This window comes from Tasmannia lanceolata, unplaced genomic scaffold (genome assembly GCF_043159265.1).
Source record: "Tasmannia lanceolata isolate RefF3 unplaced genomic scaffold, GAP_Taslan_0.1 ptg000008l, whole genome shotgun sequence".
NCBI classification, from domain to species: domain Eukaryota; kingdom Viridiplantae; phylum Streptophyta; class Magnoliopsida; order Canellales; family Winteraceae; genus Tasmannia; species Tasmannia lanceolata.
This window is the reverse complement of record NW_027518685.1, coordinates 18,841,128-18,913,216: the sequence shown is the minus strand read 5'-3', so window position 1 is coordinate 18,913,216 and position 72,089 is coordinate 18,841,128. Positions and strand designations below refer to the sequence as shown.

At 39.6% G+C, this 72,089-nt stretch overlaps 2 protein-coding genes and 1 long non-coding RNA gene across 5 annotated transcripts; 2 read left to right on the top strand and 1 right to left on the bottom strand.

Moving 5' to 3' along the window:
• Positions 1 to 13,050: 13,050 nt before the first annotated feature.
• LOC143882791 (uncharacterized) lies at positions 13,051 to 16,549 on the bottom strand. The gene is made up of 2 exons (XM_077386207.1): positions 13,427 to 16,549; positions 13,051 to 13,302 (listed from the first exon to the last, which is right to left on the bottom strand). Exons 1-2 carry the CDS (start codon positions 16,547 to 16,549, stop codon positions 13,294 to 13,296), a joined length of 3,132 nt encoding a protein of 1,043 aa, XP_077242322.1. The 3' UTR covers positions 13,051 to 13,293.
• Positions 16,550 to 42,580: 26,031 nt separating this feature from the next.
• LOC143883375 (uncharacterized) lies at positions 42,581 to 47,041 on the top strand. Of its 2 annotated transcripts, none has more exons than XR_013252367.1 (4): positions 42,581 to 42,910; positions 44,329 to 45,853; positions 45,970 to 46,119; positions 46,503 to 47,041. It is a non-coding gene; the product is annotated as an uncharacterized LOC143883375 (long non-coding RNA). The 2 variants fall into 2 exon arrangements; XR_013252368.1 differs by having other exon boundaries at positions 45,956 to 46,119.
• Positions 47,042 to 47,714: 673 nt separating this feature from the next.
• Positions 47,715 to 52,617, top strand: ARPC3 (actin-related protein C3). 2 transcript variants are annotated; one of them, XM_077388351.1, is made up of 5 exons: positions 47,715 to 47,875; positions 48,137 to 48,264; positions 51,365 to 51,473; positions 51,576 to 51,845; positions 52,137 to 52,617. In XM_077388351.1, exons 2-5 carry the CDS (start codon positions 48,262 to 48,264, stop codon positions 52,277 to 52,279), a joined length of 525 nt encoding a protein of 174 aa, XP_077244466.1. In that variant the 5' UTR covers positions 47,715 to 47,875; positions 48,137 to 48,261; the 3' UTR covers positions 52,280 to 52,617. The 2 variants fall into 2 exon arrangements, with proteins under 2 accessions (XP_077244466.1, XP_077244465.1); XM_077388350.1 differs by lacking the exon at positions 47,715 to 47,875 and having other exon boundaries at positions 47,979 to 48,264.
• Positions 52,618 to 72,089: the final 19,472 nt, after the last annotated feature.

Genomic DNA, 72,089 nt, shown 5'->3' with positions numbered 1-72,089 from the left:
GTCAAAGACTCTACTAACACCAACTAAAGGATAAATGAGTCAAAGACTCTCTAAAAGAGATGAAAACACGAGTCAAAGACTCCACTAACACCAACTAAAGGATAAATGAGTCAAAGACTCTCTAAAGGAAATGAAAACACGAGTCAAATCAGATAATATAAGATTGAAAATCTGTGATCAAGATGAAATGAGATAGCATAAGATTGCTTTCAACGGATGGATCATGAATGACTAATCCTATGAGATCTTTGGAAATGAATGGGATTTACATCCTAACCCCAAAGGAAAAGTTTTTTAATCTTCGCACATTTTATCAGTGTTACCTGAAGGCATCAACCCTAACCCTAATCTAGCGGAGTGGAGAAAGGATCTCGACTCATGACTTTGTTTGTGTACCTAGGACCGATCGTAGCCATTGGAAGATGGACTACGGCCTAATCTAGACACAAATGGGTAGGATATCCTAAACTAGGCTCACACACGTGATGCACATGTGTTCGTATACTACATGCATGTGTGGGTTAATCTAGGGGTAAGGCCAAGAGTTCCCTTAGCGCGAATCCATGTTCGATATACTGTACCAGTGTCCGGCGTATCAGTACGTGAACAAGAGATCCGTTTACGTACCATAAAGGTACTAGGCTAAGGGTGGAATGCTTCTCTAGCACAGAGGCACCAGGTGATGAAATCCCAGTCAACCATGCTAGATAACACTCCGGGTTCCTAAAATAGGACGTGTGTGCATGTGAGATGCAGGGGTTTAGATGCAAGTGATGTAAGTGTGTGCAATAAGTTCGCGCAATCTATGATGCCTTCAGGTTTTGTTAGATTAAGTTTGAGTAAATGTGATTTTATCAATGGATTTTATCAATTTTAATTTCGAATTTCGAATGTTGAAAATCACTTGGTAGTAATTAATTTCGAATTTTCAATGGATTGTATCAATTTTAAGCATATGAATGATTTTACAAGTGAAATTATTGCAAACGAATTCGAAATGAGTTGAAATTTCTACAGCAGAAAGATGGGAATGTATGTAGCTTAATAGATGAGTTTTGCAGATTTTTACATTAAATTCATATTTAATCTTGATTTAACAATTAAATGACCAGATTGCCAAATTAACACAGAAACTACAAGAAATAGACATATAAATTCTATGAAATTTCTACAGAAATAAGATATCAATAAAATGAGCATGCGGTGAGAATTTCATAAATTATAAAGACTATTTACTACCGATTTCGGATTTTACAATTTTCAGACCAGATTAAGAATTAACACTACATCCCATATGAAAACAGATCCAAATCACTCGAAAATTTTACAGTAACAAGAAATATGGAAGATAAGACTACTGTAAAAATTTTAAGAATTTTAAGGGTGATTTGATGTCAGTAACAAGTCTCACAAAATCTGATAATTTTCAAAGAAAGCATTAAATAATATACCAAATAAACTCCAAAAATCCTTAAAAATTCATGGTAAAATGAATCAGTACCATATTAATTTCCCACGAAATTGCATTAAATTTGGAATCTGTTTGGTATATAATTTAATTTTTCTTCGTCAAAAGATGTTTTTTTGAAGAGTTTTCTATTTTTAAAACACAATTTGCGGAAAAAATCAGAAAAATTCGGAAAAATACAGAAATATTTTGAGAAAAATGCACCTACCTGTGGTGAAGATCTTGCCGCCGCCGATCCGATCCGCCGTCTTTCGCTTTCTCTTAGAGGGAAGGATTGGGAGGTGATTGGGAGAGATAATGGAAGAAGAATATAGGGAAAGGGATTTGAGGGAGTGATTGGAAGAGATAATGGAAGAGAAAGAGATAATGGAAGGTAAATCTCCTTTTTTTCTCCTTTTTTTTATGGATGGGAAGGAAGATATATATAGGGAGAGAAAGAGAGAGAGAGATGTGTTGGTGGAGAGCTCATCATGTTGTCCCTCTTAGTGGAGAATCCATCATCATTCTTCTTAGTGGAGGGCCCATCATGTTTCTTAGTGGAGAATCCATCATCATTCTTCTTAGTGGAGGGCCCATCATGTTTCTTAGTGGAGAATCCATCATCATTCTTCTTAGTGGAGGGCCCATCATGTTTCTTAGTGGAGAATCCATCATCATTCTTCTTAGTGGAGGGCCCATCATGTTTCTTAGTGGAGAATCCATCATTATTGTTCTTATTGGAGGGCCCATCATGTTTCTTTAGTGGAGAATCCATCATTATTATTCTTCATAAGAGGCCTCACAAGAGGCCCTACTGAGGCCCCACAATGTGGGCCCCACAACGCGGGCCCCACAACGTGGGCCCCACAACGTGGTCCCACAATGTGGGCCCTCGGTTGATTCGAATTTTAAACAAATGTTCAATGCGGGCCCACCAAACGGGTCCAAATTCTCCCTCGCTTGGATTCTTATGAATAATCTCTCTCAACCTCTCACGGAAAAATGCGAAACATGGCGGAAATGATCGGATGGGGTTTCTCCCAAGCATAGCGAACTTGGGTCCGGTCAAAATGGGGTGTCTACACAATTTAATACTTAGGTTACAGCGCCTTATTGCCTGGCATATCTCAGGATTTCCGCGGACAGTGAACCTCGGAGCCAACAACATGCTATAGCTTAGGTATTGAAATTGTCAAAGATCGGTTGCAATTGGGATACGATTATGGATGTACTGGCCATTTTTCCAGGAAAATCTAAAGATCCTAAAAATTTCTGTTTCGATGGATTAAGGAATTAATATGAGACAGAATTTTAAGGTTCCTTAGGAGCTTTGTGAAGATTTTTAATTAATTTCGAATTTTCAATGAATTTTATCAATTTTAAGCATACGAGTGATTTTACAAGTGAAATTGTTGCAAACGAATTCGAAATGAGTTGAAACTTTTACAGCAGCAAGATATGATGAAATGTAGCTTACTGAAAGACTTTTACATATTTTTACATTAAGCTCATTTTTAATTTTGATTTAACAATTAATTGATCAGATTGCAAAAATAACACAGAAACTAGTAGAGATAGAAATCTAAATTCTATGAAATTTCTACAGTAGTAAGATATACGTAAATGTAGCATGCTGTGAGATTTTCATGAATTTAGAAAACTATTTACTATCAGTTTCGGATTTTTCAATTTTCAGACCCGATTATGAATTAACACTACATCCCATATGAAAAAAGATCCAAATCACTTGAAAGTTTTACAGAAGCAAGAAGTATGGAATGTAAGACTACTGTAAAAAATTTGAGAATTTTATCTGTGATTTGATTTCAGTAACAATTCTCCCAAAATTTGATAATTTTCAAAGAAAGCATAAAATAATATACCAAACAGAATCCAAAAATTCTCAAAAATTCATGATAGAACGTATCAGTATCATATTATTTTCCAACAAAAATTCATTATTTTTGGAATCTGTTTAATATATATTTTAGTTTTCTTCATCATAAAGATATTTTTGAAGAGTTTTCTATTTTTTAAAACACGATTTTCGAGAAAATTACGACTCGGGAAAACATCCCCCAACCTTGTTCTGATATGATAAACACAAGAAAATTTTCAAATTCCAAAAAATAGATCATCCTGAGATGGCTATTTTTTTGAATTTCGTAATTACTCGACCCACATTTTAAATAAAATTCTACTCTTCACTCAAATTCTAAAAAACCTTTGATCTACTGTCCGATCCGATCCGATAGTCATTTTACTCTATTCAAGTAGAACATCGTATTAAATTTTGGGACGAAACGGAATTGAAACACTCATGCAGATCATGATTTTAAGCACACACATTTAATATTCAATTAAATTCAATTAATTGCTAAAAAACCATGCAAAATTCATAAAAAATACCGAATGATCTTGGAAAAATCAGAGAACAGTATACCAATCAGTGGTGGAATTCCTCACCGCATCCAAATGCCGAAAATTCTGAAAATCGCGCCGCCGCCCGATCCGCTCCGTTTCCTTCTTCTCTTTTTCTTTGTTTTTTTTATTTTTATTTTTCTCTCTCTTTTTTTTCTTCACAGCAGAGATAGAGAGTGTGTGAGAGATGGGGAATGAGAGTGGGAGAGTGAAAGTGATTGAGAGAGAAATAGAGAGAGTGTGAGAGTAGCAGAGAGTGTGAGATAGAACTTGAGAAATGAGAGAGATAGAGTGATGAGGAGCTGCTGTTTTTTAGGAGGGACCTTCGCTGCTGTTTCGAGGAGAGGAGAGGGGGTGAGCGGTTGAGCGATGGAGAGATAGAGGATGTTGAAAGGGTGGGAAGAGAAAGCTTTGAGAGATGAGAGGGGCTGCTGTTGAGGATGAGATGGGAGATGTTGAGAAGGTGGAAATAAATAAATAAAAAAGAAAAAGAAAGAGGGTGAGTGTGAGAGAGAGAGAGAAGGTTAGATGGAGCTGCTGTTGTGGAAAAGATCTAGGGGAGAAGGATATGGGAGATAAGGTAGGCTGCTGTCGTTCTCTCCTCCCAAAAACATAGCATGATGAGGGTGACGGAAAGAGTGAAAGAGAGGGAACAATAACTCTGTTTTTTCGGTTTTTATCTTTACTGCACAGAGAGGGAGTATGTGAGATACAGAGGGAAAGAAGAGAAGAGGGAAACAGAGTGAGGGAGAGAGAGAGAGAGAGAAAGAAAGAACGAGTAAAACAACAGAGATAGAGCCGTTGAGGCTCTGTTTTCTGTCGTTTTATTTTTCTTTCCTTTTGTGTTTTTCTTCTCTTAGTGGGCTGTAGATGGTTGGGTATAGACGAAGGATCGAGATGGGCTATGGAAGAGGGGTTAACGGAGAGAATAGAGATCGTGGAGAGTGCAAGGGACTAAGAGAGAGCTGTTGTTCTCTCCTCCCACGAAAAACAGAGCCTCTGTCCTTTTTTTTTTTGTTTCCCTTTTTTTTTTTTTTTTCTTCCTGGTTCTTTTTCTTAGCAGAGAGACCCCTGGAAAAGGTAGGGGAGAGGAGGTTGAGAAGAAGTTGAGATTCCCCTGTGAGAGCCCGTCCCCTCGAAGGAGAAGACTGCTGTTTTTATCCCCTCCGAGAAAATTGCCATGGGGAGCAAACGAAAAAATTTTCCTTTTTTTTTTTCAAACACTCCCCCACTTTTTATTCTCTATTCTTTTCTCTTTCATCATGCCAATCAAATTCTCCAAAAATGACATCTGCCCATGCCCATCTGTCAGTTCCCATTGTCAGCTTCTTTATATAAAGATCACCCATCAACTGCCATGCCCATCCGTCAATTCCCATTATCAGCTTCTTTATATAAAGACCCCCCAATCAACTGCCGGTTCTGTTCTTCCCTCCATGCTTTTCACAAGAAAAAATAGCCAGTGGCTATTTAAATATTAGGGACATAAAGGAACTGCCGTTTTGATTTTTCTTTCTCCCATGCTTTCATATGAAAAATGGCAAGTGGCTATTTAAATATTATGGACAAGCATTGTTGCTATGCATGTTCTCCATCCGATGCAAGACAATGTACATGGACATTGGATTTTGTTACTAATCAATAAGAATGCCCATAATGATTGGATGATAATTCATTTCTAACATAGAGGGCTGACACCTTGGCGTAATCCACAACATCCATTCAATTAAGTCACTATATTGATTAACTTGTACCCCTAATAAGTCCCTTTAGGTGGTCCAAACCACTCAACTAACATGCCTCAATATAAATAGATCACCCTCTTATCCCCTTCTATAGGATGATCTTAGCTATTTAATTGATGGGCCGCGACGCAAATTGGCTGCCAAGATCATTTCCATTGAGTGATCCGAACTGTCTAAATGACGGGCAACAATGCGAATTGGTTGCATCCCGCAATTCATTCCTTGGGCTGATCCATACCATCCAATTTATATGGGCTGCAATCAAAACGATTCGCTCTCCTCAAATCCTCCTCGTAGGATGATCTTAACCGTACAAGTGACAACCCTTAATGTAAATATGCTGCAGCTCTAGAAATCAGCCCCTTAGGACGATCCAAACCGTCCGAATGATGGGCCACAATTGATGATCTTGACCGTTCAAATAGTGGGCTGTGATGTGATTAGTTGTACCCTTGAAATTATCTCCGTAGAATGATCCACCTTGTCCAATTGATGGGCTGTCATCTTAAGATTTTTTTATTTTTCATAATATAGAGCCCATGCCAGACGAAATACGCTATGCCCTCCATGGATATTGGTTTCGTTTATGCCTTTCATCAAAACAAAATGCGGACCCCCCTGTTTGATCCAAATCTAAACAAATGCTCAAGGCGGGCCCACCAAACGGATCCAAATTCTCTTTTGCTCGGATTCTTATGAATAATCTCTCTCAACACTTAACGGAAAAATGCGAAACATGGCGGAAATGATTGGATGGGGTTTTGCCCAAGCATAGCGAACTTGGGTCCGATCAAAATAGGGTGTCTACAGATGCCCCTCTTTGGCAGAGCGTGTGTAACACGCGAATGGCAAAGCTGAACAGACAACGCATTTTGATCGACCCGATAACAAAGCAAAGCAATTTTTTGTTTTTTTTTTTTTCGGTTCTAAGAACGATATTTGCAAAAGCAAAACAGTAAAATACATGACAACAAAAATCAAAATTTAGAAGCAAATAAGGAGATGGCCTCTCATTGACTCTTAACTCGGCAAACATGACATCTCAATGAGATAGTCTCTCTCTAATACTCATGACTCAACTATCTAAACTATTTAACAAAGATGAAGGAATGATTATAAAAACACAAACACACACACTATTTCTTTTTTATCAGGCTAAGCCAAAGTAAACATAACAATTGCTCAAAGAGCACCCGCCAAACAAACAAACAAATCATTCCAATCACTCAAAGAGTTTTCATTTTACCACCGAGTTTTTATCCTGGAATCGACAGCCAGAAAACACCTGACATAACAAATTTAGAGGTCGAAGGAAGAAACAAAGTCTATAACATAGCAAAGCTAGGAGCAGAGAGATACATCGAGTTTTTATCCTGGAGTCGATAGCCAGAAAACACCTGACATAACAAAGTTAGAGGTCGAAGGAAGAAACAATGGCTATAACTTAGCAAAGCTAGGAGCCAAGGAGATATATCGAGTTTTTATCCTGGAATCGAGAGCCAGATCATTCAAAACGGGTAAAGAATTGTTTGAGAAGACTCAAAGTTTCAATACCGGATTTCAAAACGGGTAAAGAGTGTTTGAGAAGACTCAAACTTTCAATACCGGATTACAAGACAGGTAGAGAATATTTGAGAAGACTCAAATTTTCAATACCGGATTTCAAAACGGGTAAAGAATGTTTGAGAAGACTCAAACTTTCAATACCGGATTACAAGACGGATAGAGAATATTTGAGAAGACTCAAATTTTCAATACCGGATTTCAAAAAGGGTAAAGAATGTTTGAGAAGACTCAAACTTTCAATACCGGATTACAAGACGGGTAGAGAATATTTGAGAAGACTCAAATTTTCAATACCGGATTTCAAAACGGGTAAAGAATGTTTGAGAAGACTCAAACTTTCAATACCGGATTACAAGACGGGTAGAGAATATTTGAGAAGACTCAAATTTTCAATACCGGATTTCAAAACGGGTAAAGAATGTTTGAGAAGACTCAAACTTTCAATACCGGATTACAAGACGGGTAGAGAATATTTGAGAAGACTCAAATTTTCAATACCGGATTTCAAAACGGGTAAAGAATGTTTGAGAAGACTCAAACTTTCAATACCGGATTACAAGACGGGTAGAGAATATTTGAGAAGACTCAAATTTTCAATACCGGATTTCAAAATGGGTAAAGAATGTTTGAGAAGACTCAAACTTTCAATACCGGATTACAAGACGGGTAGAGAATATTTGAGAAGACTCAAATTTTCAATACCGGATTTCAAAACGAGTAAAGAATGTTTGAGAAGACTCAAACTTTCAATACCGGATAGGAGGGATGATATCTCAAGCTTTTTATTCTGAGAATGACGGTCATGTCGCTCCTAACATGACCTCCTAGAGGTCAGAGAGGAGGAAAGATAGTTAAAACATAGCACAGCTGGAATAGATCTGGAAATCATAACCTTTACCACAGGATATAACCCAAAGGCACTTGATAAAATCTCGCGGGCATTGGCCCTTTTACACAAATAAACCAAAATTCTGCCTATATTTTGAAAAATGCAAAACTCAATGGATTGGATTTTTTCTAAAAAAAAAACTGATCAAGGAGCCCAGCTCGAAAGGGGATGTTCGAGCTTCTCTTATCTTTATTTGACAAGAATAGCCATCTCAACCCTAAAGTTTTGTTCGACGTCTTTTATGACTTGGGAAACCAAGTCATAAAAGATGCCCCTAGTATGATTTTATTTCCATTACAAGATTCGAAAGAGAGCCAAACGCAAGGGTTCAACTAAAGGCTTTCATTTCAAAGAAATGCTTGAGGTTACAAAGCTTTTGCAAATACAAGAAAACGGGTTCTGCTCAAAGCATTCTTCCTTCTGCACTTTCGCGATAACACTCCAAATAAACTTGAAAAGTTGTCCCTTCTGAACTCTGTTCTGTTCGGCTCTGTCCGCAGGAGATGCAACTTCTTGCTTCTAAAGTTTATCACCCCAGCCTCAAGAGAAGTAAAGGCTAAACTTGACCTTAAAGACCTGGCTTTGACCTGACAATGAAAGATTTTTGACATACGATAAACGAGACTTTGACAAATGACAGACGAAAGCTTTGACAAATGCACAACATAGACTCTAAAAGAGACTGAATCTGCTTCTTAATTTGATAAATGTTTAAGGTGGTAACAGTCTACCGCTCTGAGGATCTTTTGAATACCGCATCTAAAAGTGTTTCATTCATCTTTTCGGTATTTCAGTCATGGTTATTACCTCCTTTGGATTACTTAGTTTTAACCATTTTAACTTGAAGAAGTATCGAAAGAGATTATGCTGGCGCTTATTCAGACTATGAAGTAATGCCAAAAACAGAAGCACAATCGGCTTTCAAAAGCTTGGTCCTTTGCGAAATCACTGCCATACTGAATTGCCCTTTTTAGGGTTTCGATTCAGTGGACCGCACGCCTTAATTTTTGCCTGGACTGTCTGCCCTTGCAGCTTTTCCATCCAGCAGGCTCAGCACCCTGATTTTTGCCTAAGCCGCCCTTTCGGGTTTTCAACTTAGCGGGTGAATGGCCCTAACTTTTGCCTAGACCGCCCTTGCGGGTTTTCAGTCTAGCGGGTCCAAGACTTCATCATTTTTCTTTTCTCTTTTTTTTTTTATTTCTCTACAAACCTGGACCAATAACACCAGAAGGACTTTTAGGTAGGCTTGGGTTCAAACAAGTTAACATTTGGTAAGTCTTGAGCAATTAGACCGAATCTGGACCATCCAGACTGCCTACGTATCCCCAAAGAAATTGAGAATCAGGTCCCGCGTAGTTCGAGGTTAATATCTTTTATGACGAAAGACATAAAAGATGCCCCTGGTTTAAGTTTGACAAAGAGGTTTTGTTTTTGCTCAAAGGAGTTTAGCAAAAAGGGTTTTCATTTTTGAAATCTGGGCTATTGGCTTAAAAAGCTCAAGTCGTCCAAAGATGGCCTTCCAGTGTTTTAGGCGTAATATTTCTTTAACTGATCCAGGTTTGTAGGTTCTGTTAATTTTTCTCCATTTTCATCGAGGAGTCTTACGGCTTTTCCCTGCAGGACTTCATCGACAATATAAGGACCAGACCAATTTGGACGAAACTTCCCTCTCGGATCAAATACTGGTGCCCTATAGGACTTCAAGACAAGATCCCCTGGCTTCAAATCTCGGACACGAACCTTCTTATTGAACGCCCTTTCAATCCGCCTTTGATACCCCTGGATATGGTACAGAGCTCGTAACCTCTTCTCATCTATCATCTGCAGTTCTTGATGTCTGGCCTTCGCCCATTCAGATTCTGGCAAGCTTGCCTCTATCATCACTCTTAGAGATGAGATTCTGAGTTCAACAGGCAAAACTGCTTCCATTCCATACACTAAAGAATACGGAGTGACACCTGTAGAAGATCTTATCGACGTCCTGTAAGCCCACAAAGCATAAGGAAGCTTGTTTGACCAGTCTTTATAAGTTTCTGTCATCTTGCTGATGATTACCTTGATGTTCTTATTTGCTGCTTCAACGGCTCCATTCGTCTGCGGCCTATAAGGAGACGACTTGTGATGCTTTATTTTAAACTCTTCACACAAGTGCGCTACTTCCTTCTTGAAGTGAGAACCATTATCTGAGATTAACTCATGAGGTACTCCATATCTGCAAATAATGTTGGCACGGATGAACTTTGCAACTGTATTCGAAGTAATGGAAGCATACGAAGCGGCTTCAATCCATTTCGTAAAGTAATCAATTGCGACCAGAATGTATTCATGCCCGCTTGAAGACTTCGGATGAACCTTCCCAATTATGTCAATTCCCCATACTGAAAACGGCCATGGAGAAGTCATAGAGTGCAACTCCGAAGGAGGTACATGAATAAGATTTGCATAGACTTGACACTTATGGCATTTCTTCACAAATGCGAAGCAGTCTGCTTCCATTGTGGGCCAATAGAATCCAAGTCTCAAAATCTTTCTTGACAACATTTTCCCATTCATATGAGGTCCACAAACTCCCTCATGGGTCTGCTCGATAAGCTCAACTGCTTTGTCTTCATCAACACACAAAAGCTGGATTCCGTCAAAGGATCTGCGATATAACTGATCACCACAAATAACAAAATTGGCAGCTAATTTCTGAAGGGTTCTTCGCTCTTTTCCAGAAGCCTCAGGTGGATGCCCTTCACCAGATATGAGATTCCCGATGTCTGTATACCAGGGCTTTCCATCTGGGCACCTGGCCGCTATTTCGATAACGTTCACATGCGCTGGCTCCCATTGCAATCGCACTGTAAGCGGTTGGACCTCCATTGTTGCTGAAATGTCTAACATAGAAGCCAGTGTAGCCAAAGCATCAGCAAAATGATTCTTTGTTCTGTACAAGTGAGTGAACGTAATGCTCCTGAACTTCTGGACCAAAGATTCGAGATATGCATTATACGGGATCAATTTATCTTCCCGAGTCTTCCATTTTCCATTAGTCTGGCAAATGATCAAAATGGAATCTCCAAACACATCAATGTCTTGAATCTGCAAAGCTAAGGCTGCCTCCAGTCCGGCAATACAAGCTTCATACTCGGCCATGTTGTTGGTGCACTCAAACTGCAACTTGATAGATATAGGAATATACTCCTTCTGAGGGGATACGAGTACTGCTCCTATTCCCTGACCCTGGTTATTGACTGCACCATCAAAATACATTGTCCATCTGGTATTTGGAGTATCTTCTTCAACATCCATAATCTCTTCATCGGGAAATTCAACCTTTAGGAATGCATTCTCTTCCACAGGGGAATCAGCTAACTGTTCTGCAATGACCCGCCCTTTAACAGACTTCTGAGTGACATAAGTAATGTCGAACTCAGATAACAATAACAGCCACCTTGCGGTTCTTCCAGTAAGAGCAGGCTTCTCAAACAGATACTTCAACGGATCCATTCGTGAAAGCAGAAGTACTTTACTTGATAACAAGTAATGCCGGAGCCTCTGAGTTGCCCAAACTAATGCTAGACAGGTCTTCTCCAAGATTGTATATTTCACTTCGTATTCTAGCATCTTCTTGCTGATGTAGTATACTGGCCTTTCCTTCTTTGACCCTGAATCTTGCTGAGCAAGCATACAACCCATCGCCGTATCTGTGATGGACAAATACAACAATAATGGCTGACCCATGATGACTGGGGATAAAACAGGAGGTAAGGATAAACACTGCTTAATCTTTTCAAAAGCCACCTGGCACTCTTCGGTCCATTTCTTCGATGAATTCTTCTTCAGAAGCTTGAAAATAGGCTCACAGGTCATGGTCAGGTGAGCTATAAACCGTCTCAGATACTGAACTTTCCCGAGAAAACCTCGGATCTGCTTTTCGGTCTTCGGCGGTTCCATCTCCTGAATCGCTTTGATTTTCTGAGGATCTACTTCGATTCCCCTTTCACTCACCATGAATCCAAGTAGCTTTCCTGAAGTAACCCCGAATACACACTTGCTGAGGTTTAGACGAAGCTGATACTTTCTGATTCTTTCAAAGAATTTTCTTAAAGCGACAGTATGCTCTGGTCGAGTCTTTCCCTTGACGATCATATCATCTACATAGACCTCGACTTCTTTGTGGATCATATCATGAAGAAGAGTAGTTGCAGCTCTCTGATAAGTAGCACCTGCATTCTTCAACCCAAAAGGCATTACTCTGTAACAGTAAGTTCCCCACTGAGTAGTAAACGCTGTCTTGATCATATCTTCTGGCGCCATCTTAATCTGATTATATCCTGAAAACCCATCCATAAAAGATAACAGAGCATGACCAGCTGTATTGTCCACCAGAAGATCAATGTTCGGAAGCGGAAAATCGTCCTTCGGGCTTGCTTTGTTGAGGTCCCTGAAGTCCACACACATCCTGACCTTTCCGTCCTTTTTGGGCACCGGTACTATATTCGCTAGCCATTCTGGATATTCAACAACTTGAATGAATTTTACTTCCAATAGCTTTTTAACTTCATCATGAACTTTTAACTCCCATTCTGTTTTAAGTTTTCGAAGTTTTTGCTTCTTTGGCTTTGCGCCAGGGATTAGAGGCAATCGATGCTGGACAATGTCTTCGCTCAATCCCGGCATGTCATCATAAGACCAAGCAAAAACCTCCTTGAACTGCTTAAGTAAAGTGATTAATTCCTCACGCTCTTCGGGAGATAAAGTTTTGCCAATTCGTATTTCCCGAATTAAGGTTTCGTCACCAATATTTACAGTTTCAATTTCCTCTTCGAGCGGTCTTGCTCGGCGACTCTCCTCTTGTTGAATCATATGTTTGATTTCAAGGGGAGTTTCGTCGGCATCCTCATCAGAGAAGGAATCTTGATTATCATTATTAATATTATCAGTTTTAAGAGCAGATTCAGTACTTGAAATGGAAACAGGAGAAACAGAAACAGGAATGTATGTAAAAGAGTCTTTCATTTCATTCATAGAATTGGTTACATCAAGAATGGAATAGCCCACAGCAGGCATTGCATTGGACTTTAACGATGTATTCAAAGACTCAACAGACAACTCAACATTGAACTCAACCAACGCTGGCATATGTGCAGTTGAAGAAATAAACTCATCATCTAAAGTACTCTTGGACTCGACCTTATTAGAAAGAGACTTGTCACCGACTCCGGAACCAGATCCAACTTCTACGGTACCTGCATCAAAAGAATCGTTAGAATAAACAAACTCAATATCAGACTGGGAAGTAGACGTATACTTAGAGACTACTGACTCTTTTGAGGAAACGGGACTATACTGAAAGACTACTCGAGGTAAAACCTGGGAGGTCCAGTTGGTCAAGGGTCCCTCGGCTGGGGTGATTAACTCTGCGGGGTTCAGAATGAATGCATCTCTGCCTACAACTGCCACCTCTGACGCTTCGGTCTCACCGCCAACCACTGGATATTCAATCTGAAACATGACATTCAGACAGCTCGGCTCTAAAACATCGGCCCAATCAGTTTCCGATGCTTCCTCAGTAATCCGAACACTCATTGGCGCTTCTGATAACTCCAGGTTAAAGAATATTTCGAAACCCGGAAACCTCTGCCCTGTCACATCATCGGTCCATGGCTCAGCAAACCCGCAAAATGGAAAATCTGCCCCCTCTTTTCTGAAAATGCCGTTTCTGACCAGACTGATTGATCCCATAGGCAATTCTAGTCCCCGGCGGCGGCACTCGGCCCATTTCAGCATGTATCTTTTCATTTCCTTGACCTCCTGCTCGGTCGGCTCATATCCCAGGCCAAAGAGACCATTGAAAGTTCTGATCACAGGCCACTCAGTAGGGCCTTGATGATATTTGCCCAGCCCTGCGCCCGGAATATAACCTTGTTTACGGATCATCCTGACTACATTCGAGTTGGTGCTAGTCAAGAAGAAAACTTCCTCGCCCATGGCTTCTTTCATGGATATGACCGACACCTCCAGTGAAAAACCTGTCAAGCTGACATCGGCTTCCTTCCCAACTACTAGCTCTTGTGAAATCTGCCCAATCTCTAAGTCCGGGTCACCCTTTACAGTCACTACCCTGCCGTTATGAACAAACTTCAACTTTTGATGAAGGGTAGAAGGGATAACTCCGACCTTATGCAGCCAAGGTCGACCCAATAACAGCAAGAAAGAAGCCTTAATGTCCAATACTTGAAATTCGATGTCGAAGTCTTCTCCTCCAATCTGGATTTCAGTGGCCAGGGTTCCGATAACATCTCGCCGGGTGCCATCATACGCTAATATACCCTGCTCAGAAGGAATGAAATCCCCGGGCCCGAAGCCCAAAGTTGCTGCAGTACTTAGAGGACAAATATTCAGAGCGGACCCATTGTCGACTAGCACTTCGGGTACCCTTTTCTTGTTGCAGATCACAGTAATTTTGAGTGAACGGGCATGGTCACTCCCTTCAGGAGGTAAATCATCGTCCGTGAAAGATATTACCTTGGAAGTCCTAGTTACCGCGACTAGGCTTACTAACTCATCGGGAGTGATCTTAGTTGACACCTGAGCAGCATTCAACTCCTTGAGTACAACCTTCCTGTGCTTAGACGAAGACATAAGTAGGCCCCAAATGGAAACGTTTGCTTGGGTCTTCTTCAGCTGCTTCAACAGATTATCTTCTTCCTCATCTGCACTCGGCCTACTCTGCCCCTGATTCTCAGCTGCTCTTACTGCTTCTACAGGGTTTTCTGCTCTCAATTCCGCGGGCTTGAACACACGGCCACCCCTGGTAACATGACGAAGCTCGTCACACTGATCTTCTAACAGAAGCAAATCATCTGCATCCATTCTCAGAACATACGGAGTTTCAATTACCTCCTCTTCTTCAAAATCACCCATCCTTAGAACATAAGGCGTTTCCTTTTCTGCCTCGACATCTTCACATCGAAGGACATATGGAGAGGACGCCTCTGCCAAGCTGGTGCTCCCCCTCCAGAGGGCATAAGACCTTTCTCTTTCCATCTCCTCGATCTCTTCAGGATCAAATCTTAGAATATAAGGTTCATCAGGAGTGATTGCACAAATGAGAATGGATGGATCAAGAACTGGCTCCTCGACAAAAATGGCATTCGTCGCAGGAGGAGGAATTGCACGATGATTGGGAAGGGGATTCCGAGTTACATTGGGCCTTTCCACCTCAAGCTTTCCGTTCTCTAACATAGTCTGGAGCGCATGCTTTAAGGCCAGACATCTTTCAGTGAGGTGACCCGAATTTCTGTGGTATTCACAATACTGGTCTGCTCTCCAATATGGGGGTAACGGGTTAGGTACTGGCCTAATTTCAGGTAGCCTGATTTTCTTATCCCTTATCAACTTTTTCAGAATCAGAGGTAAAGGGTATGGGAGCGGATCAAAGTGCCTCAGAGGTTTTTGTTCTACTGGGGCTGGGGCTGGTCTCGCCAGCTCTGTTACAGTCCTGGCCTCCGGGCGAACATAGTTTACGTGGTCAACTTCTTTCTGTGCGACCACGGGTCTCTTTCCTTCCCTGATCTCTGATGGGAGCCTGGCCCTCAGACCCTTAGCTATTGCATCCTCAGTCCTCGTCCCAGTCTTAATTAGATGGTCAAAATCGGTGTAATGCTGAGGGGACAAAAAATGGAAATACTGCGGCGACAAACCCTTGATCACCAGCTTGATCTGATCTTCTTCTGATAGCCTCTCGCTTAGCTGGGCAGACTTTCGACGCCAACGACGGATGAAAAAAGTAAAGGTCTCCAGAGGACCTTGCTTTAACTGCTTGAGATCCCTTTTGGTAACCTCTATCCCCTCTTCCATAGAAAACTGCTCTACAAATTTGTTGGAGATGCTTTGTAAGGTCTTCACCTCTTCGGGCTTTCGACGTAGAAACCACTTCTTCGCCACCCCAGTAAGAGACATTGGAAAGACCCTGGCCATTTGCTCAGGAGATAGCCCACACTGCTGCGACATCTCAATAAACCACCTCATATGATTCCGGGGACATCCAGTCCCATCATATTTGTCGTAATCGGGGGTTTTGAATTTAGGGGGCAAGGTGACTCCCGGAGACATTATCAGCTCAGATATATCGAACTGCTTTGGGCCTTGATGCTTCAAGCTTTCCATTTCTTTTGTCAGCTTCTCCAATTGATCAGCTACCTGTTTTTCTTTATTATATCGGGCCACATCTGGAATGCAATATTCTTCAGCATACTGCCCTTCCTCTAGGTCGACGTCTACTGGTGAAATGAAAGGGTGGTTCAAATTTGCAGGGCTCGGATTTGCCGGTATAGCGGGAGGGGGTTGAACCGTAGGTGCTCTAGAAGTAGAGACCTTTTCATTAGACTGGGCTTTCATTTGGGCCATCTCCTCTTTCATAAAGGCCATATCCCGGGTAAGATTCACCATCATCTCTTGAATTTTAGTTAGCGCATCATTGGGTTCAGCCATTTGGACAGACTCTAGGGATTCAGATGATTCAGATAAAGAGGATGCAGATTGTTCAGGTAAGGTTAACGGTTCAAATTGACGAATGAGTCTAGACGTGGTTGACTGTCTAGACCATGCAGGTTGACTGACACCTGAGGGAGCGATGTTTGCTCGATTTTAGAATCCTGTATTGGAAATTAACATACTAAATTAAAACGATAAGCATTGAGATAAAGTATTCTGTACCAAATAAGATAAGAGAAAGACATAAATGCTATTCCATTGATCAATAGTCAAAATGTAGTTACAATCAAAACATTAGTCTTTGTTAACAATTGGATGAAAGTAACCATTTACAATGAAATTTGAAGAAATTAAAATGACAATTTCATGAAAAGGAATCTTCAAAGCTCTTCGATCCGAGCTCTCTTGTTTGCAGGCTTCTCCAGTATTTCTCCCTTCCGAAGTTTAGATGCGAAAGCAGATCTCCTCTCCGCGATTTTGTCTCTCCAAGCAGCTACTATGGATGCAATGAGATCAGGAGTAAGGTTTTCACAGCTAGGTGGTGTGATAACCTTAGGAGTACAAGAGTGTGCGGTAATCTGACAAGGGAAGCACAAAGGTGCATAGAAAGATGATTTCTCTAAACCCATAAGATAAACAAATGAGTATGGGTAGGTGCTGGTGATAATTTGTGGACATGATTGACTCACCCAATGAAATTGGTTTTCCCTTACATTCTGCAGCCAATGGCGCCATTCATTAAGCTGAGATTGCTTAACCTTTGTCTTCCAAGAATGAAAACTCTTAAGAGTGTACTCAATGCTGTTTTGTGGCTGAAGGATAGTGAGTTTCTCACATAGCCACACATATAACAGCTTAGCACATCCGAAAAAATTATCCTGCACCTTTTTACTAGCAATGAGGTCTAAGCCATAAAAGGTTTCGGCTAGCATTGTAGGGACAGGATTTCTCCCCTCATTTATCTGATCTACTATCGCCAACAAAGTGAAAGGGGCGGCACTAGAGTCTCTGCGAAGGACATGGCGTGCAAAGACAACAAAGACTAACGCATTACGTCGACACTCCTGAAAACGGGAGTCAGTAGGATCGACGTTTTTGGAAAACAACTCAATGAGGGTCTGAAATTGCACATTTCTCTCTGTTAAGCAATGCAGAGTTTTCACAACCTTATTTTCGAATAATCTGCGAAAGAGATCATGAGGAGAGTCTATGCTCGAAGGTCGGATCCAAAGTCCCTCAGGAGGAAGCTCTAGCAAGGCACACCAATCTTCAAATACAGGACAAAGTTCAAAAGATCCAAATCGAAAGACATGGAAGACAGGGTCCCAAAATCCAGCAGCTGCTTGAAGAAACTTCCAATTTATACCACGACTATTCAGATGGGTAAAAGAACTGATGAAACGCTCGGCCACACTCCTTTCTTCACATCTCAACGGAAAAGATTTAACAGTCTCAGCTATCCACTTGTCTAACAAATTATTCGCCATGATCCGACCTAAAATTCAGATAGGACAAAGATCAGGAGAGAATGGGGATAACTTTGCATAGACAAATGACCAGGGTAATCTGAAAATCAATTTCATTAAAAAGATGAACTCTGTGAAAATGAATTTTTCATCAAAGATGAGAGGTAGCCAATAGATCAGAAAAATAAACCACGGCCATAAGATGACAGAAGTAGGTCATAAACCGGATCTAAATCTGGTGATGAATACCATTAACTGTACGATCAAGAGGATCAATCATGCTAGACCATGGTCATAAGGACAGCGAACGAGCTATCGGCCAGATCTCAAGACAAAACAGGTAAGGATCTAATCCTACTGAGCAATGTATATATGGGAATCAAGACAAAGTAGACTGACTCCAAAGGATAGCAATCATGCTCAACATGTGTTGCGAAAAATTCGGCAGCACAACGGCTATACAAGGAAGTCAAGGTAAGGCAAACTCATGGTTTTCCTAATTCTAAGAAATAGGGGTTATGCTCAAAATGTTCTGGACCAAATCCGGCAGCATAACGACGCTAAACAAGGAAGTAAGGTAGGGTAAACTCATGGATTTCCTAACTCAAAGAGATAGCGATCATGCTCAAAATATTCTGGATAAAATCCGGCAGCATAACGGCTAGACAAAGGATTCCCACAACTCAACTAAAGGTATATGAACAACGGTGGTAGGATAAATTCGGAATATGGTTACCAGAGAAAGGTGACCAAATGAAGGACCGACCAAAGGTGAGAGCATATATGACAACGGGTCAAATCCTATAATCAACAGATCAAAGGACAAAACCAGGTCAAGGATATGGCAAGCAAAAGCCATTGACTAGATCTAAATCCGAATAACGAATGGATATAACCAATTGAAATGAATAAGGAACTCTAACTTAAGAGGAGAACCCTAATATACATAATCAGTATATATAGGCATATATACATACACACAAATCCTAACCAGGGGCACCAGCCCTAATTCTAATCTAGCGGAGTCAAGGAAGTCTCGACTCAAGACAGACTGATGAGTGAACTAGGACCGTGTTGTAGCCATGTAAAATGAGCTACCCTAGTCTACAAATGGGACAAAGCTCCTAACTCTAGGCTCCACATGTGTGAGCAACACATGTTCGACCTTATATGAATGTAATATACTTATATAAACCCGGGTACTTCCTAGTTAGGTTTCACTAAGTCAGTAAGTATATACATAATATATCAAACAAAATAGGGTTCCGGACTCAATCTAATGGGTACTATGCGTATGAAACATACTTAATATGTATAACAAAAGTACGCCCAATGTTATACATAGTATGCTTCATTGCTCATCGGCTGCTGTAAACACAAGTACGCCCAGTGTTTACGGCTGCAGCACCGGCGCATAGCTTGGAAATAGATTCAACAGTACCATCAGGGTGTAATGACATCCCAGTCGGGCACGCATTCAATCTATCCCGTGGAGCCAATAATAATGAAAAACAATGAAATAAGTAAAGAATAAACAATATGATAACATATGATGTGCAGTGTGTGAATCCCTTGTTTTAATTACGCACCTATCTGGTGCCCCTGGATTCTAACGATAGAATTCCCATTTAAAATGATTTTAGCTCAAATTTCTCCGAAGTTTGTAAAAATGGCATTTTTATAGAGTTAGGCAATGTTTCAAGAACTCCCCAGCAGAGTCGCCAATCTGTGGACCCCGATCCTGAGGACGGTGCCGAGGGACGTGAGATCCCTCCTGCAATCCTCTAAGATCTCCACAACGTGAAGGAGAGCTCTGCCAAGGAACTCTCGAAACGGATGCCACCCTCACAGCATAGCATGAGTGGCGATATAAAAAGAAAGAGATACATCCTGATCCGGAGCCAGGGCTCGAAACCAAGATATATCCGAAAATAACTCAGAGTCGCCATCCATGGACAAGCCATGGAACCAAAACAAATGCTCTGTTTGCAATGGATAACCAGAGATACAAAAGGTCCGTGCCTGATGACGAATGGAGAAGGTCCGAAGAGCGCCCCCAATTCGCCCGAGTGCGAACACTTGGTCTCTTATGCCATTTATTATTAACCTCGAAGAGTTTTGGGCAAAAATCATGTGAAATGGGAACGATCCTCAGGAATCGTCTATCTAAGCATGCATTTCCTGAGAATAGAAATAATAAGCACACAAAAAATAAATGAAAGAGGTGTCACCTAAGCATAGCTAGGTTATGAGTGACATACCTAATGGGTGTCTAAATTCTGATGTGCAAACACATGCAAGCTATAGCTAAATGTATAAGATCAGTACAAGAAAGTAAGAAAACACATCAAAAGAAATACAATAACTACCCAACAAATCCTAAGACTCTAAATTATTAGCCCGAGTCCTCGGATGGTCTGGTATTCATCCAAAGAAGCCTACGTATCCCCGCCTCCACGAGAATCAAGGCAACGTAGTTCTTCGCACCTATTCTAAGCTAGGATGCCTAAGACACCTAGACCTCTATCCTAGACTCGATCTAAAAGACCGGACTAGTTATTAAAGTTTATTGTACGATTATTTAAATTCCAGTGAATTGTGAATTTTAGGACACCCTATATGTCCTAGCTAAATGCAGACTAGCCCTAGGCTAATGCAGGTGGTTCCTATAACCTATGTGTAACTAGGCTGTGTGCCCTAAGGAAAACAATAGGATTGCTAACGTATCCAAGACCTAGTCATCAGTCGGCGATGTGAATCGCCAACTAACCGGACGGAGGCACTCCTAGCTAGGACAAACCCCTAACTCTAAAACACAAACAAGCACACAACAGATCAAAGACGAAATCCTAACTCTAAAACTCTTTATCTAGGACAAACTCCTAACTCTAGAGGAAGATTTTTGTTAAAACAAGGTTTTAAAGTTGAAGGGTTAAAGCATTTTTTATTTACAAAGTTTGGCTGGACTTGGGATATAAATCCCAAGCTGCACTACGTACCTCGTGAAAGAGGATCAAGCCAACGTAGTTCGAAACGAACTCTCAAACTACGCTTCTAAAAGAAACACTCAACACTTTATCTATTTTTTTTAAGGTTTTTTATATTTTTAAATGTTTTTGATATTTTTAAAGTTTTCAAATGTTTTTGAGTTTTAAATTTCTAATGTTTTTGGATTTTAAAGCTTTTCCAATGCTCAGGACCTTTAAATGTTTTCAATCTTAAAGGGAACACGCAAGTAATACCACAAACTAGGGCAAAGCCCTAAAGCAAAAGGGGAAACCCCGGATAAGCAACTAGCGTCTCAAAGAGACAAACCACAACACGTAAAGAAGTGACCCAAGAAGAGAGAAAACGATCCAAGATCCCAAGCAAGCAAAGCTCTAATAAGACCGAGTTAGCCTCTAATCAAAGCGAAGTAATCAACAACTCTAAAGGAGAAACTCCGAACTAACAACACTAAAGAGGGGAACAAATGAGTCAGAGACTCTCTAATAACACTACCGAGTCAAAGACTCACTCTAAAAGAGGAGGCCACTCTAACATGAGGCTAGGTAAGCCTCCTAAAGGGGAAACTCTCTACACGAGACAAGGCTTGTCTCCGAGACACAAATGACGTAAAAAAGGAATAAGAGACCCTGTGCATATTTGGCAAAGGTAAAACACCCAACCGGGCCGGACAGCTACCTAGCCCTAGGGTGCAACAAATGTGCGACCCAATACCCATAAGGGTAGGGGTATGAAGCCAAGCCGAGTAGGATGTTCTCCCAAAACCAAACGGCGCACAAAGAGGAGGTTTAGCAAGAGAATGAGACTGGGCGGGTCTAAAAGGAATAAGAGACCTTGTGCATATTTGGCAAAGGTGAAACACCCAGCCGGGCCGGACAGCTACCTAGCCGAAGGGTGCAACAAATGTGCAACCCAATACCCATAAGGGTAGGGGTATGCTGCCAAGCCGAGTAGGGTGTTCTCCCCAAAACCAAACGACACACAAAGAGGAGGTTTAGTAAGAGAATGAGATTGGGCAAGTCTTCTATATACAAAGGAGGGCTCAAAGTATCCATATCATTGCCCTTGCAAGAGGTAAGCAAGGCTAAGACAACTAAACTGACCAAATTGGTCTCAAATGGTTCTTACGACGGAAACCATAATCCAATGGTTCCAAGAGACACAAGATGAATCGATTTCAGTTCTTGAAGTTAGCAAATTTAAGATTTCAGGGTTTTTCAGTTTTTGGACATTTAAGGATTACCAATGGTTCTAGGGTTCACCAATTTCGGCCCAGGATAGCATCCAAGGAAGGGAATCGTGCACTCTTTCCTTGCGCAATTTAATACTTAGGTTACAGCGCCTTATTGCCTGGCATATCTCAGGATTTCCGCGGACAGTGAACCTCGGAGCCAACAACATGCTATAGCTTAGGTATTGAAATTGTCAAAGATCGGTTGCAATTGGGATACGATTATGGATGTACTGGCCATTTTTCCAGGAAAATCTAAAGATCCTAAAAATTTCTGTTTCGATGGATTAAGGAATTAATATGAGACAGAATTTTAAGGTTCCTTAGGAGCTTTGTGAAGATTTTTAATTAATTTCGAATTTTCAATGAATTTTATCAATTTTAAGCATACGAGTGATTTTACAAGTGAAATTGTTGCAAACGAATTCGAAATGAGTTGAAACTTTTACAGCAGCAAGATATGATGAAATGTAGCTTACTGAAAGACTTTTACATATTTTTACATTAAGCTCATTTTTAATTTTGATTTAACAATTAATTGATCAGATTGCAAAAATAACACAGAAACTAGTAGAGATAGAAATCTAAATTCTATGAAATTTCTACAGTAGTAAGATATACGTAAATGTAGCATGCTGTGAGATTTTCATGAATTTAGAAAACTATTTACTATCAGTTTCGGATTTTTCAATTTTCAGACCCGATTATGAATTAACACTACATCCCATATGAAAAAAGATCCAAATCACTTGAAAGTTTTACAGAAGCAAGAAGTATGGAATGTAAGACTACTGTAAAAAATTTGAGAATTTTATCTGTGATTTGATTTCAGTAACAATTCTCCCAAAATTTGATAATTTTCAAAGAAAGCATAAAATAATATACCAAACAGAATCCAAAAATTCTCAAAAATTCATGATAGAACGTATCAGTATCATATTATTTTCCAACAAAAATTCATTATTTTTGGAATCTGTTTAATATATATTTTAGTTTTCTTCATCATAAAGATATTTTTGAAGAGTTTTCTATTTTTTAAAACACGATTTTCGAGAAAATTACGACTCGGGAAAACATCCCCCAACCTTGTTCTGATATGATAAACACAAGAAAATTTTCAAATTCCAAAAAATAGATCATCCTGAGATGGCTATTTTTTTGAATTTCGTAATTACTCGACCCACATTTTAAATAAAATTCTACTCTTCACTCAAATTCTAAAAAACCTTTGATCTACTGTCCGATCCGATCCGATAGTCATTTTACTCTATTCAAGTAGAACATCGTATTAAATTTTGGGACGAAACGGAATTGAAACACTCATGCAGATCATGATTTTAAGCACACACATTTAATATTCAATTAAATTCAATTAATTGCTAAAAAACCATGCAAAATTCATAAAAAATACCGAATGATCTTGGAAAAATCAGAGAACAGTATACCAATCAGTGGTGGAATTCCTCACCGCATCCAAATGCCGAAAATTCTGAAAATCGCGCCGCCGCCCGATCCGCTCCGTTTCCTTCTTCTCTTTTTCTTTGTTTTTTTTATTTTTATTTTTCTCTCTCTTTTTTTTCTTCACAGCAGAGATAGAGAGTGTGTGAGAGATGGGGAATGAGAGTGGGAGAGTGAAAGTGATTGAGAGAGAAATAGAGAGAGTGTGAGAGTAGCAGAGAGTGTGAGATAGAACTTGAGAAATGAGAGAGATAGAGTGATGAGGAGCTGCTGTTTTTTAGGAGGGACCTTCGCTGCTGTTTCGAGGAGAGGAGAGGGGGTGAGCGGTTGAGCGATGGAGAGATAGAGGATGTTGAAAGGGTGGGAAGAGAAAGCTTTGAGAGATGAGAGGGGCTGCTGTTGAGGATGAGATGGGAGATGTTGAGAAGGTGGAAATAAATAAATAAAAAAGAAAAAGAAAGAGGGTGAGTGTGAGAGAGAGAGAGAAGGTTAGATGGAGCTGCTGTTGTGGAAAAGATCTAGGGGAGAAGGATATGGGAGATAAGGTAGGCTGCTGTCGTTCTCTCCTCCCAAAAACATAGCATGATGAGGGTGACGGAAAGAGTGAAAGAGAGGGAACAATAACTCTGTTTTTTCGGTTTTTATCTTTACTGCACAGAGAGGGAGTATGTGAGATACAGAGGGAAAGAAGAGAAGAGGGAAACAGAGTGAGGGAGAGAGAGAGAGAGAGAAAGAAAGAACGAGTAAAACAACAGAGATAGAGCCGTTGAGGCTCTGTTTTCTGTCGTTTTATTTTTCTTTCCTTTTGTGTTTTTCTTCTCTTAGTGGGCTGTAGATGGTTGGGTATAGACGAAGGATCGAGATGGGCTATGGAAGAGGGGTTAACGGAGAGAATAGAGATCGTGGAGAGTGCAAGGGACTAAGAGAGAGCTGTTGTTCTCTCCTCCCACGAAAAACAGAGCCTCTGTCCTTTTTTTTTTTGTTTCCCTTTTTTTTTTTTTTTTTCTTCCTGGTTCTTTTTCTTAGCAGAGAGACCCCTGGAAAAGGTAGGGGAGAGGAGGTTGAGAAGAAGTTGAGATTCCCCTGTGAGAGCCCGTCCCCTCGAAGGAGAAGACTGCTGTTTTTATCCCCTCCGAGAAAATTGCCATGGGGAGCAAACGAAAAAATTTTCCTTTTTTTTTTTCAAACACTCCCCCACTTTTTATTCTCTATTCTTTTCTCTTTCATCATGCCAATCAAATTCTCCAAAAATGACATCTGCCCATGCCCATCTGTCAGTTCCCATTGTCAGCTTCTTTATATAAAGATCACCCATCAACTGCCATGCCCATCCGTCAATTCCCATTATCAGCTTCTTTATATAAAGACCCCCCAATCAACTGCCGGTTCTGTTCTTCCCTCCATGCTTTTCACAAGAAAAAATAGCCAGTGGCTATTTAAATATTAGGGACATAAAGGAACTGCCGTTTTGATTTTTCTTTCTCCCATGCTTTCATATGAAAAATGGCAAGTGGCTATTTAAATATTATGGACAAGCATTGTTGCTATGCATGTTCTCCATCCGATGCAAGACAATGTACATGGACATTGGATTTTGTTACTAATCAATAAGAATGCCCATAATGATTGGATGATAATTCATTTCTAACATAGAGGGCTGACACCTTGGCGTAATCCACAACATCCATTCAATTAAGTCACTATATTGATTAACTTGTACCCCTAATAAGTCCCTTTAGGTGGTCCAAACCACTCAACTAACATGCCTCAATATAAATAGATCACCCTCTTATCCCCTTCTATAGGATGATCTTAGCTATTTAATTGATGGGCCGCGACGCAAATTGGCTGCCAAGATCATTTCCATTGAGTGATCCGAACTGTCTAAATGACGGGCAACAATGCGAATTGGTTGCATCCCGCAATTCATTCCTTGGGCTGATCCATACCATCCAATTTATATGGGCTGCAATCAAAACGATTCGCTCTCCTCAAATCCTCCTCGTAGGATGATCTTAACCGTACAAGTGACAACCCTTAATGTAAATATGCTGCAGCTCTAGAAATCAGCCCCTTAGGACGATCCAAACCGTCCGAATGATGGGCCACAATTGATGATCTTGACCGTTCAAATAGTGGGCTGTGATGTGATTAGTTGTACCCTTGAAATTATCTCCGTAGAATGATCCACCTTGTCCAATTGATGGGCTGTCATCTTAAGATTTTTTTATTTTTCATAATATAGAGCCCATGCCAGACGAAATACGCTATGCCCTCCATGGATATTGGTTTCGTTTATGCCTTTCATCAAAACAAAATGCGGACCCCCCTGTTTGATCCAAATCTAAACAAATGCTCAAGGCGGGCCCACCAAACGGATCCAAATTCTCTTTTGCTCGGATTCTTATGAATAATCTCTCTCAACACTTAACGGAAAAATGCGAAACATGGCGGAAATGATTGGATGGGGTTTTGCCCAAGCATAGCGAACTTGGGTCCGATCAAAATAGGGTGTCTACAGGTATACTCGCATAATGGTGCTGGGATTACATCTCTCCATCTCCTGAGCATATGCAGGAAGGATGCGGTAAGAAGCCTCCGCATTTCCACACATAATTTCGTGTATAATGACCTTCGCATTGAAAGCCTTCGTATAGCTTAAGGTTATACTCCACTTATCCTTGACGTATGCTCTTATCAAACTAGGTGTCACGTCTCCTGGACGGGGAAATAATCCTAGGCAGGTTTCAGCTGCCCAAGATGCTGTGGCAAGGGGATGATCATTACCACTCATCGTACTTGAGCATATATGCTCTGGCACAAACCTGTTCACCCTGACAGAATCCAGGTAATTTGTCCCAGTAATTCAACCAGGTGTTCCGGGCAACTAGTAGATACAACAACGTATAAATTGAACAATTTTCGTGTGAGTAAGTATCATGTGTAGTAACAAGGTTCCCAAAATCATTGCCACTTTGTACAGAAAAACGAACAACTCCATCCCTAAGTAAAGAAAGGAGGTGCGAAGGACACTCCGGACCTACAAGAGAAAGTTGGTACAATCAATAACAATTATCGGTTTAATATGAAAATCATATCGAGTGCGTAATAATGAAACATACCTGTTCTGTGTAGGTGCGGATGGACCGATGGGAGTCATATTTAACTGACGATTTACGATGGGAGGATTTTTACACGTTCTTTTGTTATGTCCAGGCTTCTCACATGATTTGCAGTTGTGATGTTTTCCAAATTGCAGCCCTCTCTCTATTCGTACTTTTTTGGGTCGTCCTGGCTGTCGTCTTACTCGCGGTGGCAATAGTACTACTAAATCATTGGATGGCTCGAGCCATTGTGTTCGATCTAAAGTTGGATGAATCACCTCCTCATACGTACTCCGATATGTTGAAGCCAAAAACCAATCCTGGCAGTATTTATATCGGTCAAGCTTATTTAATCCCATAGCTGCTATGGCATGCCCACACGGCAATCCCATCGTTTGGAAAAGACCACACGTACATGTTTTCTTCTCTAAATCCACACTATCCGTATGAATGGATGAGAGCACTTCATATTCATTCCAACTACACGTGCGGGGTAGAAACTTACTGCCAAACGAACATGATATGTCCAACCACTTTTCTGCTCTATGAGTTAAATGCGTTTTCCATGTAGCCGCAGCTTTCCGGCGAAACTGGAAGAAGTCTTGTACTTTCCATCTAGTGTGATCGACTAGAGCAGCAATCGGCAACTCCCTTGCGCCCTTCAATACGTTGTTGAAGCACTCTGCTGCATTAGTGGTGAGCACATTCCACCTGGCCCCTTTAAAATGTACATTAGCCCAATTTTCTTTAGGAATCTCAGATATCCATTTCTCTGCTTTTTCATTCTTTGCTTTTATGAGTTCCATCGCCTCCTTATGGTCACTCTCCCTTAAGGCATATGCCGCTCTCGAAAATAGTTTACAAAGTTTTTGACTCTTAAAGGTCTTCAACAGATTGGCATTGAGGTGACGAATACAGTAGCTATGGTATGATCCCGGTAATGCTTCAGCAACAGCTCTAACCAGACCCTTCATCCGATCGGAGGAAATCGTAAATTCATTGTTGTTTTTTTCTACTGGCATCACTCTCTGGCGGAGTAAAAGAAGAAACCATAGCCAACTGTCAAAGTTCTCGTTCTCAACCACAGCAAAAGCTAACGGAAATAATCCACCATCACCATCTAGAGTTGTCGCAGCTAATAAGATTCCTTTATATTACATGGAAGTGCTCTTATGTTCAGTTGTATCTTCCTCTGTCTCATTAAAAATTGGATCCTCATAATCTTCATCCAAGTCTACTGAATATCTGCCAACCCGATCAACATTAGAGTAACAATAATGGAATCATAAATTCATCAATGGAATCACAATTCAATACACGGATAGTACCTATTGTTGGTATGTCCTTCGCCATGTCGTCTTCGTTTGCTGGGAGCTTCAGCTGCAATAGGTGTTGCTGACACTGCACGAACGGAATTATTTTTGGGACTCAAAGCAGGTTCGATTGGAGTAGAAGCTTCATAATGTTCATTTATCTGAACTACATTTCTGAGCAATGAAAATTTCCACATGAGATAATATTCTAATGGAATGAGAATTTAAAGAATGCCAAAGTCCAGCTGAGTTAATATTTTACCTCTTCATGGGTGCAGATATAATTTCTCCAACTCTGTACTCTTTACGTATGTACAGGCTGATAGAATTAAAGAGGCTATTCTCAAAAACCATCATCACCATACCTAGGTCATGATCATTTCGAATGTCGCATAACACGATTTGATATGGATCCATGACATATCGACATTTTATAGATAATGACACGCGACATCCAGTGGTCCCAATCCTTTGGTGAATTAGAGACCGAAATTCCAGAAAATTTATATGGCGATTCACAGTTAAACACATTTTCGTCCCGCCAATATATTCGAATGATACTTCATCCTTCAAGTACCCATCAACGTGTAACATAAAAGAAGCCCTGTTTTCCACCATTTTTGCACACCCTGTTTCGATCAGAACCATTATTAGTACACTTATCATATTAATTGGACCAAAACATAACTATTACACTTTTCGAAGCACATTTTATAAGCCGAAACCACTACGGAACCACATTTTCTACGTCGGAACCATTACGGAAACACATTTTTCACCCCGAAACCATTAGGGAACCACATTTTTCACTCCGCAACCACTAGGGAAGCACATTTTATAAGCCGAAACCACTACGGAACCACATTTTCTAAGGCGGAACCATTACGGAATCACATTTTTCACCCCGAAACCATTAGGGAACCACATGTTTCACAACGGAACCAGTAGGTAAGCACATTTTATAAGCCGAAACCACTACGGAACCACATTTTCTAAGGCGGAACCATTACGGAACCACATTTTTCACCCCGAAACCATTACGGAACCACATTTTTCACAACGGAACCAGTAGGGAACCACATTTTATAAGTCGAAACCACTACGGAACCACATTTTCTAAGGCGAAACCATTACGGAACCACATTTTTCACCCCAAAACCATTACGAAACCACATTTTTCACAACGGAACCAGTAGGGAACCACATTTTATAAGCCGAAACCACTACGGAACCACATTTTCTATGGTGGAACCATTACGGAACCACATTTTTCACCCCGAAACCATTAGGGAACCACATTTTTCACAATGGAACCAGTAGGGAACCACATTTTATAAGCCGAAACCAATACGAAACCACATTTTCTACGTCGGAACCATTACATAACTACATTTTTCACCCCGAAACCATTAGGGAACCACAGTTTTCACCCCGGAACCACTATGGAACCACATTTTATAAGCTGAAACCAGTACGGAACCACATTTTCTTCGTCGGAACCATTACGGAACCACATTTTTCACCTCGAAACCATTACTGAACCACCTTCTTCACCCCGGAACCCAGAAGGATGCCCATTTTATAAGCCGAAACCACTACGGAACCACATTTTCTACGTTGGAACCATTACATAAACACATTTTTCACCCCGAAACCATTAGGGAACCACATTTTTCACCCCGCAACCACTAGGGAACCACATTGTATAAGCCGAAACCACTACGGAACCACATTTTCTATGGCGGAACCATTACGGAACCACATTTTATACCTCGAAACCATTAGAGAACCACATTTTTCAACACGGAACCACTAGGGAACCACATTTTATAACCCGAAACCACTACGGAACCACATTTTCTACGGCGGAACCATTACGGAACCACATTTTACACCCCGAAACCATTAGGGAACCACATTTTTCACAACGGAACCAGTAAGGAACCACATTTTATAACCCGAAACCACTACGGAACCACATTTTCTACGTCAGAACCATTACAAAACCACATTTTCTACGTCGGAACCATTACGGAACCACATTCTTCACCCTGAAACCATTACTGAACCACCTTCTTCACCCCGGAACCCAGAAGGAAGCCCATTTTATAAGCCGAAACCACTATAAAATGTGCTTCCATAATGGTTCCGCGGTAGAAAATGTGGTTCCGTAGTGGTTTCGGCTTATAAAATGTGGTTCCCTAGTGGTTCCGGACTAGAAAATATGGTTCCCTAGTGGTTCCGATGTATAAAACATGGTTCCCTAGTGGTTCTGGGATATCAAATGTGGTTCCCTAATGGTGCCGAGGTATGAAATGTGGTTCCTAATGGTTCCGGGGTTGAAAATGTGGTTCCCTAATGGTTCCGGGGTGGAAATAGTGGTTCCGTAGTGGTTCCGAACTATAAAATGTGGTTCCGTAGTGCTTTCGGCTTATAAAATGTGGTTCCCTAGTGGTTCCGGGATAAAACAATGTGGTTCCGTAGCGGTTCGGAGGTATAAAATGTGGTTCCCTAATGGTTCCGGTGTTGAAAATGTGGTTCCCTAGAGGTTCGGAGGTATAAAATGTGGTTCCGCAATGGTTCAGGGGTATAAAATGTGATTCCGTAGTGGTTCCGGGTTATAAAATGTGGTTCCCTAGTGGTTCTGAGGTATAAAATGTGGTTCCGTAGTGGTTTGGACTTATAAAATGTAGTTCCCTAGTGGTTCCGGGATAAAAAATGTGGTTCCGTAGCGGTTCCGAGGTATAAATTGTGGTTCCCTAATGGTTCCAGTGTTGAAAATGTGGTTCCCTAGTGGTTCCGAGGTATAAAATGTGGTTCCGTAGTGGTTCCGGGGTATAAAATGTGGTTCCGTAGTGGTTCCGGGGTATAAAATGTGGTTCCCTAGTGGTTTCGACTTATAAAATGTGGTTCCGTAGTGGTTCCGATGTCAAAATTGTGGTTCCCTAATGGTTCGGAGTATAAAATGTGGTTCCGTAGATTACCATACAATGTCCCAGAACCATCACCACAACCATAGAAAGTGACATGTGCACTACAACCATAGAAAGTGACATGTTCACTACACCATCCACTTTCACAGCCATGAACAGACCTAAACATGCTGAGAAGGGCTGCTAGCCAAGAAAATCCATGACAGGAGTCTGAAACTGAAAGTCTAGTTGCACAAAGGGGAAACCCGCCTTCTATGACGATCTCGGTCTCCTCTTCTGATAGTTTCATTAACAAAATTTTGCTTCATCTTCAAAAAAAAGAAAAAAAAAGGAGGGAAAACCCAAAAAACTTCTACTCAACTGTCACCAACTTCATATAAAATCATTAAAGAATAGAAGATATAATGAAATATCTGAAGATTTTCTAAAGAAAACAGTCTGAAATATAAATGAGATAACCAACAAAACCACAAACAATAAAATCCATGACAGGCGTCTAAAACTGAAAGTCTAGTTGCACAGAGGGGAAACCCGCCTTGTATGACCATCTCGGTCTCCTCTTCTGATAGTTTCATTAACAAATATAAACCATAGTAACATATCACTTCATAACAAATATCAACCATATAACGATCAAAGTCATCCATGGTACCGGGCCAGAAGAAAATCTCGTCGCCTGTGGTGGGAAGAGAGTTGACTTCACAAAACTTCTCCATGGTCATGCGAAAGGTTTTATTATTGACTGTGGACTGGAAGAACTTATAATCTTCGTCGACTCTATAATTGGCATAGAATTGTTTCACAAGAGTCGGGTATGAATCGCAGTGTACTCCGAGAAAATTGACCCATCCAAAGGCCACAAAAAAGGGATCGAACATCATATGCAGCAAGATCTTCAAAGACGATTTTCCTACCTCGCAATATGCCCTTCCTTTCTATACGACGGACGGAGGATGCCACCTTCACGGAGCCGACCTCGACATCCTCCTCTCCTTCGCCCGTATATTCGGCTTCCTCGGAGGGAGGGGAGGGAGGGGAGGGCTCACGGACAGCCTTCCCTTTCCGTTTGCGGCTGGAAGAGCCTTCGGGCACAGTGGCAGTCTTCTTCGCGTTCTTCGTGTTCTTCGTACGCGGCATGATCTCTATATTGGGGTTTTGGCTTAGGTTTTTAGGGGGTTGCAAATACGAAAAAGGGAACCACTTCCACTTCTTCTCTGCAGAAACCAGGACAAGATACTTGAACGAAAAGAAACTTCAAACACACTATTATTCCATTCACAAAAGTACGATGCAGTATAACACACTTCAAACCACATTTAATTACTATTACACACATGGAACACTATATAGATACTTGAATTTAAAAACATTTACAAACTTCAAACAAAACCACTCTTTACAGACTCCGAACCACTTCAAACCACTGTCACAGGATCCTTGGAACCACTAAAACAACATTTCGAATCACATATTACGAAATTGGAATTAGTATTTATCGCAGAGAGGATCCATTCATACCATTGAAACCACTCAAAACCATTGAAACCCCAAGTGAAAGCCTTCAACGCATTGAATGAAACCCTTTCACACCGAAAATGAAAAATGCTGAAATACCAAGTCAAATGAAACCCTTTCGAACAACAATTTCGACAGTTGGAACCACATATTAGACTGTTGGAACAAATTACTGATTAGCGGATCCAGGGAACCTTAAATTACACAGTTGGAACCAATATTACTAGATAGAGGATCCATCGAATACTGCTTCCAACTTTCTAATATTTGGTTCCATGGATCCAACTTCCATGGAATACTGGTTCCAATTTCATAAGCCCTAAATAAAACCCTTTCAAACCCCAATGCAACCATTGAAACCCTAATGCTCTGTTTGGTTGCCGGGTTTTTTTTGTTCCTGGGAGTTATGTGGGAGAGAGTTAGTTAAATTTTGGTCCCATCCCATGTTTGGTTGCCTTTTAGCACTAGGTTTATTTTAATCCCACTCTTGTAATGATTACTTGTGGGGTGAATTTTTTAATCCCACTTTTGTAATGATTGCCTTTTCATCCCATCCCAAGATAACCCCAGGAACAAAAATAAACTCAGGAACCAAAAATAAGCTTCAGAAGAATTTTTTTCTACCCAACAGTTCAACCAACCAAACAAAGGTTTTTTTTTTCCCACCATATCTCCCAGGCTATTTATTTCTCCCACATAACTCCCAGGAACAAAAAAAACCTGCCAACCATACAGAGCATAAATGAATCCTTCAAACCATTAAATCCATTAAAACCCTATATGAAACACTAATGCTCTGTTTCGTTGCCCGGTTTTTTTTGTGGGAGTTATGTGGGAGAGAGTTAGTTAAATTTTGGTCCCATCCCATGTTTGGTTGCCTTTTAGCACTAGGTTTATTTTAATCCCACTCTTGTAATGATTACTTGTGGGATGAATTTTTTAATCCCACTTTTGTAATGATTGCCTTTTCATCCCATCCCAAGATAACCCCAGGAACAAAAATAAACTCAGGAACCAAAAATAAGCTTCAGAAGATTTTTTTTCTACCCAACATTTCAACCAACCAAACAAAGGTTTTTTTTTTTCCCACCATAATCCGGTCAACCAAACATGGGATTTTTATTTTACCAGGATACTTCTAGGACTTTTTTTTTCCCACCTATCTCCCAGGGTATTTTTTTCTCCCACATAACTCCCAGGAACAAAAAAAACCCGGCAACCATACAGAGCATAAATGAAACCATAAATGCAACCATAAACCATTGAAACCTTTTCAAACCTTAAATGAAACCCTATGAACTAGAGTGAAATCCAACATGAAATATGCCGAAACCATTGAAAACCTAAATGAAACCTTTTGAAACCATTGAAACCCATTGAAATCCTAACTGAAACCCCTTAAACCATTGCAAGCATTGAAACCCTAAATGAAAGAATTGAAACCCCAACTAAAACCCTAACTCAAACCATTGACAACTATTGAAATCCTAAATCAACCCTAAATTTTACCCTAAACCATTGAAATACTTTGAAACCCAAAATGAAAATAATGAAACCCTACATGAAACCCTTTCAATCCCAAAATGTTGTTTGAAACCCTAAATGAAACCCTTTCAAACCATTGAAACCATTGAAACCAAACCCTAAATTAACCCATTCAAACCACTGAAACCATTGAAACCCTAAATTAAAGCATTGAAAAACCCTACATCAAACCCTAAACCATTCAAACCCATTGAAACCCTAAATGAGATCATTGAAACCATTTAAAGCCCTAAATCAAACCCTTTCAAACCAAAAATCAATGCCCAACCATTGAAAACCTACAAACCCTATATCAAAATATTTTGTTCCTAACAATTAATAGTTCCAGCCCATTGAAACCCTCAAAATTCCAAAACCCTCCAAATGAAACCCCTTCGAAACCATTTCAAAGCCTTAAAAATTACATACTAATGCATATCCGTTTCACACACTAGTCAAGAGGCACTTAAAAGAGCTTCAGAGAGCAATGTAGAGCAACATACATTGTTAGAAGTGTGTGAGATCCAACCCCTAAAAAAAAAACCCAAAATAAACTAAACCCTAGAAGAAATATTTGAAAATTACCTTCGTGTAGGAGAGGAAACTGAATTCCGGCGAGAGGGGGTGGTTTCCGTCGACTATGTCGTGCTTCCGGCGAGTAGAACGGGCTTCGGGAGAGACGTACGAGGTCGACGGCGAGTTTCTCCGGCGAGATAAACCATCGTTTGGGAAGAGAGAATGGGAAAAGTGACAAACGGTGAAAGTTTATGGGTCTCCTGCTTCCGACGAGTACAACGGCCGTCGGGAGCGACGTCGGAGACGAGGTCGACGGCGAGTTTCTCCGGCGAGTCGTTTGGGAAGAGAGAAACAGAGAGAAGGTTAAAACGTAAAAATAAGGGTTAAAAGTAAAAACTCATGGGTTAAAAGTAAAACTAAAGAGGGGTATTTTCGTCTTTTAAAAACCTGACAACCCCTCTTTTACAAATTCTGCAACTCTACCCTTACTTCACAATATCATGAAATCTTTGCATTTTCCTAACAAATTTTCCTAAGTATTATTCTAAATTCTAAATAAAATCCTGGGCTTCACCCAATCGCTAGAAAATGCATCATCTTCTACTCTTCTAGCATTCTCTAGGAATCTTTTACATGATAAACAAACAGTACTTTGAGAAATATATTTGAAGACTAACTAAAGAGAACTTCACTACTGTTTCACCACGAGACCACTTAACTAATACCCTATGGGGACATTGACAACACAACCAAACGGGCTCAGGTTTGCCGCTATCAGTGATTAGGTGAAACCTTCTTCACTATCTCCCTAAAATCCATCTCTATTTATTGCTCATGGGAACATAGTGCGACCGGGCACATTATCACTGTTGCATTGGGCTGTGAACTGCGCTTTACCAGATCGATAAACATTAGGAGTAAAGATGAATCTCAAAAGTTTATTCAAGTTTATTGATTAGGGCACCCGGATGAATAAGCTGGAAAAGCAACATTGAATTGGTCATCAAATGGATCAATCATTACTCGAGGTGGACAAGCTCTAAAGAGAGCATTTAGAAACCATTCCTAAACTCTTGTTCACCGAAAATAATAAATCCCTAGGAAAAGACAGTAAAATGATGTCATTTTCCCATTCCAAAGGTTGTTTGGTTGGCATTTAATTGATTTTGTGATCCACGTTATTCTCCTCATACTCTAAGGTGGATTCCTAGCTGGCCACTGCTCCCATTTTCTAACAAAATGGAGCGTAAAATGGGATTCAGAATGAGAAAAACGAAGAGAAGCAGCAACCGTTAGGGAAATGATTTTAACACTCTACTCTTCTGATATGTAGCTAAAAGTTCTAGTCTTTTAGTGTTTAAAGGGCTGTCAAAATGTTATTTACATTTCCAACAAAGCTCTGACAACAATTAAAAACTAAAATACAAGAATCTTTCGCCACATATAAAATGAGTGTTGTGCTAAACTCATTTCCCTATCATTTTCCTCTAAATTATGTTAAGTAAACATTTATATTTTTTCTTTCAGAATTATTTTTTTTCCCGCAATCCAAACATAGTAAAAAGAATCTTGACATGGTGAAGACTGAAGGACATGCGTGGCCGAGGAGGAGAAAGTTAAAAAAAAATTACAAGCTATTCCCATCCACATCATTATAAGAATCTAAGCTAACCTTTCATGTCTGTGTAAATGTGACTTGGATCTAGTCAAAGATAGGTACAATTGGGACCGTTGATCTTGTGGCTCACCATGAGGCATGGCAGACTGGACATCCCACTCTTAAAATTAATGCCTACAAACATTAGCGGTTCATCTTCTACTGTGTGCTCTGTTTGGTTGCCACGTGTTTGGCATCCTCAACAATGTTCAAAGTAGAAAAATGTTTTTTTGGTAACTTTTATGGTGCTTGGTAGCCAATTTAACACCACAATCCATAGAGATTACTAGACAAGATTTAAAGCTAATTAATACTTTTCCAGTGACGTGGCATCCATGTGTTGGAAATCTGCTGCGGAGATGGGAGAGATAGATAAGAATGGAAATGCTTCAAGGCGCGATGTCGCTTTCCTTATGCTTTGTTTGGTTACTGGTAGATGTTGGGAGGATTTAGAGAAGAAGAAGTCAAAGGGAGATTAAAGCAAATCAAAAGGAAATCAGTCAACGGGGAGATTGAGAGTAAATCTAAAAGATGTTGTTTGGTTTGGCCAAGATTTGCCACTTCCTAATAAAATTATACCGGGCAAAAAGTGACCCGAACCCGCGGGTCCACCCGGCCCGCCCGTAAATTACAAGTCCGAGTCACCAATCTGTGACCCGTTTGAAATTGACCAGCGGGTCCACCCGGCCCGTCAAAACAGGCCAGGCCGGGTGGACCTGCGGGTGCCCGTAGATAAGTGCAAAAGTTTTATTTTGGCCTTTTTTTTGCCGTAATTGTCATAATTTTTTAATTTTCTTTGTAGTTTTTTTCGGTAATTGTCATATGTTAGTACATCCTTTCGGTATTTTTTTTCGTAATTTTCCTACTTTGCTTCCATTTTTCCGTAACTTTTCATTTAAACTTAGTACTTCTGCCACAAATCCGTAATGATTACTATGTTTTGCTATTATGTTTTTGCTAGCCACCTTTGCATCCATGTTACTTCTGCCAATCTTTGCATCAAAGGATGGGCCACAAGCCGACAAGTGGCCTCGGCGAAGGTGGCTAGCAAATTCCTATATATATATAAAAAAATCTTAAAAAATACGGCAAAAATTCGGGTGACCAGCGGGTTGACCCAGCCCGTAAGGGCCGGGCACAGGTCCAGGCCGGGCACAGGTCCAGGCTCAGCGACCCGTAATTGCCAGGTCTAAATAAAACTCAAAAGATAAGATTTGCCCAAGAATTTCTCCCATTTTTTCTTCATTTTGGAGAAATGTGTTGAGGGAGTTTAGAGGATTCCACGTCAGCAGATAAGGGCCCGACAACTCCAGTGGTCAAACTCCCCATTTTTGCTAAATTCCAAACCAAACAACTTTAAGCAAATCAGTAGAATAACATTCCCTGGTATTTTCCTCAAAAAAAGGTAACCAAACAGAGCATAAGACAATATTCGCCCCCACCAGTAAGTGTGCAAGGGGTACCACGAATATGCCTCCAAGATACAATGAAGCCCGGTGTCTAAACCATATGCCTCCAAGATACAATGAAGCCCAATGTGTACACCGATATGTTTGTTGACGCTTTGCACTAAGCGGAAACAAACCTAAGAATCACCTTTAGAACAAATAAGTATTTGAGACCCCTATTTCTGTTGAAAACACACCCTTACAGGGCACTTCTTTAGAGCGGGTTTGATTCTGGCCGTTAGATCGCGCCCATCCGCTACTCTACGGTCCAGATCAATCCTGAAGTGATTGTTGGGTTGTGTAAAAATCCTTTGGACTCTTGACCGTTGTGCAGAAGGGACACAACCAACGTCATCGTCCTCTAGCCGTTACACTCCGATCTGACGGTTTGGATTGCACCCGCGGCGTGCAAAGTGCGCCTAAAAAGCGCCAATAAAGCGCCCTATAGCCCACGCCGCGCGCGTTGCACCGTCCCGCGGGTCCACACCCAATGACTATAGCCCATTGTGTATTAAAACTAAAGTCCATTGTGTATTAAAACAAAAGAGAAAAGAGGGAAAAGCTATTTAAACTTTTCTCCACATTTTTTGTAATCTTATGTGGGACTATCTTTCAAAAGCACATTTTTCTCTCTTCTCATAAAAGAAATCATTTTTACCAAACAAAATCACTATGTTTATAAAATACTTTTAAAACACCCTGTTTTGAAAATTACACTAACACCATGTTCCCTACTTATACCTTCCATGCCATCCTCCTCAAAAAAAGAAAAAATCCTCAGGTAGAATTTTGCTCTCTCTCTCTCTCTCTCTCTCTCTCTCTCTCTCTCTCTCTCATAGCATGGACGTGTATATCTCACGGCATTTTGGAAAAATTCAAAATAATATTTCCTTTTCTCTTCTGCTGATATCTGTAGTAGGTGAAAATATCTGTAGCAGGTGGGACGTGCATCTGTAGTAGAATTGGATAATATCTATGCCTGAATTGGATAATATCTGTAGCAGGTGAGACGTGCATCTGTAGTAGAATTGGATAATATCTATTCATGAATTGGATAATATCTGTAGTAGGTGGGAAAAAGAGAAGATAAATATCCGTAGTAGGTGAAAACCAATTTAGGAATAGACCATTTTACCCTTGACTGTAGAGATATATAGATGAGATGAAGTATAACATTAAAGGGCCAGATGGTAAAGAAATCAAACATGGATGTGTAAATCTCATAGCATTTTGGAAAAATTCAAAAAATTCTCTAATTTCTCTTCTGCTATATATATATATTAGTAAAAAAACCTGTGCGATGCACGGGGGCGCCAAAAAAATAGAGTAAACCTAGATTTTAAGTGGAATGAGAAGGATTAACAAATGAAAACTATAGTGAAACAAAAAGGTCAGAAGATACACATATTAACCCACTAAACCTGTATAAAGGAAATAAAAGAAGCATTTTGGGATTTGCTAGCGTCCATCGCACAAGGCATTTCGTGGATGGTCTGTTACATGTCAGAGTAACCGCCAAGGTTCACGTTTCAGCAGATTTTGTCTTTATTCATGAGGTGCAGTTCCTTGTCAAAGAAATTTATTCTAAAATTCAACTTCCAAGATATTTTCGTTTGGGAAGAGAGAAACAGAGAGAAGGTTAAAACGTAAAAATAAGGGTTAAAAGTAAAAACTCATGGGTTAAAAGTAAAACTAAAGAGGGGTATTTTCGTCTTTTAAAAACCTGACAACCCCTCTTTTACAAATTCTGCAACTCTACCCTTACTTCACAATATCATGAAATCTTTGCATTTTCCTAACAAATTTTCCTAAGTATTATTCTAAATTCTAAATAAAATCCCCAAATCGCTAGAAAATGCATCATCTTCTAGTTTTTTAGTGCGACCGGGCACATTATCACTGTTGCATTGGGCTGTGAACTGCGCTTTACCAGATCGATAAACATTAGGAGTAAAGATGGATGTCAAAAGTTTATTGATTAGGGCACCCGGATGAATAAGCTGGAAAAGCAACATTGAATTGGTCATCAAATGGATCAATCATTACTCGAGGTGGACAAGCTCTAAAGAAAGCATTTAGAAACCAACCCCAAACTCTTGTTCACCGAAAATAATAAATCCCTAGATAAAGAAAGTAAAATGATGTCTTTTTCCCTACCAAGGGTTGTTTGGTTGGCATTTAATTGATTTTTTTATCCACGTTATTCTCCTTGTAGTTTGAGGTGGATTCCTAGTTGGCCAAGGTTCTGCTCCCATTTTTCAACCAAATGGAGCGAAAAAATGGGATTCAGAATTAGAAAAACGAAGAGAAGGTAGCGTTAGAGGGACCTTCGATTTATGATGATGCCCCTAAAAATAAGCTTTAACTATATCATTTGGGAAATGATTTTAGCACTGCACTCCTCTTTTAGTGTTTAAAGGGCTGTCAAAAACTCAAAATGTTATTAATTTACATTCCCCAAAGGCTCTGACAACACCAAATAAAAACTAAAAGACAAGAAGCTATCGCTACATATAAAAAGAGTGGAGTGCTAAAATCATTTCCCTCTCATTTTCCTCTAAATTATGCTAAGTAAAGATTTTTCCAATATTTTTTCTTTGAGAAATTTGTTTCCCGCAATCCAAACATAGTCCTAGGGTCACTAAAAAGAATCTTGACATGGTGAAGATTGAAGAAGGACGTGCGGAGGGGGAGAAAGTTACAAAAAATTACAAGCTATTCCTATCCACATATCATTACCGTTTGGTTGCCGGGTTTTTTTTTCTTCCTGGGATTTATGTGGGTAAAGTTAGGAGACAAAAGAGGAGACAAGCATTAATTAGAGAAAGATATTACGATGAGTGGAGAGAGAAGGTAGAGAGAGAAAGAGAGACCACCATTTTCAAGATAAGATTTTGCTGATGTCACCAAGAAAAAGCTGATGTGACCACTAAATATTCTCCCACATAAATCATAGGAAAAAAAAAACCCAGCAACCAAAAGGAGACTCATCCCACTCTTAAGATTAATGCCTGCAAACATTAGCTATTTACCTTCTCTCATGGAGCTCTGTTTGGTTGTCCCATACCTGGCATCCTCAAGGATGTCCCAAGTAGAAAAATGCCTCTTTAGTAACTTTTATGGTGTTTGGTAGTTGATTTAGCACCACAATCCTTAGAGACTGCTAGACAAGATTCAAAGCTAATTAGGGTGTGTTTGGCGTACCATTTGAAATAGCGTTTAAAACGCCATTTTGCAAAACGGTGTTTTGCCAAACGGCGTTTTCATGTTTGGTTGGCCAGATCAAAATGGCATTTTAAACGGCAAACGGAGGTATTGTGTGTTTGGTTGCAAATGCCCCAAAATGGAGTTTTAGTGGTAAAATGACCAAAAAGGGCATTTTTGGTTGGCTTCAATGTAACTCAACTACTCTCTCATTAGGCCCAATATTAAAAGGTCATTAGAATCTCATTCAAACACTATTAAAATTAAACATCATTACCAAAAAAAAAAAAAGGCTATACCTTTGGGGTTCTTCTCCTTCTTCTTCTTAACGGCCGGATTTGCCGAATTTGACGAATGAGTGGAGGCGTTGAGGCAGTGAGGCGGACGAGTGGGTTTGCAACTTTGCAAAGTAGATGAAGGAAGTAAGAAACCAGGGTTTCTTTTAATTCTTTTGTCTTTAAAAAATTAAAATTAAGAGATCATATAATGATATCAGCAGGCCCTTGTTTGGAATTAAATATTAACAATTTAACAAATTTGTGTCCTCAAGAGTGATATTAACACCCCCACTTTTTTGGTATTTGACGTAATGCATAAAGTCATACGCATATATGTAAAAATGGGTTTTGGTAAGGGCAAACACGTTAAAACCCACAGCCCAAAAACTCCGTTCAAAACGGCGTTTTGCAAACGGACCTCCCCCCCTCCGTTTGCAAAACGCCGTTTTGAGGTTTCAAATGGCGTTTCAAACGGTGGCTGCACACCCAAACACTCACAAACGGCCGTTTGGCTCCAAAATGGTGTTTCAAACGCCAAACGGTGTTTTAAACGGTACGCCAAACACACACTTAATGTTTTTCTAGTGACGTGGCATCCATGTTCCCTCGTTATACCTTCCATGCCATCCTCATCAAGAGAGGAAAAATTCCTCAAGTAAAATTTTGCCTTTTCTCCTTTTCTCTCTCCCCTCTCTCTCCCTCTTCTCTTTCTATATATTGGTAATGACACCTCCTCCCATCACTCTCACAGGATAGGCAACCACGCACTACTTATCACTATTATACCAGCTAAATCCCAGGTCAATCTGCAAGGTAAATATCTGCATCCAAACGGAGTGTAAAAGACACCTTATAGATCAAGGCGTTAAGATCATTGAATCAAATTCCAACCACCAACAACTAATCAAGTCAAGAGACGCAATCAAACACAAAAAAAAAAATAAAAATGGTGGAAAATTATTTTTCCCTGTTTAAGAAGCAAAAAGACAAGAGAAGTGCACTGGGACGAGCCATTTTGAGTGGGCCAGCCTTGTTATAATAAAGTGTAGCAAGAAGCTTTACGTCCCTAATGCGGAATTGTACGGTTAGGTGGCCCATGACTTTAAAAATGGATTGAAAAAATCTTCAAAAAAGTCTCGAATTTATTTTGCTTCATTTGAAGCATTAAAAGATCCTATATAACTTTAAAAATGGATAAGTGATATATTCGCCTCTTTTTTTTTACTTGGGACAGACACCTCCAGTGTATTTATGACCACTCTTTTACAGCGGAGGGGGTTGTCTCAAGCAAAAAAAGGGGTGAATATATCATTTCCCTTTAAAAAATGGAACCCAAATTGGTGTTAAAGATGTTTAACACCCTTGTGCCATTAATTACGACCTTTTGAAGAATCAGGCTTAAGTTTTCAATCATATATCTTCTTGAGAGTTATTGTATAGTGATATCGGTTGTAAATCTCCTTAGAGAGGTATTCTTTTATTAATTGGTGGAGGGAACCATATCAACTCTCGGCTGTGAGCTTGGGGACAAAGAATGGGTTGGTGGAGCGGCACGGGATCAAACTCGACAAGCTTGGGGATAAGCTTGGATTGTAACAGGTCTGGACTTCACCCGTACGAAGTCTGGGATACTGAAAGCACGGGAGGGGATATCTCATGAGAGTGGATGTAAACCGTATTGGGCCGAACCACTCTAAATTCTCCGGTGCAATTCTTACCTTTTCTCACCAATTTTTCTTTGCTTAAATGTGTTAAATTATCCTTGAATGTTCCTAGCCCTTCTATTTGTGGAGGTTTATAATGGACGGCATAATATAAAAATCTTCACGGATCAGACTGTTAGGATCATTCTGTGGAGAAAATCATCCAATGGAGAAGATTTTCTGGGCAAACCCTATCTATATCAAGGCCCAACAAATGAAGAGTTTGGATCATGCAAAAACATTGGCCCCACTGTCTTTTGGGGTCGTATGTGTATGCACACAGCCAACATATGATTTTTTTGCTTGAGAATTTATATGGTGGACGTCCGTGCATGCACATGCAACCCAAAATAGAATGGGCCCACATTATTTGGGCGATCTAAACAATTCAGTTGTTGGGCCTGACGAAGATAGGGGTGTACCAAGAAAATCTTTTCCCTAGAATGATTCTAACCCTTTGATGTTATGCCCTATTTCAAAGACACGTGCGTGCAATTCGATGACCTAATTAAGCATTTTTCTAAAAACATTGACCCTACCGATTCCCGTTTTCAAAGTTGTCGGCGCAATGCCCTAATCTTTAGTGTCCTTGCACATCACGTCATCTGTGAAGACTCTAGTATTGCCCCTATGACCTTACTGAGTGTAGTCGATCAAATTAGCGAAGGAAGAAATCATGTCCCAATCATGCTAGCGGAAACCTTCTCTGGGCTGAATCTTATTGCTTGGTGAGAGGTTAAGGATAATTTACGTGGGTGTGTCAAACTGCTCTATTTGTGGCTTTGTGAAAAACTTACCATCCTTCGGCCACGGAACTCCCTTCAGTACACCCTCAAGGATCACCTTTCATGGCAACCAATGGCCAATAGACCCCAATCCATTGATGAGTGGCATAATTGGTTGCAGCACGTGGAGAAGGATCAATTTCACTGGGTGAGTCATTCATGCTTACAAGTTATCACTAGCACCTACCCGCATCCATTTGTGTATCTTATGGGTTTGGAAAAGTCAACCTTTTATGCACCCACACGTTTGCTTTACCAGATCACGAGAAATCCATGTCCTCCCGGGTTTGTAACCCCTCCTCCTTGCGAAAAGCTTACTCCCAGTCTCAGAAAGTCTATTGTAGCTGCTTGGAGAAACAAAGGGCATTTCGCAGCTGGTCTGTCGTATGTCACACCACCCACCTCGTGAATGAAGACAACAGCTTTTGTTTCCATTCACGAGGTGGCTGGTCTGACATGCGACAGACCAGCCGCGAAATGCCTTTTGCGATGGATGCTAGCAATTCCCTTGTTAAGTAGATCGTTTCAGTTAGAGATTTCTTCAATCTGTGTACATTTTTCTCCTGTCTGTCGCATGTCAGACCAGAAGACTGATTCTAACTTTCTTTTAATGTTGTTTCACTTGCTTGTTGCAGCTTTTGGTATTGAATTCCAATCGAGTATTCAAACGGGTGCTAGAGAAAGCATCTAATCTTGTAGGGCAGGCGTCTCACTTGCATAGCGGTTATACTACTTTCCTAGCTGTATTAGCTGTTCTCTCCCTTTCATAGTAGGGCTATCCCTCTTTCATAGTAGAGAAAGTGTATCCTGCATTACATCAGCATACCTCTGCTTCAGCGGGCAGTTCTTTCTCATGACAGTAGTCCCTCTTCCCAAGAAAATGAAACACTCGATGGGCCACAAGGGGAGCTCTTGCAGGGAGCATTGGACAGCGAGGGTGGTTCTCCCCAGTGCTCAGCCTTCACTGGTGACAAGGATTCTTGTGACGGGAGCTCCAACACCGATGTTCTTCCCCAAATTTCAAATGTTGTCGTAAGCAAGTTTTAGATGTAGTGACTGCAAAATTTTGAGTTCATAAAGGTTAATTAATTTTCTATGTTGGGTTTCTACAAATATGTTGGTTCTTTTGCATTTTGTAGTATAAAAAGAAACAAAAAGGTTGTATCTTTTCTAATTCCATTTGTGAGCTTTGCTTGAAATGTAATAGATTGATAATTTTGTGGAGGATCGGCTTAGTGAACTGCCAGAAGAAATTCTTTCTTCCATTATATCGGCAATGCCGGTGAGAGAAGCAGCAAGGTCTAGAATCTTGTCGAGTAGATGGAGGTACCTCCGGCCGTCCTTCATTTCCAAGCTTCACTTAGATGCTTATAGCATGCACGGGCATAACTATGGGAAAGCGGAAAAGGATACTCAGATAGTATTTGGAAGAGAAAGGAATAAAAGGACTTGTACATTTGTGGCATCAGTTAATCAGTTCTTGCAATTTAACTCTCCTCATAACATAAAAACATTCGGAGTTCGCTTTTGTTTGGACAAGGAGTATTTCAATCATCTCGACCAATGGATCGACTATGCAATTACGTCTGGAGCTGAAAAGCTTGAGCTTGACTTGACCTACTTTAATGCTCGACACCCATACCCAGATGATGAATGCTATAATTTTCGGTTTCCTTGTTGCAGTAAAGAATCCTCCTTAAAACATTTGGAGGTGGTATGTTGCAGATTAATATATCATGATTTTGAAGGGTTTAGCTCTCTTACAATTCTTACTCTAAAATATGTCAAGGTAGGTGATGAAAATATAGTGAACCTTTTATCCAAATGTCCACACCTTGAATGGCTGAGTATAGAACATTGCGAGCATCTGGTTAATTTAAAGATGGTTGGTCCATCCCTTCAACTGAAATATTTGAAAGTAGATTTACTCTTTTCTTGCAAGTTGATGAAGATCGAGATTGATGCAGAGAATCTCTGTACATTTGAATATTGGGGACGAAAGATTACCTTCTCTATTAGGAGGGTCCCGCGGCTGGTAAATGTGTTGGTCCTTTTTAGAGAGTATTTCTCGAATCAGATGGCATGTTCTTTCCTTTCTCCGAACTTCCATCCCATCTATGTTGTCAGATAGAATTTTTGGCCTCAACCTCATTTATGAAGGTAAAAGTTGCTATGTGATGTTACTTGTATTGAAAGAGGTCATATATCTTTCTGGTTTTTATTGTTTGAATGGTAGAGAGGTCATATATCTCGTAATTCTAGTTTTGTTGTATCAGGTGTCTAATCTGGAGGTTGTACCACAAACTATATCTAGACTCACTAATCTGAAGCATTTACTATTGCAAGTGCATCATGAAAAAGATCTTCTGCCACGTTTGACTTCCATTCTAAAGGCTTGTCCTCTCATGCAGAAATTCCATGTGCATGTAAGCTCCAACTGAAAGAAGTGTAATTTTTCTTAGTAGGGCTTGAATATTGCAAATGCGCCTTGTTTTAACAAAATTGTATTTGATATGATGAGCATCTTAGCTAACTTACAGTTTTAAAAGCACGGAAATACTAGTATTGTTATTCCATGTTGGTGACCATTATTTAAGTGAAGGATCTGTTATCCTGGAGAATACTAGTATAGAATCTGTTATCCTGGAGAAGATTTTATAGTATCATTAGCTATGCAGCAGTGTGGTACTGGGCTTAGTTGTGTGAGGCTTTGGATTGATGGTCTTACAAATGATATGGTCCATCTAAGAATTAAAAGTGACTCTCTCTCTCTCTCTCTCTCTCTCTCTCTCTCTCTCTCTCATTGCAGATATTTAATCCGAGGTACGACAGACAGTATGAAGCACCAGTCAAAATACTGAGGCCTCCAATGTGCCCTCATAATCACCTCAGAGAAGTTGAGCTAAGTAATTTTTGCGGTGAAGGGGCCGAAGTTGAGCTTGCTGTGTATATTCTAAACAATGCCATGGAACTTGAATTAATGACTATTGATCCGCGTTATAAAGGTTATCATGGAGATGGCAGATGGGAGATTAAAGGAAGGCCTGCTAGCCGGATATGGTTTACAAAAACACGGGCAAGAGTTGTTCAACTTCTTAATCTGGAAGTCCCTCCGAGTGTCAAGCTAGTGATCCTATGATCCTACTTACTATCTGCTGCAAGTTTCGCGAGAGGTGCCTTTGTACCTGTGTATCAGTGTATGGTTTCCATCTGGTTTGGTTTTGACGACTTTATTGTGTTATTTCCTAATTTATGAGAGTTTTCTACTCCTACATTGAATGAGAGGATGAGTAGATTATTTGAATTTATTATAGGTATACTACTCTTCTACGGTCAATTGAAAAGCTTGTTGCATTCTCTTGTATTTATCACTGATGCAACCTACTGTGTTTCACCAGAACTTCTACTGCATATTCTTAGGCCCTATTTGTTTTGGATTTTGTAACGCATTGCAAGTCCAAAACTGATTATTAGACCCAAAAGTAAACGTTAATTTTGTGTCCATTAATCAGTTTTGGACTCAGCAATTGGTTCTCATAATCTAAAACAAACGGGGGCCTTAGTGGTGGGGTCTCATCTTCTGGGATCTCAATGATGATGGTCCGTTACTCTTTCAGAGGTGGCACAAGTTAGAATTTTACTAGCTTTATATTGAATTTTATTCTCTTAGATTTTGAAGTTAGAAAAATAAAACCATTCATAAACATACTTTTAGTTGACTTAAAGATGGATTGATTACTCTTATATTCCTTAATAATCGCTTAATCAATAGGTATGGTTGCCCTCAAGGGCTTACAGACCTAGCCAATCAGCCATAGCCTGGCAATCGACTAGGCCTTACTCTAATCAGCCTATCAGGGCTAAGTTCTTATAAAATCGAGTATTTGTTTTGGCTGAGAGCTATTCTCGGATTAAAATTGCTTCAACACCAGCCATGCCAGGACCCATGACATCTCAGCCGCCCGTTCGTTCAGCCAGATTTGAGCCAAAACTATAAAAGATAAGGGTAATGGTAAACTCAAGGGCGCCCCTGCAAAAATGGGCTGAAAGGGCGTCCCCATTGGATGCATATCATCATATTAGCGACCTGGAGAAGGAGATTTGAGGATTCCAAGAGACGTGTGGTTGGATCTTGTGGGACAAATCATCCATGGAAAAAGCCAGGGTGTTAGTACTTAGTAGGTATGCAATTTCCCTTACAAATTATTTTGGAAAAAAATTCCATGGAAAATGACTTTTTACCAAACGCTGAAAATTCATTTTCGATTCAAATAAAACTTTCTCCACGCAATTTTGGTACTTTCACCCACTCGCGATTAACCTGCACTTTCTTTCCTCTAACAAACCTAGACTTTGTGATTTTAGGGTTTTGCTATCTTTCCCTCCGGTTCAACATCTGGATTTCATTTTCTTCAAAGATTAACATGTTAAATTTCTTTCTAGGCTCCCTTCGTGATTGATTTTCTGAAATTGATCGTTGAAACTAAAAAACCCTAACCCTAACCCTACCTCGTGCTCTTGAGGCCCTGCATAAATGAGGGTTTGATCTGCTCTTATTAACAGCAAAAATGGTACGCAATCTCCTCTTTTTCATGTTCCTTTTTGTTGTCCTCTTTGATTAATTCATCCTTAATATTTGATGCATTTGTAATCAAACATATGCCTTTTATCTATTTTTTTTCAAAGGGGATCAAAAGCAGTTCCCCTCACATCTCATTTCATTTTGTGTGGATATGAGCTCATTTCTCCGGATCTAAAAAGATGAGATTTTTCTTGTAATGTAGTGGTCTGAATCTGCACCTTTGATAACAATTATTAATTTTTTTTCTTTTTAATGAACAATCGAAACCCAATATATTATGAGTTTTCACCTTTTTTGTGTTAGGTTTACGGAGTCTTGTAATATGGACTGCATGCTGCAGTTGAATCATCATTGTATTGATTCTGAGCTTTGTGATTATTAGTAATAAACCTATTATCAACCTGTTTGCATATTACACATCTTAGATATGTTTTTTTAATCGATTTTCTTTTGAACCCTGTTCTTACATACTCTATTTTATTTATCATAAGACGATTAGATATTCCATCACTAGTTTCTTCCCTTTTAGTTCTACATCATTTTTGGTGGTATGAAAGCGTAGGTTTAGGATGCCTACTCGAAGTTGCAGGATTTATAAGGAGGGAAGGATTGGCAGTATGAGAGAAGAATTGTTGTTTAAACTTTAAACCAAGGAAGCAGGATTCTTCCCTGGGAGCCTTCGATTCCCGCCTTCGATTCCCGCTTTCGATTCCTGCTCTGGCAACCTTGGTTTAAACATGTTGAAATGTTTGAATGCTTGAAGACCCAAGTGGGAGAATTGAGGTCAAATAACAACTCCTAATGCAGAAGTAGAGACAGTTGCTCAATAGGACGACCTTAATGAAGAAGTTGATACCCTACAGGTCAACTTAGTAAGACATGTCTTGGCAGTCTCGAAATGAGAAGGATGTTTTGGTTAGAAATGAAGTGTGCCGATTGATTGTTGATGGGGGGAAGCTTCAGTGTCAGAAAGCACCATTGATCGTCTAAAGTTAACATCCGAAAGACATCCAAGTCCTTATAAAATTGCATGTGTTGATGAAACTTATCAACCACCATTCTAGTGAGTGGAAAAAAAAAAAAACCATTCTACTAAGTCAACAACACCTTGTTCTTTTAGTATTGGTTTTTGTCATGATTTCATGTGGTGTGATGTTATCCCTAAGAATGCTGCATATATTGCTCGGTAGACCTTGGATGTATGATTAGAATACCCATCATAGTGGAAACACAAACACTTACTATTTTCTGTTTAGTGGAAAGCATAATTGATGAATGTTTAAGAACTCAAGAAGCCTGTTAAAGAAACTCTAAAAGTCTTTGAATGAGAAGAAACAACTACAGTTGCTCTCGAAGAATGTTGCAAATTCCAACACTTGTTCGGGCATGAAAGAGGAGTTGCATACTACTGGACAACCTTGATGCAGTTGTATGGATGAGGAACAAGAACTTGCAGGATTAATGGATGATCATGCTTTGCCGGAGGACAACAATAACTGCTTGCAATAACCTATTCAGAAATGGGACAACTCAAATGAAAATGCTGAATCTGTAAAGGTAGTGCTTCTCCGAAAGAAAAAGGGGGATGCACACAGAAGTAAATTGAGGGAAAAATCAGATTGAGAATCATTTTCCAATCATCTTAGGAGGAGAATTCTATTTTCACTGAAGGCATTGCCGTTTAAAATGTTACTAAAGCTTCGAAAAAATACGCCTTGTACGTGAATAGGAAATTCAAAGCCCAAATTTTTATTACACCGTGGCTTTTGAATTCAGCAACAGTGGACATATGTTCAAGGAGTCTTTAAATTTTGGATAACTCTCTGAAGCCCAAAGCATTCTTCCCATTTCGTAGTGGGGGCATTATTGTGGAGAAAACAACAATAAACATTTGACTCTTTGAGATCCTTATTGAGAATAATAATTTCAATGGTCAGTAGATGAATAGCTCCAGCTGATGTGAGTTCTATCATCCATTCATGGATTGCATAAAAATCTTTCACAACATAGAGTTCACCTCAGAAAATCGTGACAACAAATAATTGTAACAGACTTTCAAGGTTGTGGGGGATCTGTTTTTCTTTCTGTATTACTCTCAAGATGCATAAGACCATACCCTATGCAACAGAGATTTAAATGTGGAATTTTGGTGCATCACAGAGCATCACCTTCCAGCTTGTCAATGTCTTACGTACTGGTTTTGTATGGACAGAAATAAGCAGATGTACAAACGTGTAATAAAGTAAGCTTTTATCTAACATCTTACTTCAACATTGTTGTGGATTTAGGGCCAAATCATAGTTTCAGAACTAATTTTCCAAGACAGATCATAAGTATGCCACTAAACAGGAAATGATAACTTTATATTGATAAGTTTTTAGCACCTTTTGATCTGACTTTCTTTTCATGTCTCCGTGTCTTTTTACTTAGAGCTTTTATTTTTTTAGAGTGGACAACAGTGTTTGGTGTTCCTATTGGCTTCTTTTTGTGTTTTGTCACTTTTGTGGGACATTTGGGTATCCTAACAAATCAGCTTTGTACTTTCTGCTCGGATTTGTCTCTGTGCTTTAGATTGTATCATTAATTACTCCAAAAGACATGTGAAATCGAAGTGGATTTTGGGTATCCTAACGAATAGCCTCATGCTTTGCGTACATTATCTCATGTTTGTTCATCTGCTTATAATCTGGCTACATAAACAGCGACACACACACACACACACACACACACACACACACACACACACCGAAATTCCACAATTAACTTCTTGTAAATCTCTGCTGATGGCGATTGATGTTGATGAGTTTTTATTTTGTATAAAATGTCCCCCTTTATTCAGTCCTGCAAAATCTGTAACAAAAAAATCAACTTAATAGACGTAAAGGAACATTAGACTATCTGATTGAATTCCAACATGCTGACACAACTAATCAAAATCAATTGTACCATCAAACTGGAGATTGTCCTCTTCCAATTAAGCTTTCAAAATCACTTTCTTCACATTCTGACATTATCAATTCTTAACATAGTTCTATAAATGGTAATTATTTCTGGCCTTCAATAAATTCAGAAATTGTTGTTTTTGACAGGTGTATCACTCTAGTTTCGTTAATGAAGACGGCATTGCCAAAGCTTGTGGGTGCCCTCTGCTTCCCTTAAAAAGCCACGTCAAGGGTCCTGCTCCAGTCTCAGATCAAGGTTATTTCAATATTCTCTCTTTTTTTAATGGTATTTTTATATTCTCTTTTACTCACAGGAACTTCCATTTCTTCAAATAAAAGTCTCCTTTTCTTGTTGCAGATAGAACAGACATTGTTGATGAAGCAATCTCTTTCTTCCGTGCGAATGTCTTCTTCAAAAACTTTGATATCAAAAGCTCAGCTGACAAACTCCTCATCTATTTGACACTTTATATCAATGTGGCTTTGAAAAGGCTCGAAGGTTGCAGAACATTGGCTGAAGGCACCAAAGCTATCATCAACTTGGGTCTTGAAAAGGTTCCAGTGCCTGGAGAGCCTACCTTCCCCTTTGGAGGCCTTTTTGCTCTTCCTCAGTCTCCACAAGAAGCAGGTAAACTTCTATGCTTCTTTTTGGCAGGTTTTTCTTTTATTTACTACTAGCAAAGGTAAGGAATGATAAACGAATACATACCGGTACGTCAATCATTTGGTGTATCTAGTCTTCCATATTATACACATTTTGCCCGAGCGACATCTTGAGGCAGATCTCAAAATGGTCTGCTATCTGGATAGCTTTTAACTACAAAAGCCAATGAATAGTGCCAATATCAAAACAAGGGAGTGCAAACATCAACTCTTTTATCCAAATTACTTGGCATTTACATGTTTGATTGAAATGCAGAGTTATTTAGGAATTATCTGAAGCAGATAAGAGAGGAAACAAGTGGCAGATTGCTGAGTGTTGCTTACAGATCTAATGGTACTCCAAACAAATGGTGGTTGGCATTTGCAAAGAGGAAGTTCATGAACATCATTGTCCCCTAAGAATGACTTGAGAAATCCAAATGTCAACTTACTATTCACGACTAATCTCATCAGTAACTGGAATCAGGAAATCGAAGATCGGGATGTTATTTGTTTGCCTCAATGGACGATCTGACGGACTGGAACCTATTAAAATTGGTGTGGACATCAATTCATATTAGGTGAATCCTTTTCAGAACAATATTTCAGTATCCAAATCAGATCCAAAGGCATGTATAGGATATGATTAGGATCCAATAAGTAAAAAAATGTCATTGTGTTGTATGATTAGGATAACTATAGTCTGTATTTTTTTTGGTTTTTAAATAAATGTTAATAATCTCTCATTGTGTGATCAAGCTTCACCCCTTTTCGTTCATCCTTTACCTAGTAACCCTTGCTGTCCATCCCTAACCCAGTACTGCTGACTGCCTCTTCCTCCAATGTCTGCTTCTCTTCCATGTCTATCTAATGAGGGTGAGATAATAAACTATTTTTGATTCATCGTTTTTTCATGTTGGTAAATTGCATAATTATTGTTATGGTAGGCAAATGGTTTACTTTTCTGTTGTTAGACACAATAGTGTTCGATGTACTGTTCGAATACTAATAGACTTGGGCCATGTTTGGCAGCCGTGAAAGTTTTTTCCATGGACTATTAGTTTTTCAAGTGCGGGGCCGTGAAGGTTTTTTCCATGGAACAGTAGTTTATCAAGTGGCAGGAGAGGGACAAGGAGGGTGGGAGAGGAACATTAGTTTTACCTCATTGCTTAATTTATTGAGCTTGGCATGTTCTCTGTTGAAGTTGTATAGGACAAAGACATGTAGGTTATGTAGAATTTTTGCCAAGAGACCAACAAATAGGTTAGAACAAAAGCTGTCCCAATGTGCTAGTCATATCGGGGCTGTTTGGAACCAGATACCTATCCCTGGATATAATAGTTCTAGATAGGAGAGGACGAAGTGACGAATGGTAGTGTGCCAAAAGCTCCAGTGCCAAAGTTACAGACCTAAAAACTATTCATGTTGGAGTCAAAACTTTCCCTGATAACATATTACTAGAGCAAAATAATAACTGAAAGGGCTGAGAGCTGACAAGTATAATATCCTCGACCTCTCCTCTCTGCCCTTCCTACCAATCTTTGATCCACCTCTCTCCAGGATTTGATATTCCCTTGCGAAACAGCCCCATGAACATTCCCCAATCCTCTATCATGTTTGGCACAATAATGCTCGCCTTGACTGAGCAAGATGACATTCATCCTGGCTATTAGATAACTCTAGTTGTTTGATGGATGTCCCATGAATGACTAAAAAGGAGTAACTTATTGAATGTCTCGGATTATTTTCCGGAAAGAGAGTTTCTAAAAGACAAGCCTTTGTAAGAAGGTACCTATTATCCCTTTCTTTTAATGCTCCTCTCATAAAATAAAAATCGGGAGTGATAAATCAACCCGCGTATATCTTAAATCGACACTTTTAACGAAAACGTTAGGGCGTGTGGGTTGTACACTAGTAGGGTTTTTAACGGCAGATGAAAACGTTATTCACACGCCGTAACGTTTTACGTTAAAAGGGGTCGGTTTAAGATATATGGGGGTCGATTTATCACTGCCCAATAAAAAATTGTGGTGAATCACAATTTGCTGCAAAGGGGTCGATTTAAGATAGATGGGGGTCGATTTATCACTGCCCAATAAAAAATTGTAGTGAATCACAATTTGCTGCTTAGGCTAGCAAACCGACCACGAGGATTTTAGGTGGGTTTTGAAATTACCACCCATGCCTTTCGTCCAGATTGTGGCCTGCAATTGCGTGGTTCAATTCATTGAGTTAAAAATAAAGGAAAATGCTATGCAAAGGTAAAGAGGATGCATTTTATCGTTTTGTCCTTCTTCTTTTTTCATGTAGTTCATTGGATTGGTTTAAAAGGTCCTAATACTTGTCCCTACTTTTTTTTTAGAAAATCAAAGCAAAGGCTTAAATATTGTGGGATTAAGCACCACCCTTACATCCATGTGGCTCTTCTTTCCTCTCACCCACGTTATAACAAAACTCTCCCAATTTGTTGGTAGTGATTCTCTGATTCCTAAACCAGAACTCGATTAGAATTTGACAACAGGTAATGTAAATCCTCTTTTAACTTAAATGGCTAGTGTCTGAGGGATGTACTAGTCACAGTAATAGGGCGCAAGGAAAAGAAACCCATGATCTGCTTCCTGGATCTCGATGATAAAAATCTTATGGTGGGTGTGATGTTGCTGTCAAGATTAATCATTTTTGTCATGGGTCTAAAGGCACATGGTTTGATCATGATCGCGCACACACACACACTAGATATTGCGTCATTTGAAAGAACTTTGACACGGCGAAAGTAATAAAGAAGAGGAGGGAGAAAGAAAGAGTAGCCCATCAATTACAAACTAGTCCCATCCGCACTTTGGCCAACTGACTCTTGTAGCACAAAACAGGTAAGATAAATCCTAGGAAGATGATATTTTCACCCCTCTACAGTATGCATTCGCCCCCTTATTACGTAAACAGTAGGCACCTTTAACACTTTTTGACGTCAAATCACATTAAAAGGGGCCAATGCGTACTGCAGAGAGGGGTGAAAATATCATCATCTCCCTGAATCCTTATCCACCTCATTCAATTATGTCGGCGTGTGAAGAGAGATCCAAACTCACCCACCTCATTCAAACATATCGGCGTGTATGTCACTTTGGAGTACTTAAATTCTTTTTGAGGTGGGACTCTCTTCTTTAGTTCACTGTTTGGGTCTTCTACGGCACTCATGCCTGTAATTGGGACCATTACATGCTGAACGTAACATTCCATTTGTAGACAAAAGTTGAGTGTTTCTCTACTAGACGACCCAAACTAAGTGAGTTTTGCACAGCATCTATCCCTTGTGGGGGTCCTTGTATACCACTTTCATTTCTGCCTTTTTTTTTCAAAGCAGGACAAATGTACAGTGACATTCAGATGACTAGTCATTTTTTTAGTGGGCCTGACCTCTTTTTTAATAAAGTGCAAGAGGACAAGGAAGATACATGTCCGTGGTGCGGAAACGTACTTACCTTTTTTTGGGTGGACAAAGCCATTAAACTTGTATTTAAGAATTTCAATGGAGCAGAAGAGTCCAACTCTCTCATGGGCTCATGTGTTTTTTATTCTCCTTTTTTTTTTAAATCATTTTAAATTTCTCTAATAAAAGAGCCAAAGTCTCCTTCAAGAGAATAAGAAATCAATCATATCTCCATGTGCGTTCTATTATTTTGTTTAATTTGCGTACTCGACTTGCATTGGGTCTATTCATTCACATTCACAGAGTCCTTTGAAAAATATTGGATCTAACAGTAGAATATTCCTTTGGCATGGCACCGAAATCATTTGGGTTCCTCTACAAGATCAACGGTCTCAATAACACATCCTATAAAACCCCACTTGGCTTATAAAGACAACCTGATCTTCGGTTCTGGTCAAAGATCATAGAAATCTTATTATGATTACTCTCTGTACAATCTCATCATCATCGTCGAGAGTGTATGACCACTTTGAAGATCACTTTTACCTTGTAGATTAGTGGTATAAGCAGGGATTTAAATTTTGGGTTAGGTTCACCCTTGGCCGAACACAGCTAGGAGAGATGATGGGAAGACCAATGTCACTGTTAATTATCTAATGACTCTCTAGAAGAGCGCGCAGCTACATAAGAAACAAATAAATGTACTTAGCACCACACCTAATCAAGACCCTACCTCCCAATGCAGTTCCCCTAATTCTTATTCTATATTACATATAGAAGAATGATGCTTAAGTAGGGCACAACCCCATTGTATTATACCGATAGACATTCGTGCATCTTTGATTGGATCTGAACCATGCATTATTAAATTCTCAGTCCTGGAAGATGAGGAAAATGTAATTGAGACCACTCTCGTCAAAGCCCAAGATGTCTGATAAGATGAATTATTGGCGGACCACAACGACTCCGAAGGTGCGGTCCCAAAGATCACAGGAGGTTCCAAAAAATAAAATTCCCCCGCACTCCAGACCGAAGATGCTCCTTTCAACCTAGCCCATTATGTAACTTAGCACTCATCCATTGAGTGTTGAGCTATAACCACAACATATATTAGATCATTGGGAATCCCTTGTTTTCCCCCATTCCCCTAGTTATTGTTAGTTCGAAGAATTTGGATCACTTAAGATCCTTTGTTTTCCCCCCTTTTAAAGATGTGGTCTCTAGGGATAGGGGTGGTGCTTTGTGCTCTTGATTGTAATATCTTTGTTATGCCTAACTCCAGATTACCTATCAAGAAAAAAGTTAATTTGATGGGCTTTATTCCATAGAATATTTGTGGGACCTATGAATCCTTGATGGAAAACCGGAAACCCTACGCATTTCGCTTAATCAACTTAATTAGAGAAATATTATTAAACTTTGAACAGTCAGCTATTTAGGGGGCGTTTGCATGTGGAAGTCAGGAGAGCATTGCCAGCTTGATTTGTTTGTGGGCCCACCTTTTATTAATTTTGGTCAAGAAAGAGGTACATGCCCTTACGGTTGGACCATGTGGTCATTTAAATGCACTCTTCAAATCATTTCATTGCTTGAATTTTCCTCCGAAGATTTAAGAAAACTTCGATTTAAGAAAACTTCTATCATATAACGTTTATATAAGTACTCCTTGTACAGAAAAGATGAGAAAAAAGGAGGAAAGAGTTTGAACTTGTGAAAAAGTGATTGTGATTTCACCAGGACGTTTGATAAATTGATACGACAAAAAAGAAAGAGCAATGTATAATGATTAAGTTAAGAGACTGGCTTTTGTTTCCTTATAATCTCTTGTGCTGTTGCTCAGTCCGTTTGTTGGATTTTGATGACCGATTAAGAGTCCAAAAACTGATTATTTGAGTCAAAGAATCAGTTTTGGACTCACAATCAGTTCTCATAATCCAAAAACAAATAGGTCCTTAGAGTGAATGGTGGTTTTTCCATGGTGCGGGTGTAGATAATCGTGTCGAACTATGTACATTTTATTTAAAGTAGTATTGGAGTGATCGTATATACGTCTACGAAGAAGCTTTGAAAGCGTAACAGAGATTCTAATGAGAAATAGAATTTCATCATGACATAACCTTCTCTTAAGATCTCTCTGTGATTTAGTTTTAAATTCAGAGGTGATTTTATTGATGATCCAGGGAGCTTCAGATTGATCTGGGAAACCGACTGATACTCACTGAGTTAATCTTATTTATTTTGCATAGTAGCCTTAATCTCCAATTTGTAAATAGGTACTGATTTTGGTGGTACCCATGGAGGCTCTAAGGGTCTCAAAATACCCGTGGTTTCAATTAAAAAATGGCCAAAGCATCTGGAAAACCCGAGACTATTTTATCATTTTCTCCTCATGAAGTTGGAGAGCTAGATGATTCGACCACACCAAAATTTTGTTCTAAGGAAGTTCTGGCAAGAGTTTTCAAGCAAGAGGGATTAGCATCAGGAATTCGATATTCCAAGAGCTTTCAATCAGAATGCTATTAAAAAATTGTGATAGCAGGATTGTAGCTGTAAAATTATATATTAGTAAAAGTATGGCTTATATCATATACGAAGGTGGTGGTGATAGGTATAAATGTTGTCCATGATGTCTCACACGCTTCTATAGTGAGTGCTCCTCAAATACTGCACTCCTTACACGGTAACAGCTGTGTGCGTCCCATGTTTGCCCATCCAAGATTAAATACTAAGTCTGCATGCTTCATCACTTTCAACCCTATATGTTTTGTGCATACGCCCAACTTTCTTGTATTTGCCATTCACTACTTTAATTTCATCCCCTTCTCGCAGTGACAAGGCTGTGGTGAAGGCTCTTCTCTAATATAGGCCACTTTTTGCGCTCTACTTGTGTGAAGTCGCCCACTTCATAGGATGATCCAAATCGTTCATTTGTTGGGCTGCAACATAAATATGTTGTACGCGGTAGATATATAGAGGTTTCTATATTGTGCAATCCCTCTTCTATATGACGGAGGATTAGGATCATCCTATAGAAATGTGTATAATCTATTTATGTTGTGGCCCAACAAATGAACGGTTTATAGATCATCCTTCGAAGTGCATGGGCCCCGCTGTACTTTTCAAAAAGTACTGGACTTCACCTTATAAAAACACTGCAGATAAGATTGGTAACCTCATGTGTGTAGTCCGCTACCCCACCTCGATCAGGCGATCCTAGCCCTTGATCCTTCAAACTTTGTTTAGGGTTGTGCTAAAAAAGGCTAAATCTTTAACATTTGCAGGCCTTTATTATATAGCCTCATGTTGGTTCTGGTTCATCGACATCAACGGTCTCAATTACACGTGCATGTCCTGTGTGGGATCCACAAATTGATCATATGGTTGCTGTCTTCGTAGTCCTACTCTTTTTAAGATAGAAAAATGATCTAGCATGTGTAGCACTTATTGATCATCAAAATAGCATCGATCATGATCGGATGGTAGTGAATGAGTAGCACTGGCTCGATAGGTTAAGTCCCACCTCAATTTCCAATGATGTTTATCTATATATACCCAAACAAGCAGAGTGTATGTTGGATCATTTCGCATGAATGCGAGGATTTGTGATGAAGGGGTTTTATGTAAATTCACTTCTGACCCTTAAATAATAATAATATCCAAGAAGGTTAGGGTTAGGGGGACGTAAAGGAGATTAGGAGGGTTGGTTGGAAGGTGGTGGCCGGTGGGGACGGGAGCATCTTACAGCGTAACTATGAAGGAGATGGGCCCTACGGATTCCCCCCGCCCTGCTAAAAAATAATCTCCAAAGGAATTAAGTTAATTAAACACGGAAGGCGGTTGGTAAGAAAAGCAAGTCCGTTGAAGTAGAAAGATCAGGGGTATTTTGGTCCGTGACTTACAAAATTTACTTCTTTTTTATTGTCGGAATTCAAAGCCATAAATGGTACGCAGATCGAGGAAGACGACACTTGGCTCCGCCTCACGGAATTTGTACTCAAACGGACTACGGAAAATAAAAGAGTGGAGCCCACATGTCCAATGATCGAAACCATTTATCCGATGGGACCCAAAAATTTATCAGTAGTAAATCTCAAAATCTAAATTTCTAACCTCATAGCATCTTGTAATTTCCAAACAGTGGGCCCTACTTATTACCATTCTACGGCACTCAAACCCTCTTCACACCTATCTCCAGGCCCGTGCCAAACATGCTCGGCACAATAAGTTGCACCACCACTCCTGACACTATAATGTAATCGATGACGAGCTTGTGGCCTTCAAAATGCTATGCTAAGGTAAAGAGGATGCTTCATTTTACCCTTGTTTTTACGTCTTTAAGTAGTGCATTTGAGTAGGCTTAAAAGGTCATAATAGTTGTCCCCTACTTTATTTGAAATTCAAAGCAAGGGCTTAAATATTGTGTGGGAATAAGCAACCACCCTAACATCCATAAAGCTCTTCTTTTAGTTTTATTTCCACTTCCCCACATTATACCAAAGCTCTTCCAAACTTTTGCTTCTTTAACTTAAATGGCCGTCCTGCAGTGTCTGAGGGATGAACTTGCCACTTCCGGTTATTGATCATGCCTTGTTGGACAAAGAAAAGACAGCAAAGAAAAGACAGCAAGGGCATTGAGATTGGTAAATTAAGGGGTTGACCAATTACAGTGGAGGCAACAAGGCTAGGGGGAGGGAGAAGAGAGATGATAAAAATCTTAAGGTGGTGGGTGTGATGTCGCTGTCTAAGATAGTCATGTTTTATGGTTTGACCATGATCACACACACTAGACATAGCGTCATCTGAAAGAATCTTGACATGGCTAAAGTATTAAAGAAGAGGTAGGAAGAAAGAGTAACCCAAAAATTATAAACTACTCCCATCCACATCACTAATCACTACACTTTGGCCAACTGTGAAATGCCTCTCTCTCTCTCTCTCTCTCTCTCTCTCTCTCTCTCTCTCTCTCTCTCTCTCTCTCTGTTGTAGGGAGATCCTACCCACCTCATTGAATCAGGTCGGCGTGTTAAAGAGAGATACAATACAACTCACCCACCTCATTCAAATATGTCTGGGTGTATGTCACTTGGACTTAATAATGCTTTTGAGGTGGGACTCTCTTCATAAGTTCACTGTTTGGGTCTTCCACGGCACTCCTGCCTGTAATTGGGACCATTATATGCTCTGAATGGAAATTCCATTTGTATGATTATTAGACCAAAGCTGAGTTTTTCTCTATTACACGACCCAATTTCAGTGAGTCTTACACAGCATCCATCCCTTTGTGGGTCTTCATTGTCGTACCACTTCCACTTCTTTCTTTTTTCAAAGCAGGACACATGTGTGATGACATTCAGATGAGTAGTCATTTTGAGTAGGCCCGACCTTTTATTTTTTATATAGTGCAAGTGGAGAAGGAAGGTGCATGTGATGTCCGTGATGCGGAACCGTACTAGCCTTTTTTTGGGTGGACAAAGCAATTAAACTTGTATTTAAGAATTTCAATGGAGTAGAAAAGTCCAACTGACTCTCATAGTCTCATGGCCTCTTGTGTTTTTTATCCTCCTCCTTTTTAAACCATCTTAATTTTCTTTAATAAAAGAGCCAAAGACTGCTTCAACAGAATAAGAAACCAAAGATAGGCAGATAACAATATGCCAATCATATCTGCGTGTTCCTTCTATTCTTTTATTTAATTTGCTTACTGGACTTGCATTAAGTCAATTCGTTCACATTCACAAAATATTTGGGAGACCACTTTGAGGATCACTTATGAGATAATGGGAAGGCCAACGTCTCTGTTAATAATCTAATGACTCTCTAGAAGAGTTGTTACTTAAGAAACAAATAAACGTACTTATCACCACACCTAATCAAGACCCTACGTCCCAATCTAGTTCGTCTAATTCTTAATTACTCTACCTTACATATAGGAGAATAATGGTTCAGTCGGGCGTGACCCATTGTAACATACTGATGGACATCCATCGTTGGTTGATCTCAACTGTCAATAGATTCTTAGTGTTGAAAGACGGAAAATTTGACCAGATCGGTCCAAAACTTCAAGATTCTTTAGAAGACTAATTATTGAGGGACCACAAAGGCTCCGAAGGTGAGTCATGGTAGAAGGTTCCAAAGAAGAAAATCCCCTGCACTCCCTATCGAAGATGCTCCCAAAGATCCCAATATGCACCTAGCCCACTATGTAACCCAGTACTCATCCATTGAGTGTCGAACTACATCCACAACATATATTACATCGTGGGAAATCCATTGTTTTCCCCATTTCCCTTAGTTATTGTTAGTTCCTAGAATTTGTATAGCTTAAGATCCTTTGTTTCCCTTTCTTTTAGATGTGGTCTACAGGGACAGGCTTGGTGTTTTGTGCTCTAGATTGCAGTATCTTTTTTATATAATACAATGATGGTAGGGGCCCTGCCTATCCCCACCAGGGGCGATGCCACTTGTAAGGAAAGGGGGGCAATTGCCCCCTTATTCTTTGGAAAAAAAAAATACCTTTATTTTTTAATATTTTTTTATACTTATCCCTTTTTAAAAAATATGCCCCCCTTTCCAATCATCCCTAAGATAGAAAATAAGTTTAAAATTTTATTGTTACCATTTTTATCTCCTTTCTTTGTGCAAAATTTACTATAATTTTTGCTCCCTTGTGCAAAATTTTAGATAGAAATTTTTTCTATCTTAATTTTAAGATAGATAAAAAATTACTATAATTTTTGCCCCCCTTTTGCAAAATTTCTGGCATCGCCCCTTATCCCCACCTTTCCTATCAAGAAAGAAAGATAATTTGATGGGCTTCCATAGATAAGGGAAATCCTACCCATTTCACTTAATCAACTTAATTAGAGAAATATTTATAAACTTTGAATAGTCAGCTATTTAGGGCGTTTCATTCTTAGGTAGCTGACGATTGGCATGTGGAAGTCAAGAGAGCATTGCCAAGTTGATTTGTTTGTAGGCCTACCTTTTAGAAGAGGTACATGCCCGTACGGTAGGACCATGTGATCATTTAAATGCACTCCTCACTTTCACCAATACTTATTTTATCATTTTTATTACTTGAATTTTCCTCTGTTTGGTTGCCGGGTTTTTTTCGTTCCTAGGAGTTTTGTGGGAGAGTAAGTTAAATTTTGGTCCCATCCCATGTTTGGTTGCCTTTTAGACTAGGTTTATTTTAATCCCACTCTTGTAATGATTACTTGTGGGGTGAATTTTTTAATCCCACTTTTGTAATGATTGCCTTTTCATCACATCCCAAGATAACCCTAGGAACAAAAATAAACTCAGGAACCAAAAATAAGCTTGAGAAGAATTTTTTTCTACCCAACCTATCAAGCAACCAAACAAAGGTTTTTTTTTTTCCCACCATATCTCCCAGGGTATTTTTTTCTCCCACATAACCAAACATGGGATTTTATTTTACCAGGATACTTCCAGGACTCTTTTTTTTCCCACCTATCTCCTAGGGTATTTTTTTCTCCCACATAACTCCCGGGACCAAAAAAAACCTGGCAACCATACAGAGCCACCGTGGGTTCTCTCTTGTGCTTTTTTAATTTTTTAGACTAAAAAAAAGTCGGAGAGAGGCTTAGATTAAAGAAAACTTTTATCATATATAGGGCATGTTTGGCTGCTAGGAATTGTTTTTCATGATAAATTGGGGGTCTCCGAGTGGAGATGAGGCTGAAGTTGGCTAAAAATCTCCTCGCCGGAGACACTTGTTCCAGGATTTTGATTCCGGATTTTTGGACAACTTCACCCTCATCTCCACTCGAAGACGCCCAATTTATCATGAAAAGCAATTCTTGGCGGCCAAACGTGCCCATTAACGTTTATATTAGTCCTTGAACAAAACTGATGAGAAAAAGAAGGAAAGAGTTTAAACTTGTGAAAAGTGGTAGTGATTTCACCTAAACATTTCCTATGACAAAAGGAAAGAGCATGATATAATGATTAAGTGACTGGATTGTTTTATCTTTTAATCTCTTGTGTTATTAATGTTTAGGGACTTTAGTCCGTTTGTTGGATTTTGATAACAGGTAGTGTGTCCAAAACTGAGTATTTGAGTCCAATAATCAGTTTTGGACTCAGAATCAGTTATCATAATTCAAAACAAATAGGGCCTTACAACGAATGGTGGTTTTTCGATGGTGAGGATGTAGATAATCGCGTCACACTATTGTATATTTTATTTAAAGTAGTATAAGAGCTGTAGTAGGAGTGATCGTCTACGAAGAAGTTTTGAAAGCGTAACAAAGATTCTAATGAGAAACAGAATTTCATGGAATTTCATCATGACACCTCTTTAGATCTCTGTGTGATTTAGTTTTGAATTCAGAGGTGAGTTTATTGATGATCCAAGGAGCTTCAGATTGATCTACGAAAATGAGTGAAACTGGAGTAGTTGTTAATCTTATTTATTTTGCTTATAATCTTATCTATTTTGTATATAATGGTTATATCTAATTAATTAATTCTCTTTTCTATTTGAGTTAATGGCTTCCAAAGTAGCCTTAATCTCCAATTTGCAAATAATTACTGATTTTGGTGGTACCCATATAGACTCTTAAGGTCTCTTTGGATGTTTCTAAAAGTTATTTGCATACATCTACTTATATGCAAATGATTTTGAAGTTAAATAAGGTATATTTGATAATAATATATAGTTACAATAAGGTCAAGAAAACTCACCCAACTCTCTCCAAAATAATAATATATGGTAAGAACCACTTCCTAATCTCAAAATACCCTTGGTTTCAACTAATTAAAAATGGCCAAAACATCCTTACCAGCTCTTTCGTTCTAACCCCATCGGAAAAACCGAGCCTATTTTATCATTTTCAGTTACTTGTAGAAACATGAGCATCTTCAAAGAGTTTATATTTAGGGAGATGATATTTTCACCACCTCTGCAGTACGCACTCGCCCCCTTATAACCTGAACGGTGGGCAACTCTAACGCTTTTTCTCATCAAATCACGTTACAAGGGGGCGAATGCGTACTGCAGAGGGGGTGAAAATATCATTGCCCTATATTTATTTGTAAGACAGCTATCAAGAACTCAATATCTGAAATCATATATCCAAAAATCAATTCTCAACATCCCTTCATACATTTGATTTATATAGGTAGCTGGTAAGCCTATTGAAAATTTTATGAATAATTTTGGATTTTCACATTGCAATAAGTATTGTATATATGTATAATATTTTCTCTTCCTTTTATGTTGGATCTGTATGATCTGGAGATCTTTTACGTAAGAGTTTCCAGCTTTCAATCAGAATGCTATTGTAAAAAAAATTTGATAGCTGGATTGTATAGCTGTAAAATTATATATTAGTATAAGGAAAGTTTATATAATATACGAAGGGGGTGATAGGCATAAATGTTGTCCATGATGTTTCACATGTTTCTACAGTGAGTGCTCCTCAAATACTGCACTCCTTACACGGTAACAGCTGTGTGCGCCCCATGTTTGCCCATTCATGATTAAATACAAAGTGAGCAAGAACACGATCTTGGGCGCGAAACTTTGAAGAACCCATTACTTTATATGTTTTTAACAAAACTTTAGAAAACCGACTTACCGGATTCCATTGCTGTCGCACAAGCGATGTCCGGAGATGGTACTGAACAGTGGAAGCTTTTCTCTCCGGTCCTTGCCATCGTTTGCAAGTCTTGGATTCTGAGAACACATGAAAAACGTTAAACCCGTTGCTCTCCTCACTTCACATCCAAAAGGCTGACGGTCTTCACTTTCCATTCACATGCACCATTTCCCAATCCTATGTCTTGTGCATACACCGAACGTTCTTGTATTTGTCATTCACTATTCTTCTTGCCCACTTCATAGGATGATCCTGTTGGAAAAAAGTTGAGGATACTGTTGTTGATAGAAAACAGAAACTTGTTGCTTCAAGGCGTGAAATCACTTTCCTTAAGACAAGATTCGCCCCCACTAATAGTGTGCAAAGGGGATCCGCGAATTGCCTCCAAGATACAATGAAGCCTAGTAGGGAAGCCCTACTAATGTTTGATGACGCGTAGCACTAGCGGAATCAAACCCGAAATGCCCTTCCGAAATTTCAAGCCTTAGAGAAATTTCTTTCTAGATAATATTTCTGCAGAAAAACAGTATCTAGAACAGTAAACAAAAGAAAAACAGTACGTAGAAATACTTGGGGATTTTGTAGGAGTGTAGAAGAGAGTGTAAAGTCTGTCACAACTGCCAATTCGTTTTTCTATGTGAAATGATCGAATTCTGCACATTTTGTAGACCACCTGGTGTCTTTTCAGTGTGAAAAATACCTCTACAGAGCACCTTTCCAGAATGTTTGAAATCTAACCGTTAGATCGCACCCATTGATATTGAACGGTCCTGATCGATCCTAGATGTGACTGTTGGTTTGAGTAAAACCTCTCTCCAACCCAGTCATCGTTAGATCAATCATCTATGGTGTGGATCGCACTCCCTTGGCACTTGACCGTTGGGGGAAGGGACACAAAGTGCAAAGTGCGCCTAAAAAAGCGTCACTATACGCCCCATTGCACATTGCCCATAGCCCATTGCCCATTGCCCACGCCGCGTGTGCGAACGGTGCGTTGCACCGTCCCGCGGGTCCAACCATGAGTTCAACCCAATGTGCAATCAAACAAGTAATAGAAAAGTGTAGTGCTTTATAAGCAATTCTCTTTCTTTTCTCTCATCCGGTACGGGACTATCTTTTCAACTACACTTCTACATCCTTTTGTAAAAGCAAATTTTTCCAAGAAAATATTTTCTTTTTCCCAAACGCTTTTGATAAAACATTTTCCAAAACAATAAAACATGCAAAATACATGATTTTGAAAATCCAAAATCACTAACAGATCCAACCGGATCAGTTGTTGGGCCACAGCGTAAACAGGTTGTACCATATAGATCATATCCGTATATAGGATTGCAGATCGGAGGGCTAAGTTCATCCTATAAATGGAAATGATCTACTGTGTATGGCCTATTTACATTGTGGCCCAACAACTGAACGGTTTGGATCATCCTATGAAGTGGGCCTCACAGTACTTTTTTTTAAATACTATTCACTTGCCCGCACCATATAAAATATTCGTAGATAAGATAGGTGGCCACATGCGTGTAGTCTGTTATTTCTGGCGCCACCTTGTTCAGGCGATCCTAGCCCCCTGATCCTTCAAGCTTAGTATAGGGTTTTGCTAAAAAAGGCTATATCTTTCATATTTGTAGGTCCTTAATGTAGCCTCATGCTGGTTCATCCACATCAACGGTCTCAGTTACACCAGCATGTACAGTGTGTGACCCATAAATTGATCATACGGTTACCGTCTTTCTAGTCATACTCTTCTCAGATTAGAAAAGTAATCTATAATGTTAATGACCTGTTTGTTTGGGATTGTGACAACCGATTGTGGCAGCTGATTTTGATTGTTAGTCTCAAGATTAATGTAATTTTGAGTCCAATAATCACAATCGGCTACGATTCCAAACAAAAAGGGCCTTAGCTCTTATTGATCATCAAAATATGCCGTGGCCATCGCTACCATCAGATCATGATCAGATGGTGGTGAATGAGTGAGGTACACCATTGGCTCGATGCATGGCCTTCATACGTAAGTCCCACCTCAAATTCCAATCAATGATGTTAATTTTACACAAGACAATCGGTGTACGGTCGAGGATTTATGATGAACGGGTTTTATGTAAATTCACTTCAGACCCTTAAATAGTAATATCCAAAGGAGAAGTGCTTCGTTGGAAGGTGGGGACGGGAGCATCTTACAGCGTGACTGATGCGGACCCAACACCATGAAGGAGGTGGGCCCTACAGATTCCCCCGAAAGACAAAAAAAAGTCTCCAAAAGACAGCGCTTCTGGAACCCCCCGTCACAAGGACATCTGTGGTCTTCTTCTGTACGGGTTGTTCCCGCCGTGAAGAGTACACAAGAAAAAAGCCTCGGTTCACTCTCACTGACGACACGATTCCAAAGCCTGTGGGCCCCACTCTAATTCCGTCATTTTCTCCGTGACCGTAACGTAAAGGAAAAGCACCTTCCCTACGCACTAGAAATTAAAAACCTCAAAGCGTCAGTTTCACAAGCGTAATAACGTTACGATAGTTTCGTCTCATGTTTTTTGTAGGGCTGCAACTCGGGTCGGGCGGGTCGGGTTTTGAAGAACCCAACCCTATCCGAGAAATATCTCGGGTCGGGTCGGGTTTTCAGAAAACCCACGATTCCCAAACCCGGCCCTACCCATGATAAATCTCGGGTCGGGTCGGTCGGATTTTTTCATGTTGACGCAATTTTGTAAGGAAAATTCTTGTTTGGCAAGGCAACTCAACTCATAGAAGCAGAAATTACACTCACATTGCACTTGAATCAAACAATGATGTAATTACACTCACATTACACTTGAATCAAACAATGCTATAATCAAACAATGTTGTAATTACAATCAAACAATGCTGAATCAAACACTAGAATCAACTCAACTCATAGAAGCAGAAATTACACTCACACGCAATAACAGTGGGTGAGTGGGTTTTCACTTTTAACTTTTAACTAACAATAGAAAAAAATGTAGATACTATAACTTATGTAACTCAGGTCGGGTCGGGTCGGGCCCCTTCAAACCCGGCTCGACCCGAGATTCATGCGGGCTTTTGAATGCTCAACCCGGCTCGACCCGAAACCCATGAAACTTGAACCCAACCCAGGCTATTTTCGGGTCGGGTCGATGCGGGTCGGGTAAAACCCGGCTCGAGTTGCAGCCCTAGTTTTTTGCGCCCTCGCAATTATGTACAGACACGATATTTATCAGCAACTTATCAGATATTTTTTTAATGAGTTAAGGATTGTCATTATCAAAACAAGGGAGTGCGGATGCTATTTCACTATATCTATCGGAGAAATGATATAATCGCCCCATTTTCTTCCTCAGACCACCCGCTTGTAGCATTAAACAACTCAACTCAACTCAGCTCAACTAAGCCTTTGTCCCGAACTAGTTGGGGTCAGCTAATGAATCCTTTAGAAAATTTTCATGAAGAAGGTGAAAGGATCTACTCGGTTCAAATTAACTAAGTCTAATCCGGACACCAGTTGGGTTCGTCTACACGCTCGTAGTATTAAACAGTAGTCATAAATACACTAGAGGAGGTTGTCCCATTGAAAAAGAACGTGCGAAGTTGTATCACTTCCCTATCTATCATATAGGCTGCATTTGGATTATTGGAATCGGTATTGATGTGATTCCTATTCCTATTACCTTTGGAAATAGAATGAAAAGAATTAAATTAAAAATTTCTTATACAAAATCAGAATACCACTAATTAGGGTGGAAACAGCTTCCAGCATTGTTACACCGATTTAATTCCATTTCGGTGTCAATTCCACTATTATGGTCTTGAGTGGGAGCCCCCTAGATATGGGACTGCATGGGACCCAACCTGGTATGAGACAGGTTTAATGAACCTTGCCTAACGTGTTCCATCAGCTCTGGAGCTTTTGGCGTATTGGTAAGGTACCTAACATCCTTCATTCCATTCCATTTTTTAACCGAACACTGATATCAAAATAGGGAGATTTATATGGTGACTTGCCGTGAAGTCCAAAGTGGGTGGTTCGATAAAAGTATCGCCCTTGATGTTTGATCCAACAACATGCATACTCTTAAAAAGTGGTAGGTGCTGTTGGATCAAATATCAAGGGTGGTACCGCCCATACTAGAATTCAAGCACCATATCATTTCTCTTCTGCCAATCCAATCACTTATTTTAAGAACCTAAAATGTTGCTATTAGTGGAGTTCCAAAAAATTAAGAACTTGCATAGGTGCATGACTTGAAATCACGGTGTATAAAAAAACACAGCTTAAAAAAGACGCGACAATTCTACAACATTTTGTTCGCCTTCTTATAATAAATCATTTCCCCAAAAAAGACAAGCAAATGCCGGTGAAAATTTCATTTCCTTCTATATTTTATCTCTTAATGCGTTGATTTAAACTAGTGCGTGTAGATGTTGTTTTAGTTTTTTTAAGGGAAGGTCTGCTAAATTCAAAGCGGAGCATAAAATAAAAAGAAGGGGCTTTATCTTTTACACACGGAAAGGGACAGGCGATCCTCGTTAATCTTTCCTTTGCTTTATCTCGAATTTATTACGAAAACGCCATTACGTTGGGATATTTTTAGACCTTGTACTTTCTTGGAAAGGAAGAGAATCGATTACGTTTCACCAAAATCGTTTATTTTAGGGACATGTCCTAATCGTAAAAAGACGAGAAAATGATGGAAACAGTTATCAGTAGCTTTGTTATGAAAGGACTAAATTACCTTGAACTTATATGGATGCAAGAGGTGTTTTGTTATTGAGATATGATCTCTCTAATGTGGAAATGCATTCTTTAAAATAATCCAATCAGTATATGCCAACGTGTCCAGCACGATATTATGTGGAAATTATGAAAAAGACACTACTTAAGGGGCTAATATTTAAGACAATGAAAATGTCATCTTTGGTTGCTAAGTAAGATCATATTTAAATTGATTTTACTTTAACCAACAGATAATCAGATATCCTTTCATGTCCATTCTCTCCTTTGACACTGCACGGCCTGAGACGAAGAGAATTCGCCGGGATCATAATGCCCTCCTTATGTATAACCTGCTCCCCTTATGTACATATCCTTTCTCCGCCACTGGCTAGGCGTAGGGGTGCAATTTGGGTTGGGTAGGATGAGCTTTTGCTAAAAATTAATTAAAATCAACTGGAAAAATTAATTAAAATCAACTGGAACCCAACCATATTTTATCGTAAATGCTAAACACGAATTCCCAAAAATCAACCCGAGTTGCACCCCTATAACTAGGCGGACAACCACAATTGAGATTGATCCTACTGATATTTTTGGCTAGAATAATGATATGGTAACCGAGTTAGGGACCCCGAGTGAAACCGGCGAAATAGCCTCTTCACACATTGGCAATCTTTTTTTTTCTTCTCTGGCCCTCTCATGATATGTGGCATTTGGAGCTTTGATCGGTTCCACTCTCGGTCTCCATAGCAGCACTCTTTTGGCTATATATTTGAACATGAGGACATGTATGTGTAATTGTGACCGTTGAACTTGTAGACTATCATCAGTTACCCATGTGGTTGATCATTGTCCCATGCCCAAAGAACATTTATCAGTAAGATATAGGTATATAAAATCATTGATTTTAGGCTAAGTTTTTTAAAGATTAAAACAACCGATTGCCATTGTGCGTCCCAAACCAATTATTGGATGTTTAATTTTGAGTCGAATAATAAGTTTTGGACTCACAATCTGTTGTTAAAATCTTTAACGAACTGGCGCTTAATCTTTTTTTGGCAGACTCACATTCGGTTCTAATAGATCGAGGCCTTCCGAGAAAGGTTGGGCCCACAACAATAGGCTGTATTTGTAGTTGTCAATCTCACCAACAATCCCAATCAAATCCACATGACACACGTGGGACCCAAAAATTTGATGTTGTTTTTTAGCAACTTTGTACAAATAAATAGACCTATAGGCTATGGGGTGGTTAGATGTCCCAAATCGTAGATCTACTAATGGTACATTGATTGGAGAAAGGTAGGCCCCACAACGGACACATCATTCGTCGAGAACATGACTTTAAATATTGTGATATATCGGCACGATATGTCGGCTAATATCATTAGTATTTCAAAAAAAAAGAGTTCCATAACATATGGTGAAAAATTAAAATAATCAAATGAAATGAGGAATTTTCAAGTACAATCGAGGCATGCCCACTAATTAGACATTGGGCCTAAGATTTGGTAGATCTTGATCGTCCATCTGATAGCTGATATGTTGAGGGTGGACTGTCTGCATCAACCCAAAGTAGGCCCCTTATGTAATAATTTAGAGAATTTATATGATGGGTGGCCGTGAAAACACGTGAAGTCTAAAAAAAGTGGGCCGTCCAAACCGTTCATCTGTTTGGGCGCAGCTTAAATAGGTTGTGCCCAAAAAATCATTTCCATAGGATGATCCTAGCCCTCCGATCTGTAAAAGATTCCATAAATGATTTTTGGAAATCTCCATTTTCAGATCAGTTCAGATCGGAGGGTTAGGATCATCCTATGAAAATGATTTTTGGGGCACAACCTATTTACGTTGTGCCTAAACAGAAGAACGGTTTTAGACTTCACGTGTTTTCACGGCCACCCATCATATAAATTCTCAATAATTTAAATGTCTCATTTTGTTACCTTGCTCAAATATTCATCTTGATCTAATAATAATATATTCTAATTAAAATTATGATACATCATTGCATGGTGGTTGTAATAAGGCAGGCATAAGTGTCATTTGATGGCTTTCGAGCGGGGTATTTTGGTCCATGAGTTCTAAAATTTACTTCGTTTTCTTGTGACCTTTTTATTGTCGGAATTCAAGTCATAAATGGTACGTTGATCGAGGAAGACGACAACACGTAAGTTGGCTCTGCTTCACGGAAATTGTACTCGAACGGAACGGAAAAGAAGACCTATAATCTCTCTCTCTCTCTCCGTAATTTCTCGTCCCCTTGTGTTGCACGAGATACAGAGTTCGTCCTTCGAAAACTCCAACACGCAAAAGTAGAGTGTACCCCACCTGTCTAATGATCGAAACCATTTAACCGATGGGACCCACAGTTTATCGCTAAATAAATGAAGCCTCTGCCATAACCTTATATTTTAAATTTCTAACCTTATAATCAAAATATTTGTATTTCAC

Coding starts and splice junctions, on each gene's coding strand:
- ARPC3 (XM_077388351.1), top strand. Junction 51,474..51,575: donor TGCTCCAGTCTCAGATCAAG/GTTATTTCAATA, acceptor TTCTTGTTGCAG/ATAGAACAGACATTGTTGAT. Junction 51,846..52,136: donor TCAGTCTCCACAAGAAGCAG/GTAAACTTCTAT, acceptor ATTGAAATGCAG/AGTTATTTAGGAATTATCTG.
- LOC143882791 (XM_077386207.1), bottom strand. CDS start 16,549: ATGGCTGAACCCAATGATGCGCTAACTAAAATTCAAGAGATGATGGTG.